Here is a 72,089-nt window from a genome sequence, read left to right on the forward strand (position 1 = left end):
CCATATACATCCTGGGGAAATAAGAATTATATAATTATAGCTTTACTCTTTTCACTCCTCTCACATCTTTTCAATTATACCGTTATTTTGGGATGTCTCTACCACTAACTATAGCCATAATAAATGTAATTTTATCATTCAGTTGCTCATTCAGTATGGGGAAAAAAAAAACCACTTCAGCCATATCATATCTAGAATGGAACAACTTAAAAGAGCATTAATTACTTTCCAAAGTTACTATGGAGAGGTAAACAATGTTAGATGCTAGGTGATCCTGAAAACAATATGTGAATTATTACTGTTGGTAAAATTTAATTTTATCAAATAATAATTAATAAAACTACAGCATGTTGTGTACTAGGGAGACATAAAATATAGAGAACAATAATTATAACAGCAACTCTCATTTATCTAGCATGTTAAGTTCACAAACTACTTTTCTTGCAACTGTTTTTATCTTTATTGGAACATGCAGTAGTTGAGGGTAGTAGGAAGAGAGATAAGAGTAAAAGATGGGGAAAGGTGTATGTGATAAAAGTGAAATACAGTTGTGTTCAGAAAGCTAGATTTTGCCATATTGTACAATGATATTAATTGAGGCATTTAACCCTATAGAAATTGTCAGGCCATTTGTAAAATGAGAATATTGACTAAAACATCCCTGAGGTCCACTCCATATCTGAAATCCTATGATCATATTAATAGATATAATTTTCAATAACAACTAAATATGAAATATGGTTTATTTAAAACCAAGTTCAATTTAAATATGAGACATTGTGGAATCTGGTAAGGTAGTTGTGTGTATTACTATTATTTTTCCAATATGGGATATGTAATATCTTCATAATCTTATCTAAATAAATCTTGAGGAAAGGTTAGAATAGATATTTCCAAATTCACATCTACCTTTCTCTGAGAAAGACTTTGATTTCTATCTGAAAAGTAATATTGATTAAAAAGAGGCCATGATCCTGGCTTTCTGTTCTATTCTTAGAGAACAGGACTAATGATTACAACTATATTGATTTCCTCCTTTAATATCTAGTGAGAATAATTCATTTTTTTATGTTCAAAGTGCTTTTTTAGCCACTATCTTTTAGAGAAATAGTACTCTAAACTAATATACAAAAGCTTGACCCATATTAAAAAGAAAAATAGTTCCATAAAATCATTTATAAATAAATAATGTGTAGGAAATGAACTTATTATCCAAGCAAGGAACATGAAAAAATTAAGAAGTTTTAAAGATAAAAATATGCCAGATAACACACAGAATAAATGAGTAGTTCCATTAGAATCAACATAACACACACACACACACACACACACACACACACACACACACACACAAAGACTCAGAAAAAGAGAATGGGAATAGAATAGGAGAAAAAGGAGACCCAAACAGACACAGATAGATATAAAGTCAGAAACATAGAAAAAATTTACTAAGAAAAATAAGTGGCCAATTTTTAACATACTGACTGTATTTTTTTTTGCTTGTTTTTTTTTTTTTTAACCAATAACCCTTAGCACAGAGTTTAGTACATAGTAAATAATTAACAAAATGGTATGATTAATTGATTGTCCTATTAGTCATATACGATTATCTCTTGAGCTTTAGCTTCCATTTCCTTTGCTGCACAACATGTAATTTGATAGTTATTGAACCATGACTACCTGGTGGAAATTTGGATCATAAGAATATTTACAAAGGTAAAATTATGAATACAAAAGGAAATGGAATATTTGTTGCAAGTAAATCCAAGATAACCTAATTACAGGTTTTATTAAAGCCACAATTGATATTATTATATTATCTTTTATAAATTAAACCAAATTAGTAAGTTTCAAGTTTATTTATCTCTTTTCTATCCAACCATTTTAAAGGGAAAATTAAATATAAATCTTGAACTAATGTATCTGTCAATGACATGATCTTTTGGTGTTTGGGGAGTTAGGTTTTTGTTAGTTTTTTTGTTGTTTTTACCTTACAGGATGGCAGGGCTATATCCAAAGTATTTCAGATTTGGAAACAAACAGACCTAAGGTTAAATCCAGTTTTAAATACTCGCTGATTTTGTCTGAGTACGCTACTTCTGTCTGACTTAGTTTATCCATCTGAGAAATAAAAACAATAATAGCACCTGCCTCCGAATGTTGTTGTAAGCAAAAAAAAGAAATGCCATTTATTTATGTTAATTATTACTGTTAACATAATTATTACTACCATAACAACTAATACTATATTCATCATCTTTGTAATCATCATCAATATTTTAAATTATTATTAAAATGAGAAATGCATCAAAGAAAATTAAATGGAACTTATTTCAATAGGAAAAATTAAAAAATTAATTTTTAATAAATGAAAAAAATGGCCCTCTAGACATAGGGAATATCATGTATTAAGATGAAATAGGGCATTCAGAATCAAAAGAACATTTGATTAGGTCTTAAGAGTGTTGAGGTTGGTGATACCAAATTAGTGAATACTAAATCATAAGGAACAAGTGAGTTATGACAAAACTGAAGAGACATAAAGGTATTTTCAGGTTTCTTTATGGAAACTGATTGGAATCCACAAACTCTAGGCCAAACTTGATTTATGTTTCAAGTAAAATTCTAAAATATATGTATAAAGGCATGTTGAATGTGTTTCTAGAAAAGGAAATAATAATCGCAATGAACCAAAAATACTTAGTGAATCATAGGACAATAGGTCATGTTAGACTAACCTAATTGTGCCTTTTGAGAGGGATTAATGTGGCTGATGAAGGGAATGATACAAATTAGGTCAAATTAATAAGGAACTTCAGATGTCAAGGGATATTCTATCTCTCATATCTATGAGGAAGGGAGGAATTTATGGCTAAAGAAGTAGAGAACATTAAGAAATGCTAATAGTTAATGTTGATTACATTAAATTAAAGCAAAACAAAAACAAAATCAAAAACAAAACAAGTTTTGAACAACCAAAACCTGCAGCCAAGTTTAGAAGGGAAGCAGACAGCTGGGGGTGAAATTTTATAGCTTCTGATAAAGTTCTCATTTCTAAAACATATATAGAACTTATTCAATTTTGTAAGCGTACAAGTCATTCCCCTATTGATAAAAAGTCAAAGGATATTAATAGATAATTTTAAGATTAAAAAAAGTTAAAGATATCTCTATAATCATATAAAATGCTCTAAATAATTATTGATGAGAGAAATGAAAATCAAGATAACACTGAGATATGACTTTTAACATATCAGATGGCTAAAATAATAGGAAAAGAAATGATAAGTATTGGAAATAGATGTGGGAAAACTGGAACACTAAAGTATTGTTGATGGAGTTATGAACTGATTCAACCTTTCTGGAAGGCATTTTATAACTATGCCCAAGTGGCTATGAAACTGCAGAACCTTTGATCTAGCCGTGTTTCTATTGGGTCTGTATCCTAAAGTAATCATAAAAACAGAAAAGGACACACATGTGCAAAAAATGTTTTTAGTGGCTCTTTTTGTGGTGGCAAGGAAATGGAAATTGAGTGGATGTCCATCAATTGGGCAAATGGCTGAATAAGCTATGATGTATGCAAGTAATGCAATATTTTTGTGTTTTAAAATGTGAGGACCAGACTGATTTTAGAAAAAACCTGGAAAACACTTACATGAATTTACAGTAAGTGAAGTGAGCAAAATAATACACAGTAACATAGTAACACAGTACACAATAACACAATAACAATAAGATTATCTGATGATCAACTGCAATGGACTTGGCTCTTCTCAATAATGTCATGATTTAAGACAGTTCCAATAAACTTGGGATGGAAAATACCATCTTTATCTAGAGTATATTGCAGAGACGAATTATTGATTGAAGTAAAGTATTTCCACTTTTTTTTTTCTCATTCTCTCCCTTTTTGGTCTGGCTTTTTTTTTTTTTTTCTTTGCTTTTCTTGCACAACATGACAAAAATGCAAATATGTTTAAAAGAATTGCAAATACTTAATCTATATCAGATCAGATTACTTCTTGGGGAAGAGGAGTGGAAAAATACTGGTTCAAAAAGTCTTACAAAATGAATGTTGAAAATTATTTTTACATGCAGTTATAAAATAAAATGTTATTGAAAAAAAATAAAAACATCAATAAACATTTTAAAGTGAATACTATGAACCAAGTATTGTATTAAATCCTAGTGACAGAAAAGCAAAATGCCACTGTTTTCAAGGGAAATCAACATATAAACAACTGTGCAAAAATCATATATATATATATATGTATATGTATATGTATGTATGTGTATACACATAGATAGATAGATATAATTTGTATATATATATTTAGATGAAAAAATAGAAACCATTACAGAAGGATAAAAGTAGTATTAAAGGAAATTAGGAAAAAAGTTTATTACATATGAGATCTTAGCTAAAATTTAAAGAAAATCAAAGAAGACAGATATCAGTGATGCAATGGAATGGTAGGCATCCAGAGAAAATGCACAAAATTAAAGGCAGCATGTCTGGAGATGAAGAAGAGGTTAGAATAAAAGAAACATAAGAAAGCGATAGATTATTGAGGGATTTAAAAGAGAGGATTTTATATTTGGTCCTGGAAGTAATACAGAGCCAGTTTATCAACTGGGGACAGGAACAGTATATTGATATCTGTGCTTTAGGAATAGAACTTTAAAAGCTGAGGAGAGATGCCTGGAATGGGGAGAAACAGAGATAAGGAGACCACTCAATATGCTGTTGCAATTATTCTGACATAAATTTATGAGCGCACTTATTATACTTATAAAAGTCCCTGTGGTAAAGTAAATAATGAATTAAGAATTAATGAAATAAGGGTTTAAAAATAACCATCTTGATGAAATGAAGACTTGATTGAGATATAAAGTGAAGAGTACATCAATGAAGATATGTCAGCACTGGCTAAATGGCCAAACAGATAAAAAGTTATCCTTAAGGTTCCATATCAAAGATTAACTGACTATCTAAATTACAAATAACAAAAATGAAGAGATAGTTAAGAGACTGAATAACTAATTATCCTGTAAAATCTTACAAGGATCAATTGTCTTGTAAAGTCTTATTCTGAGATTAAAAAATCTACATTGTAAGCTCATTACATGGGATCTATGGTGAGATAATAATTCATTTGGATCTCAGGGCTATATTGGTCTGAAAGTTCAATATTTTTTTTCATTGGTAACTAAATAATACAATAGAGAAATAATTGGAATTAGCATCAATATGACAGGAGTTCACATCCTGCCTCAAGACTCATTAGCTGTATGACCCTGAGCAAGTCATTGAACCTCTCCATGAATTAGTTTATCATAAATAAAGACTGATTATGGCTTTTAATTTACAATGTCATTGCAAGCATAAAATTCGTTTTCATTGTAATGTATTTTTGTGATTCATCAAGTGCTTCATAAATGTTATCAAACAAGGCAGCATTTTCTTAGGCACTAAGAGAGACATAGCTTTCAGGTATAAGAAGGCAATAGTCCTACTCTGGGAATGTGCTTTTAAGGGAATTTTTCAATGAATACAGCTTGGACTAATTTGTTTCTGAGATCTTTTCAAACATAGAACCTTGTGGCTCCTAATACCTCTTTGAATTATAAATAGCAAACTCCAATCCTAATAAAATTTCCTTCAGTATTTTACCATAAAAAGAATAATGCTAGTCTAAATATATGTTGTCAAGAATTTCAATAAAAGACAAAATTAAACCTGGAGAAAACAGGTGTAGCCTAAATGATATGACCATCAAGAGGATTTAGTATACATCCATTTATAAGTGTGGTATTTTCTCCAAATGTTCTTTATAATCTTTGCTCCCATACAATATTCTTTGTATCTTTCAGCCTGTTTCATTATTAAGAAATGTTTGCAGGATTGAAGTCCAAAAACCTGAAAGTACCATAGAGATAACAGTTGATGGAATATTTGGAGTTTACTATAGCATAGCTGAAGGAAAACATTAGATTTAGAGTAAAAACAAATAAGCAAACAATAAAGAGGTATTATGTTGTGCAGGTTCTATGAAATACTCCCTTGGATAAAGCATCTGACTTCTCTGTACCTCAGTTTTCTTATATGTGAATTGGAGGGATTGGGTTGAAAGCCCCTTTTTGCTGTAGTGAGATTTCCAGAATTCAGGTAACCTTACAGGAAACAATCTGTCCAAGTGGGAAAAGCATCATATTTGGACTTAAAGGTACTTTATTTTAAATCTAAATCTCTTGATAAGTCATTTAACCATTCAAGTGTAAAATGGAGAGGATGAACTAGATAATTTCAAAAGTACCTTCTAAATCCAAATCAATGATACAATGATCTTTGCCATATGCTTTCCTGTTTTATTTATTAAATATTGCTTTCCCTTTTCTTACAATGTTTTCCTTTATTTTCAAAAACTGGTAGAAGGAAAACAGAAGTTGATATTCCTAATCAGATACCATAGTTATCCCCTCAGTTAGATTACGAGTGCAAGGAGCTCTGACCATGCTTACTACTGGCAATCATCTTAAATATTACATTTTTTTTAGTATTTTACTAAACTCTTCAAAGTAAATCTTCATGTTCCTTTTCTTTGCTGATTTCAAGTGGATTCATTTCCATTGAGTCAATTTTTCCTCAATTTAGCTTTATGTTAGAGACTCCTTCCCTGTTCTGACATTAGTTGCTTCTCTTTACTATTTTAACAGTCCACCTCTCTTCAGACTCTTGACTTCAGCTCACATATCCATGACAATACATTCACCGAAATACCATCATTCTTGATGGTTTTGAGTTTTTTTTTTTTCCCTTGAATTCATAATCTCAAATTAAAACTGACACAACTTGAGGAAAATAATCCTGTTTTGTTTTTTTTTTTCCCTCAAGTGTACACATATGCTCTCCTTCCAAAATCCCACCCTCCTCCAATCAAACACATTGTCAGACTTACCCAGAAAGAGTCATTTTCTGAAATATTGAGAATGACCTCTTCTTTGTATGGAGGTCCTGAATCACATAAACCAGATATTGCTGAAGCCTGAGAGATGTGTAATTTCATTCTGCTCCCTATGCTGTGAAATATAGAATCAGCAGTGTCATGAAATCGAAGGAGGATAAAAATGAAGGTCCTTACTGATAGAAGCATGTGCAGTTTATATTAAATTAAGAGTAATGGAAACAGATCTGTGGCTTTTGAAGTACATGAAAAACTACAGTAGCCCTGAAGACACTGGCAGGTCAGGGGTGTAAATGGAAATAACTACTTTAGGGACAGGCTGTTCAAGACCCATATTGAAAACCTCTGTGTCGCATATTTCCACAAAATCAATTTATTTTTGGCAACTTGGGAGCTCTATGGTTTATGAAATATAGTTATAGTTCAACTGCCAGCAAAGAGCACAATTTCTAAAAGTGAGCATACCACCTTAGGTTTGTTCCTTTAGGGAAAAACACATATAGAGAGACACACAAACATACACATTCTATTTACTTTCAGTTTTTTTTCTTTTTCATGCAAATCCACCATGCATGATTTCACAGTTACATAGCACTTAAAATTCTAATTCAATCTGAATAAATGTTTAAATGTTACACAAAGTGAAGGTGGAAAATGTTGTTAACATGGGATATACACACACACACACACATATATATGTATATATATATATATATGTATGTATGTATGTATGTATGTATATTTAGACCTGAGCTATAAGTAAGAACATTTATTTCCACTTGACACCCATCATTAATGTTTATATAGAAAATGAAGGACGGATAAGTTCCTATATCCTATGAATCATAGTAATCTAGGATGAGTACTAAATTCAGAGGAAAAAAGTCTGAATTCCAGTGCTGATTCATCAGATATTAGCTATGAGACCTTAGGCAAATATTTGAAATACTTAGATTCTTAATTTATTTATGTGGGAAAAGGCGTCAAGTATATATGTTCCTCTTCTGACATAGGATTGTTGTGAAGATAAAATGAAACTAAGTCAGATAACACATTTTGTAACCATAAAACATTTTCTAGAAATATGTCATCATAACATAACAAACTGGAAAGGTCCTCAGAGACCTTGGAGTTGAACTACTTTGTTTTCAGGTGAGGAAATTAAGACTCAGAGAAAGTAAATGTCCTGTTCAAGGTCCTTGGGATTTTTTTTAAATATATAAAAAATGCAACTTGATTTTTTTTCTAATGATATTTAAAGAAATATAATTCTACATCTAGATATTATTCAACTGTGTAGTACCAAAAAGCCATTATTTAAAAAAATTGTCATACTTGATGTTGCAAAAATTTCTAACCATATATATCTCAGAACTGTTTAGATTATAAAATTTAACTGCTGATAAATATATCATTTTAAAGGACTAAAATACAAATATTGCTATTAAATGTTTTTATTCCTTTTCATTTATCTAGTATTGTTTTAGAATACTGAGGAACTCAGTGCTTATTAAACTGCAATTTGTTTGTTAACAACAAAGGAATGTTACTCAGGATCTATGTATGCTATTATCTAGTCCCATCTCCAAAGTAGTCACTGGACAGAATGGCATGAGTAAAATATGTACTTCCCAACCCAGAATACCTCAGATTACTTCTCTTGATGCAGAACTTTAATATTCTAATTGCCTGTGGAATCTTGGATTAAAGTTTTTAAAACAACTGCCCCAAAGATCATAACAGATATAATTAAAATTCTTGAATTGAAATTCAAATTTTGAGGAATTTATGAAAGCAGCAATGTGACTGTTCTGTCTTATATCATCACCTATTAGTACTTTTCAATTCTCATTAGTTTCTGTCCATTAGCAATCCAGTTAATGCCGTACACATTCCACACAATAAGAATGACTTTTTCACTCACACTTGGTTTGTGAGTACAATATTGCTGGTTTTCAATGCCTCTTAATCACCAAGTATTTATTAAGTACTTCCTATGGGCTAAATATTATGCTGGATATGAGGAATATAAATACAAAAATTACATTGTTCTTGTTCTCAAAAAGATATAATTCTATACTTAGCTTCATGAATTACAATTTAGGAGAGCTACTCTGGTGGCTCATAAGGATACTTGGTGAATCAAGGATCAATCATATGTTATTTTAAAATAGAACTTCTAAGATTAGAATTTTTCTTCTCTAATTTTATTAGTTCTTCTGAGAATGCTTGTTGTATATTATATGAAGGACCAGTATTATCCTCAGGCAAAGTGTGCCTCTGTAAAAAAGGTGGGGGCAACTACTTTGTATAGAACTCTGGGCCTGGAGTCAGGAAGATCTGAGTTCAAAGCTGGCATTAATTACCCACTAAGCTATATGACACTGGACAAGTCACTTAACCTCTGTCTACCTGTTACCTTAACCACCTATGGAGATAAAAATAGTACTAACCTCAAAGGGTTGTAATGAGGTTTGATTGTATAGCACTTAGCTCAGTGCATTAGTACTTAATATAAGTTTGTTCCTTCACTTACCCCCTTAGCCTAGTTTCTGTAATTAATGTTATTGTTCTTTTCTTCTCCATTATATTTTTAATCAATCAGAAGATATTTACAACTATATAACTATTTTAGTTATTAGGGCACTGATGATAAAATAAAATGAAGGAAATAATGCTAATTGAAAAGAGCTAAAACCTAAATTGGGAATGCTAACCAATCATCCATTACTTCCAGGAAAGACATTTTTCCTTTCTTTAGTAAATGCTTAATTTAATTAAATCTCTCTTTAAAATGCAAACATTATTATCCTTCTTTTTTCATTCTGAATTAAATTTCACTGATTTATTATCATGCCATTTCCATTTCCCAGTGTATTCTTTCCTCCTTCAGTATTCCTCCATACCACCACACCAAACCATATGACAAAGAATAAAAAAAGAATGTTTGGGGGAAGTAAGCACCACAATAAATTATATGATGTCTGTAATGTTACTTGCCAATAGATTCCTACTTCTTTTAATAAGAAAATGTACCTTCCCTCAGGTCCCTATTGAAAGAAAAAGTATAATCATTGAAATAGTGCATGAGTTTCAATTGTCTTGTTTTATGCAATCACATTGTTGTCTTAATTAAGTATTTTATCCTATTTTTCATATTTGTATTTCACTTTATTTCAAAAAATTTTCACTTTATTTCAAAAATATTATTTTACAAAGTTCAGTTGCAGTCTATTATATTCAAACATAAATTCAAATATAAAATTTGATTTGATATTCTCCCAACAGATGAGCATCAATTTTGTTTTCAAATTTTTGATACTAATTTTTAAAAAAATGTTGCTGCATGACTGCAGTAATCAATTATTTGATGATCCAAAGACTTCAGCTTTTGTTATATGAATTCAATATTTGACAAAAACTGTTGGGAAAATTGGAAACTAGTATGACAGAAATTAGGTATTGACATACCTAACACCATATACCAAGATAAGGTCTAAATGGGTCCATGATCTAAACATAAAGAATGATATTATAAAGAAATTAATAGAATGTATGATAGTTTACCTCTCACATCAGAACCTTTAACTGTAAAAAATGTTTTCCCAATTTGTTATTTCCCTTCTAATCTTGTTTGCATTAGTTTTGTTTGTGCAGAAACTTTTTAATTTGGTGTAATCAAAATTCTCTATTTTGTGATCAATAGTTCACCTTTGGACACAAAGTCCTTCCTCTTCCACAAGTCTGAGAGGTAAATTATCCTATGTTCCTCTAATTTGTTTATGATTTCGTTCTTTATGCCTAAATCTTGGACACATTTTGATCTTATCTTAGTATGTATTGTTAAATGTGGGTCCATGCCTAGTTTGTGCCATACTAATTTCCAGTATTCCCAGCAGTTTTTGTCAAATAATGAATCCTTATCCCAAAAGTTGGGATCTATGGGTTTGTCAAACACTATATTGCTATATTTATTCACTATCTTGCCCTGTGAACTTAATCTATTCCACTGATCAAGTAGTCTATTTCTTAGCCAATACCAAATGGTTTTGGTGACTGTTGCTTTATAATGTAGTTCTAGGTCAGGTACAGCTAGACCACCTTTATTTAATGTTTTTTCTTTCATTACTATCCTTGAAATTCTCGACCTTTTGTTGTTCCATATAAAATCTGTTGTTATTTTTTCTAGGTCATTGGGAGTCTGATTGGTATAGCATTAAATAAATAGATTAGTTTAGGGAGTATTGTCATCTTAATTATATTTGCTCGGGCCTATGCAAGAGCATTCAATGTCCTTCCAATTATTTAAATCTGATTTTATTTTTGTGGCAAGTGTTTCATAATTTTGCTCACATAATTCCTTACTTTCCTTTGGTAGATATCTTCCCAAATATTTTATACTATCGACAGTTATTTTGAATGGAATACCAATTATTATAACTTATGTGCAGCCACAGTCATTAGAATTTCCAGTAGAAGGCAAACACTGAAAATAGAAAAAGATGATTACTACCTAATATGATCATAAATATCATATTTATTAATGGTTGCAAATATAGAATTTTACTTAATTTTAAATGATGAATATTTTTAAGGTTTAAGATATAAAGGATTTATTTATTGAATATATATATATATATATATATATATATATATATATTTTTTAATAAAACCAACTCCTAGGCTTAATTATTAATTCAATGGTTAACTTATATGAAATGTTATCAATCTCACCTTTAATTTTTAAAATTTCCAAATTAATGTTTAAATGAGGATTTTTGATTTGTTCTTTTTATTGTTTTTTTATTAACTTTTGTACATGATTCATAGGTGTGCTCTTTATATATAAATCATTTAGAGATATAAATTTTTCACTTTTTGCTGGTCTGACTATATCAGATTTTGCTGTTACTTTAAGTTATTTTTCTATTATTTGTTCTTTAGCCTATTTGTTTTTTACTATTAGGCTTTTTATTTTTCAATTAGCTATTATTCTATGATTTCTTGTGTTCTATTATTAAATATGATTTATTGCTTTGTAATCTAACAAACAGAATGAAGAGGAAATTTTATACAGTAACAACAATATTGTTTTGAGAACGTGAGCAACTAAATCATTTTTACTAATATAAATGCTTAAATTGAACACAAAGGATTGATGAAAGAAGACCCTATGTCTTCTATGTCAAAGATTAAATGATGAATAAAAGAATGTGTAGAATAATTTTACAAGTAAATACTTATTTTTTAATAGCTATTATGCAATGGAAGGGATAGAAGAAGAGTGAAAAATATTCCATGATTTTCTCTCTCTCTCTCTCTCTCTCTCTCTCTCTCTCTCTCTCTCTCTCTCTCTCTATATATATATATATATATATATATATATATATATATATATATACATATATATATATATATATATATATATACACAAACAAATGTAAAAGAAAGAAAAAAGTTATACATGATAGATTTGCAGTTTTGTATGCAATCTCTTTTTCTGTTCTACTATCTCATAAAAATTCTTGCTTTATTTCTTAATTTTAGATTAAAATAAATGAAAAAGACATAAATGGCAACAAGAAACAGAAACAAAATTGGAAAGCAGGTCCTGTATTTTCAAAGGTACTACTCTTTCTTTTGAATGATGATACAAGGAAGGCTTCACAATGGAAGTCTGACTTGAGCAAAGGAATTAAAGATTTTATGAAAAACATAGGCAAAGGCAAAAGAAAAAACTAAAGAACCATGATATATAAAAACACATAAACCCAGGATAGTTGTTAAAGTGAATAATTCATCCACAAAAGATTGAAAACTGCTTGTATTTGCCTAGCACTCCCTGGAAGTTAAAACCGATAAGTTCACGTTTTCTGCTTCCTTCTCCTCCCCCAGTATTATGAAATGATTCAATTGAATAATATAGAGATCTTGTTCAATTGAAAATCATTGTAAAACTCAGCTACTCTTAATATAGTTTTCATTGTGGTGTGGTTCAATGACTTCTGCTTTTTGAAGCAGAAACAATTACAAAATGCAAATATTTATCCATCATTCTGATTTCAAGTAATCCTCAGTAGCATTTTAAAAGTTCAATTTTACAGTTAAAAAAAAAAAAAAAAAAAAAAAAAAAAAAACAACTATCTGTTTGCATTAAGTGCTACCACTGCTCACACAAAAGGAGACCTTTTACACTCAAACTTATTTCATTTTCTCTATAGGAGTCTGCCTTCCTCTTTTTTCAACTATCATTTTAAAATAATCTATATCACCTTTTAAAAGGAAATTCTGTTAGGTTCACCTTAAATGATTATTCATGCAAATTATTTCTCTGCAACCAAATACTCCAATAAGTGGATGGTCTTTGTAAACTTAAATACATTACCTTTCACATGAAATGGAATAGTTATCATGCAGCTTGTTGCTCACATTTGATGCAGGAAGATGAAATCCTTTGAGTTCTAAAAGAGTTGAAGATCAATAGAATTCCAACTTGAGCTAAGATCAGACTGAGAAATGCACTTTGCTGACCAACCTCAATATGACCCATGCAATATGAACCAACTGGTTTTCTGTGGAATATAAAACACATGAAGCAGGCATCTGCTTTTTGTGCCATATCTGAATACAAACAACTATTTTACTTCTATATAGTAATGCAGAGAAAACATGAAGATTCAGGTAGATAAGGACAAATTAATCAGATGTAGTAGATAGAAACAAATATGAGTGAGATGTGAATTTTCTTGAGATGATAACTCAAGGAACTGCAATTTTTAGAAAAGCAAATTTTAAAATATTAAGATAAAAAACAATTACCATTAGCTGTAGAATTTTGAATTTTATCATAAATTAGAGAAAGGGTAAAAATCTATCAATTACTTCTACTAGTAATACTTTTTAACCTTTGCCTTTCTGATTTTTTCTGCTGCATCTTGAATATTATTTTTTTTTAATTTTTTTTATTATATATATATATATATATTTTATAATATTATCCCTTGTATTCATTTTTCCAAATTACTCCCCCTCCCTTATTCCCTCCCCCCGACGACAGGCAATACCATACATTTTACATGTGTTACAATATAGTCTAAGTACAATACATGTGTGTGAATATCATTTTCTTGTTGCACAATAAACATTAGAATCCGAAGGTACATGCAACCTGGGCAGACAGATATTAGTGCTAACAATTTACATTCCCCTCCCAGTGTTTCTTCTCTGGGTGTATCTACCTCTGTCCATCATTGATCAACTGGAAGTGAGTTGGATCTTCTTTATGTTGAAGATTTCCACTTCCATCAGAATACATCCTCATACAGTATCGTTGTTGAAGTATACAGTGATCTTCTGGTTCTGCTCATTTCACTCAGCATCAGTTGATTTAAGTCTCTCCAACCCTCTCTGTATTCCTCCTGCTGGTCATTTCTTACTGAGCAATAATATTCCATAACTTTCATATACCACAATTTACCCAACCATTCTCCAACTGATGGACATCCATTCATCTTCCAGTTTCTAGCTACAACAAAAAGAGCTGCCACAAACATTTTGGCACATATATGTCTCTTTCCGCTCTTTAGTATTTCTTTGGGATATAATCCCAGTAGTAGCGCTGCTGGGTCAAAGGGTATGCACAGTTTGATAACTTTTTGGGCATAATTCCAGATTGCTCTCCAGAATGGCTGGATTCTTTCACAACTCCACCAGCAATGTATTAGTGTCCCAATTTCCCCACATCCCCTCCAACATTTGTCATTATTTGTTCCTGTCATCTTAGCCAATCTGACAGGTGTGTAGTGGTATCTCAGAGTGGTCTTAATTTGCATTTCTCTGATCAGTAGTGATTTGGAACACTCTTTCATGTGAGTGGATATAGTTTCAATTTCTTCCTCTGAGAATTGTCTGTTCATATCCTTTGACCATTTATCAATTGGAGAATGGTTTGGTTTCTTATAAATTATGGTCAGTTCTCTATATATTTTGGAAATGAGACCTTTGTCAGAACCTTTGTTTTTAAAAATATTTTCCCAATTTGTTACTTCCCTTCTAATCTTGTTTGCATTAGTATTATTTGTACAGAAACTTTTTAGTTTGATGTAATCAAAATCTTCTATTTTGTGATCAATAATGATCTCTAGTTCTCCTCTGGTCATAAATTCCTTCCTCCTCCACAAGTCTGAGAGGTAGATTATCCTCTGTTCCTCTAATCTATTTATTATCTCCCTCTTTATGCCTAAATCATGGACCCATTTTGATCTTATCTTGGTATATGGTGTTAAGTGTGGATCCATATCTAATTTCTGCCATACTAATTTCCAGTTTTCCCAACAGTTTTTTCCGAATAATGAATTTTTATCCCTAATGTTGGAATCTTTGGGTTTGTCAAAGATTAGATTGCTATAGATGTACCCTTTTTTGTCCTTTGTATCTAATCTGTTCCACTGATCTACCGGTCTATTTCTTAGCCAATACCAAATGGTTTTGGTGACTGCTGCTATATAATATAGCTTTAGATCAGGTACACTTAGACCACCTTCCTCTGAGTTTTTTTTCATTAGTTCCCTTGCAATTCTTGACCTTTTATTCTTCCATATGAATTTTGTTGTTATTTTTTCTAGGTCATTAAAATAGTTTCTTGGGAGTCTGATTGGTATAGCACTAAATAAATAGATTAGTTTGGGGAGTATTGTCATCTTTATTATATTCGCTCGGCCTATCCAAGAGCACTGAATGTCTTTCCAATTATTTAAATCTGATTTTATTTTTGTGGCAAGTGTTTTGTAATTTTTCTCATATAATTCCTGACTTTTCTTTGGTAGATGGATTCCCAAATATTTTATACTATCAACATTTGTTTGGAATGGAATTTCTCTTTGTATCTCTTGCTGTTGCATTTTGTTAGTGATATATAAAAATGCCGAGGATTTATGTGGCTTTATTTTGTATCCTGCCATTTTGCTGAAATTTTGAATTATTTCTAGTAGCTTTTTAGCAGAGTCTTTGGGGTTCTCTAAGTATACCATCATGTCATCTGCAAAAAGTGATAGTTTAATTTCCTCATTTCCTACTCTAATTCCTTGAATCTCTTTCTCGGCTCTTATTGCCGAGGCTAGCGTTTCTAGTACTATATTGAATAGTAATGGTGATAGTGGGCAACCTTGTTTCACTCCTGATCTTACTGGGAAAGGTTGCAGTTTATTTCTATTGCATATTATGCTTACTGACGGTCTTAAATATATACTCCTGATTATTCTAAGGAATAATCCATTTATTCCTATACTCTCAAGAGTTTTTAGTAGGAATGGATGTTGGATTTTGTCAAATGCTTTTTCTGCATCTATTGAGATGATCATATGGTTCTTATTAATTTGATTATTAATATGGTCAATTATATTAATAGTTTTCCTAATATTAAACCAGCCCTGCATTCCTGGAATAAATCCTACTTGATCATAGTGTATTATCTTGGAGATGATTTTCTGAAGTCTTTTTGCTAATATCTTATTTAAGATTTTAGCATCAATATTCATTAAGGAGATTGGTCTATAATTTTCTTTCTCAGTTTTCGATCTACCAGGTTTAGGTATTAGTACCATGTCTGTGTCATAAAAGGAATTTGGTAGGACTCCTTCATCCCCTATTTTTTCAAATAATTTATATAACATTGGGGCTAATTGTTCTTTAAATGTTTGGTAGAATTCACATGTGAATCCATCTGGCCCTGGGGATTTTTTCCTGGGGAGTTGATTAATAGCTTGTTGAATATTATTTTTATAATTTAGCAGAAAAGGGACAAAAATAACATTAGAATACATGGGAATGACAGCTATGTGGCGAGAGGTTTGTTTGTAATAGTAACAATAATAACAATTAATATGTATATAATGACTCTACATGCTAAACTCTTATATGAAGCAGTTAATTATTATTCCATTGTCCCTCATAACCTTAGGAGATATGTGTTACTCTCATACTCATTTTATAGATTGTATAAGAAATAGAGAAAATATGAATTTCTTAACTAGCTCAGAGTTAAAATGTTATTAAGTATGTGAAGGTAGATTTGAATTCTGGACTTCCTTATTCCAGATGCAGGGCTCTTGTTACCATCTAGCTGCCTATACGAATTTTAAGAAAAAGTGTGTTGTACAGAAAGGCAAGACTCTGTCACTGGAGAAATCACTTAATTTTGCTAGGGTCTAGTATATCAGTCTGTAAAATGACTAGTTTCTCTTCTAGCTTCTGTGTGTTTTATAGGTACAAGAATCTATAAATCTGTCATCTTCTTTGGGTCTCAGCTTCTTTTCTAAAAATCACAGGATTTGTTTAATTTATATCTCAGCTCTTTTCAGATTATAATATCCCATAGTACTAAATTCTAACAAAATTTTGCATTAAGTAATTGCATAAATAATATTTTACTTTTACTTTAACAAAAAGTCATTAATTACAGATAAATATTACAAAAAACAACAGTTTATGTCTATTGAGTAGATGACCATATGATCTTATGAGAAGGATGAAGTGCAGAGGACTTCCCAAATAAATGAATTACTAGATGTTGAAACACATTCCAAATGAAATCATTTGTGTATTATTTTCTGACATGACTTCAAGTGTCTTCTTCATGAACCAAAATGTGTATAATTAAGAAAATAGATACTCTTTTTTGGAAATGAAATTAAAATGACTGTCTAAAGTTCTAGGTACACTGTTTTTACATTTATTTTTCTTAATCTAAAAGGAGAAACAGAATGTTGAATAAGAATCTTAAGTTCTTTTATTTATTTTGTAATAAAGAATAAGGAAGAAAAAAGAAAGGAAGAATACAGATTATTATTTATAAAAAAAAGTTGGAATTCTACAACTATGAAATATTGTACACCAGTGAAGACAAGCAATCTTTATTAAGCTCCTATTTTGTGCCAGTCACATATTTTTATCTAATATTATCAAACATGATCTTCACGGGTATTTTGTGAAATAAGTATAATTATTAATTATTATTTTCAAATATGGATATTAAAATATATGAATAAAAAAGGTCAGAGGCTGAATTTAAACTTAGATCTTTCTAACTTGAATTCCTATACTCTATCTATTATGTTATCTAGCTACCTTTTGGGATGGTTTTTCTTTATTGTTAATCCTTAACTTATTTATTTTATACAAGAAACAGGGGGGTTAAGTGACACAGTGTTTGGTGTATTGGGCTGAACACCAGGAACACTCATTTTCCTGCATTTAAATCTGATTTCAGGCATTTACTGGAAAGTCACATTGTTTACCTCAATTTCTCATCTGTTAAATAAGCTAGGGGGAAAATCACCTTATTATCTTCGCAAAGGAAACTCCAGATGTCAAAGAGACTTGGACATGGCTAAAGAACATTAATAGCAACAACAGATATCTTAAGCAGTGTGGAAGTTCTGTAAATATTAGTAAAATTAAAAAAAAAAAAACAATGAAAGTTTTTTAAAAAGTTAATGTTTTGTCCAAAACAAAAACTCTTGTGGTGCTTCTATTTTTAAATGCTCACTAATCAATGCCGTCTTTTTGTCTTTTCCTCTTCAGAATTATTGATGTGGCTAAATTCCCAAATTCAGAATTCGTATCAGTGAAAAAAAAAATGATTGAAATAATGTTGATGCTCATCTCCATCATAATTTTTGTGTGTTTCTACCATGTATTTTTTTATTTCTTTTTTCTTTCTTTCTTAAAGCTTTTTATTTACAAAGCGTATGCATGGGTAATTTTTCCAACATTGACACTTGCAAAACTTTCTATTCCAAATTTTCCCCTATTTTCCCCCACTCTCTCCCCTAGCTGGCAGGTATAAAATATGTTGAAATACATGTTAGATCCAATATATGTGTACATATTTATACTTTTATCTTGTTGCACAAGAAAAATCAGATCAAAAAGGAAGAAAAAGAAAAACTGACAACAAAAACAAAGTGCAAGCAATTAACAACAGAGAGAGTGAGAATGCTGTGTTGTGTTCCACATACTGTTCCCATGGTTAAGTCTCTGGGTATAGATAGCTTTCTTCATGACTGCACTAGTGGAAGGGGTTTGAATCATCTCATTTTTGAAGAGAGCCATGTCCATCAGTCTTCTTGTTGCTGTCTAATGATGTCCTGGTTTTGCTCCTTTCACTTAGCATCAGTTCATGTAAGTCTCTCCAAACCTCTCTGAAATCATGCTGCTGGTCGTTTCTTATAGAACAATAGTTCTATTCATATACCATAATTTATTAAGCCATTGTCCAATTGATTGGCATCCATTCACTTTCCAGTTTCTTACCACTACAAAAAAGGCTGCCACAAACATTTTTGCTCATGTGGATCCCTTATCCTCAATTAAGGTATAAGCCCAGTGGAAACACTGATGGTTCAAATTGGTTTGTCAAACAGTGAATTCTTATCCCAAAAGATGATTCTTTTTGGGTTGGCAAATACTAGATTGTTATAGATATTGGGTATTTTGTTCTGTAAGCCTAACCTAGTCTATTGATCAACTAGTATAGTTCATAGCCAAAACCAAATGGTTTTGATGACCACTGATTTATAATATACTTTTAGATCTGGTACAGCTAGGCCACTGTCATTTACTTTTCTCTTTGTTAATTCCTTGGAAATCTTTTACCTTTTGTTCTTCCAGATGAATTTAGTTGTTATTTGACCTAGTGCAGTAAAATAGTTTCTTGGGAGTTTGATAATAAATAAAATAATAATATAAATAAATACTTTAATTTAGGTAGTATTGTCATTTTTATTATATTTGCTCAACCTATCCATGAGCACTTGATATTTTTTCAGTTGCTTAAATTTGACTTTATTTGTGTGGAAAGTCTTTTGTAGTTTTGCTTATATAGTTCAGGACTTTCCCTTGGCAAATAAATTCCCAAATATTTTATATTATCAAGAGGTTTTTGTTTTTGTTTTTGTTTTTTTTAATGGAATTTTCTTTGTATCTCTTGTTGTTGGATTTTGTTAATGATGAATAAAAATGCTGATGATTTCTATGGATTTATTTTGTAACCTGCATTGTTGAAACAGTTGTGGAGGATTTCAAATTGCTTTTTAATTGATTCTTTGGGGTTTCTCTTAGTATACCATCCTATTATCTGCAAAGAGTGATAATTTAGTTTCCTCATTACCTACTCTAATTCCTTTAATTTCTTTTTCTTCTCTTATTTTCTAATAAAAAACATTTTTCCTCCTGAGGTTCCTTGATTATTTTTCTTTTTTAAATTTTATTTATAATTATAGCTTTTTTTGACAGTACATATGCATGGGTAGTTTTTTACAAAAATATCCCTTGCACTCACTTCTGTTCTGATTTTTCCCATCCCTCCCTCCACCCCCTCTCCTAGATGGCAGGCAGTCTTATACATGTTAAATATGTTATAGTATATACTAGATACAATATATGTGTGCAGAACCGAATTTCTTGTTGCACAGGAAGAATTGGATTCAGAAGGTAAAAATAACTTGGGAAGAAAAACAAAAATCCAAACAGTTATACTCATTTCCCAGTGTTCCTTCTTTGAGTGTAACTAACTGATTCTATCCATCATTGATCAATTGGAACTGAATTAGATCTTCTCTTTCTTGAAGATATCAACTGCCATCAGAATACATCCTCATCCAGTATTGTTGTTGAAGTGTATAATGATCTGGTTATGCTCATTTCACTCAGCATATAAGTCTCTCCAAGACTCTCTATATTCATCCTGCTTGTCATTTCTTACAAAACAATAATATTCCATAACATTCATATACCACAATTTACCCAACAATTTTCCAGTTGATGGTCATCTATTCATTTTCCAGTTTCTAGCCACTATAAAAAGGGCTACCACAAACGTTTTGGCACATACAAGTTCCTTTCCCTTCTTCAGTATTTCTTTGGGATATAAGCCCAGTAGTAGCACTGCTGGATCAAAAGGTACACACAGTTTGATAACTTTTTAGACATAATTCCAAATTGCTCTCCAGAATGGTTGGATTTGTTCACAAACTCCACCAACAATGCATCAGTGTTTCAGTTTTCCCACATCCTATCCAACATTCATCATTAATTTTTTTTCTCCTGACCTTTTAGCCAATATGACAGGTCTGTAGTGGTATATCAGAGTTGTTTTTCATTTGCCTTTCTCTAATCAATAGTGATTTGGAACACTCTTTCATGTGAGTGGAAATAGTTTCAATTTCATCATCTGAAAATTGTCTGTTCATATTCTTTAACCATTTATCAATTGTAGAATGAATTGATTTCTTATAAATTAGAGTCAAAGAGTCAATTCTCTCTCTCTCTCTCTCTCTCTCTCTCTCTCTCTCTCTCTCTCTCTCTCTCTCTTCTTTCTTTCTCTCTTTATATATATAAATGAGGCCTTTATCAGAACTTTTACCTGTAAAAATGTTTTGCTAGTTTGTTACTTCCCTTATAATGTTGTTTGCATTAGTTTTGTTTGTACAAAGGCTTTTTAATTTGATTTAATCACAATTTTCTATTTTGTGATCAATAATGATCACTAGTTCTTCTTTGGTCACAAATTCCTTCTTCCTCCATAAGTCTGAGAGGTAAACTATCCTATGTTGCTCTAATTTATTTATGATCTCGTTCTTTATGCCTAAATCATGGACCCATTTTGATCTTATCTTGGTATATGATGTTAAGTGTGGGTCCATGCCTATTTTCTGCTATACTAATTTCCAGTTTTCTCAGCAGTTTTGTCAAATAATGAATTCTTATCCTAAAAGTTGGGAAATTTGGGTTTGTCAAACATTAGATTACTATAGTTATTCACTATTTTGTCTTGTGAACTTAACCTATTCCACTCATCTACTAACCGGTTCTTAGCCAATATCAAATGGTTTTGGTTGTTGTTGCTTTATATATAATATAGTTGTAGATCAAACACATCTAGGCCATATTCATTTGATTTTTTTTCATTAATTCCCTTGAAATTCTTGAGGTTTTGTTCTTCCATATGAATTTGTTGTTATTTTTTCTAGGTCACCAAATAGTTGCGTGGGAGTCTGATTCGTATAGTACTAAATAAATAGATTAGTTTGGGGAGCATTTTCATCTTTATTATATTTGCTTGGCCTATGCAAGAGCACTTAATATTTTTCCAATTATTTAAATGTGACTTTATTTGTATGGAAAGTGTTTTGTAATTTTGCTCATATAATTCCTGACTTTCCTTTCATAGATAGATTTCCAAATATTTTATGCTATGAACAGTTATTTTGAATGAAATTTCTCTTTGTATCTCTTGCTGTTGGATTTTGTTGGTGATGTATAAAAATGTTGAGAATGTATGTGGATTTATTTTGTATCCTGCAACATTGCTAAAGTTGGGAATTATTTCTAATAGCTTTTTAGTCGAATTTCTGGGGTTCTCTAAGTATACCATCACATCATCTGCAAAGAGTGATAATTTAGTTTCCTCATTACCTACTCTAATTCCTTTAATCTCTTTCTTGACTCTTATTGCTGATGATAGCATTTATAAGACAATATTGAATAGTAATGGTGATAGTGGGCAAACTTGTTTCACTCCTAATCTTATTGGCAATGGTTCTAGTTAATCACCATTATATATAATGTTTGCTAATGGTTTTAATTTGATGCTACTGACTATTTTAAGGAAAAGTCAATTTATTTTTATACTCTCTAGTGTTTTTAATAGAAATTTATGTTGGACATTATCAAATATGTTTTCTGCATCTATTGAAATTATTATATGCCTTTTGTTAATTTGGTTATTGATATAGTCAATTAAGCTAATAGTTTTCCTAATATTGAACCAGCCTTGCATTCCTGTTACAAATCCTTGACTTGATCATGGTATATTATCTGGAAGGATGACTTTTGTAATGTCTTTGCTAATATTTTATTTAAGATTTTTGCATCAATATTCATTAGGGAAATTGGTCTGTAATATTCTTTGTCTGTTTTTGTCTTAACTCGTTTAGATATCAATACCATTTCTATGTCATAAAAAAAGGAAATTGATATTAATCTTGCATTCCTTACATTTTCAAATACTTTATATAACATTGTGGTTAAATGTTCTTCATATGTTTGGTAGAATTCATATGTAAATCCATATGGTGTTGGGGACTTTTTCTTAGGGAGTTGATTAATAGTTTGTTCTATTTCTTTTTTCTAAAATGAGACAATCTAAGTAATTTATTTCCTCTTCTATTAATCTGGGCAATCTATATTTTTGTATGTATACCTCGATTTCACTTAGATTATCAAATTTATTTGCATAAAGTTGGGCAAAGTAACTCCTGATAATTATTCTTTCTTCCTCTCCCTTGGTGGATAGTTCTCTTTTTTTTATTTTTGTGACTAGCAATTTGATTTTCTTCTATCTTTTTTCTATTCAAATTAACTACAATTTTATTTATTTTGTTAATTTTTTAAATAAAGCCAATTCTTAGTTTTATTTATTAATTTAATAGTTTTTTTTTCTTTTAAATTTCAGTTTTATTGGTCCCTCCTTTTAGTTTTAGATTTTCAAGTTTGGTATTAGATTGGGGGGTTAATTTTTCTTTTTTCTAGCTTTTTTTAGTTGCAAGTCTCATTCATTGATCTTCTCTTTCTGTATTGTACAGAGTAAGCATCTAGAGACATAATTTTTTTCCTTATTACGTTTTGGCTGCATTCCACACATTTTGGTATATTGTCTCATTATTGTCATTCTCTTGGATTTAATTATTTATTGTGTCTATGATTTGCCGTTTCACAATTCATTCATTAGGATGAGATGATTTGTTTAAAATTTCTTATTGGTCTTTTTTTCCTGACCCTTTACTTAATATAATTTATTTTGCACCATGATCTGAAAAGCATCATTTACTGTTTCTGCCTTTCTGCATTTGATTTTGAGGTCTTTATTTTCTAACGTATTGTCAGTTTTTTATATAGGTTCCATGAACTGCTGAAAAGAAAGTGTATTCTGTTTCTGTCTCCATTCAAGTTTCTCCAAGATCTATCATATCTAGTTTTTCTAGTATTCTATTTACCTCTTTAACTTCTTATTATTTTTGAGGTTTGATTTATCTAGTTCTGAGAGAACAAGGTTGAGAGCTTCCATTATTATAGTTTTGTTGTCTATTTCTTCTTGCAACTCTCTAAACTTTTCCTTTAGGAAAATATATGTTATACTACTTGGTGCATGTATGTTTAATATTGATATTTCTTCATTATCTATGGTATGCTTTGGGAAGATATAGTTTCCTTCTTGATCTCTTTTAATTAGATTACATTTTGCTTTTGCTTTATCTGAGATCAGGATGGCTACTCCTGCTTTTATTTTTTTTAACTTCACCTGAAGTCTTTTACTTTTACTCTGTATATCTCACTCTGCCTTAAATGTTTTTCTTGTAAACAACATATTGTAAGATTCTGGCTTTTTTATCTAGACTGCTATCCTCTTACATTTTATGAGAGAGTTTACCCCATTCATATTTACAGTTAAATCTACTTATGCTGTATTTCCTTCCATTTTATTAACCCCAAATTATATTTTTCTCTATCCTTTTCCCCTTTCTTTCCTCCCCAGTATTTTACTTCTGAGCACTACTTGCCTCAAGCAGTCCTCCCTCTTTAGAGACCTTCTCACTTCCTTATATCTTCCCTCTAATATTTCTCTTTTCCCTTCTATTTTGCCATCCCTCCCCTTTCTCCCTTTTTCCTCCCATTTTTCAATAAGATTAGGGCTGTTTCTTGGTGAAATCAATTATATATAATATTTTCTTTGGGCCAAATCTGATGAAGGTAATATTCACACAATATTTATCACCCTCCTTTCTTTCCCTCAATTATATTATGTTTTATTTGCTTCTTCCTGAGATGTAATTTCCATAATTTTACCTCCTTTGCCCCCTTTATTTTCTGTTACAATCTATGATGTTCTCTTTTTTCTAAATCATAATCGTTTTCTTGTGGGCAGGTTTCTTGGGGAGCTTCTGGAGGCAGCCTTCTTTCAGTTCAGTTCAATAATCCCAAAATGCAGATCCTATATTATGTCCTTCAAAATCCTGAATCTTTTCCTGGGGCCCGGTTAGATTTAGAAGAGTCCTATCTCTCTTCTTGACTTCCGAGAGCTCTTGTATGAATGTTTCCAAATCCAAAGGTTAGTCCTTCAGCCTTCAGCCTCTTGTCTTCCCCTATGTCTTCAGCCAGGTAGACATGGGAATGAATCAGACTCCCCCTCCTAGAGTGTGGGTTTGTGGATACAAGCTGGGCTTGTGGGAGCTCCTTAAAAGTATGCTCTCTTAAACATGTGAATCTCATGGAATTCTAGTAAATACTTACTGAAGTAGAGAATTGTTAAGTACCATGATAAAGTAGATAATTATATCCATTCCAGTGATTTAGCACCTTGTAAGAATCCTAACAACAATCCCCTTTCTATCTCTGATTACTTTTTCTATTATAATAGTAAAATCAGATTATACATGTATTATCAATATATACCCATAAAAAATACAGTTCTCAAGAGTTTTTTTTTCTTTTTAACTTTTTTATGCTACTGCTGAGTTCTATATTTGGAGGTCAAGTTTGTTTTTTTGTTTTTTTGTTTGTTTTGTTTTGTTTTGTTTTGTTTTTGTTTGTTTTAATTTAGCCCTGTTCTTTTCATAAAAAATAAATGGAATTCTCCATTTTTATTGAATGTCCATCTTCTTCTCTGAAAGTAAATGCTCATATTAGCAGGGCAATTTATACTTGGATGCATTCCAAGATCCTTCACCTATCTGAATATCAGATTCCAAGACCTTAGATCTTTAAAATGGAAGCTGCTAGGTCTCCAGTAATTCTTATTGTGGCTCCTCAGTATTTGATTTGTTTCTTCCTGGATGCTTGTAATATTTTAACTTTGTCTAATTATTCTCAAATTTAACCACAAATTCTGTTTTTCTGGGAGTTGTTTCCTTTCCCCATTTTATCAAATCTATCTTTTAATGAGTTATATTTCTTTTCCAAATCCTCTTGCAAGGTTTTCACTTTCTTTCCCCACTTTTCTTCTAGTTCTCTGTTATAATTCTTTTTTTAATTTCTTCTAGGAAAGCTTTTTGTGATGGTATGAGGTTATATAGCCTTTTGGGGCTTCATCTGAGAAAATCTACCTTTACTCTCCTCAGTTTTTGAAATCTGTTGTTCTCTTTTGCCATAAAAGCTGTCAAACATTAGCACCCTCTTTATGGTTTTTAAGATAAGGTCTGCCTTTGGAGAGGGAAAGGATTTCCAAGTGGCTGCAACTGTGCTGGGTCAGTGTTGATTCATGCTGGTACTGGATGGGCATAACCAGTTTCTGTGAGATTCTGGCATTGATTTTTTATATTTGTGTTGTTTGTTTTATAACTTCTCTGCTTATCTTCTGTCTTGCAAACAGGGCAGAGTAGCCAACACTGCTATGGATTCCTATAGATTTCTCCCCATAGATTCTCTGCTATGTGAAGTCTGTACCAGCAAATGGAGACTGCACCACCCAAAGACTCTGCACTGTCTGTGCTGGTGTTTGTACTTAGAAGCTTGTGCTGGCTGCCTCCCTCCTATTTCCAATTGAAGTAGACCTTTTCTGGGGATCTTCAAAATTATTTTCTGTTGATGATTTGTTGCATTCTAAATATTTGTGGTTTCTGACAGTTCAGAGCTAATTCAGAGGCTAAATTTCATAATTAGTGTGAGGGTTGTAGAGAATTTCAGAGAGAAATGTATGTTGTTTCTTCCATCTTGGCTCCATCTCCCAATTAAGTTGTATTTTGCATGTCTTTCAATGAGAGGAATAAAATGTCAGGTAAATGGCAATTGTACAATTAATACATGATAATTTATTTTTTCCAAATAATCATTCAGAAAATAAATTCAAATCATATATAAAAGCAATAATAGGGTTAAGTAAATGTAGAGATAGCTCTTAACCTTCAAAAAACACTGGGAGAAATCAAAAGGGATCTCTATTTTTCAATGACTTAAAAGGTTAAACTTTCAACTTTTGGCTTCAGGAAAGAATTCTTGGAATAATAAAGAAAAAAAGCAGACCTTTTTAAAATACCATTATTACTTATTATTTCTAGATGGTGAATATTTTAATTTTTATGTTATCACTACACATTATATTTTGTTGAATGAAATTATCATCGTTATCAGCTACTAGAAAGAATACTCTTTCATATCCTTTCACCTAAACCAAAAATTTAGGGAGTCAGTAGATGGAAGTTATTCTGAGATCAATTTAAATTAATTATTCTGGAGAAATAGAAAAGAGTAAATGACATCTGGATAAGTGAAGGGAGCCTTGCGGGTTTAATGAACATTGCATGCTCTAAATCGCTTAGTCTTCATCTTCATCTTAATTATTTTTGGTAGTACAATTTTTACTGCTGCTGTTGCATGATTATTTAAATATAATCACCAAGCATCACGACTGAGCTGAATTCAAAACTTAGTAGTGCACTGATCATCTTTGTGATTTTTTCAGATCATAACAACTTTCCTTGAACGTTACACTTCTTTTTCTGTTATAATCTCCTTTCACTTGAAAGGAATTTTTTTTATTCATTTCCTATACCTCAGCATAATTCCTGGCACATGTTGTTTACTTAATTAGTTATGATTGACTTCATGAGTCCATCTGGAGTTTTCATGGCAAACATAATGGGATATTTTGTTTTTTTTTGTCTACAGGTCATTTTACAGTTAAGGAAACTGAGGCAATCAAAATTAAGTGACATTCTAGTCCAGCCTGAGCTGGATTTTACACCAGATCCTCCTAACTGCAATATCTGCTATTTTTCTAATATACCAAAATTTCTTAAATTATGTATTATTATCCCATATGAGGTAATATAACAGTGTTGGAGTCACAGAAAACTTAGCAAGACTAAAATTTTTCTAACTAAAAATTAATTTGAAATCAAATGTGATGAGTACAAATTATTTCTGTCTAATCTTGCTTATGTTGCATTATACAACTTCACTGCAGTCTTGCTTCTGAACACACAACATTTACACTTGGACACTTATACCAAATCTACCAGAAACACCTTGCCTCAGATTAAAAAAAATGGGATCCCATAAAAGATTCTTGGGCAAAAAGTTGAAAAAAGTTTTAGAAACTATAATACATCACCTTCTGTCACATAGTAAGGACTTATAATAAGTGCTTAATAAATAATTTTCATTCATTCTTTAATTCATTCAAGACATTTATTATCAAAGTAGTAATTTTCCATGTTACTAAAGTATGGGAATTGTAAAAGTACTTTAGATGAAAGAAATCAGCATGTTAATCTAATTTAATTAGATATAGAGTAAACCATTTGCTGTACATCCAGTTCTTCAATATCATGTTTTATTTTAGGTACAGAATAGGATGTTTTTATTTTTGTTTATATAACTATAAAATCTTCTAAATATATGTTAAGCATGTAAATTCAATAAGAAAATTCTACCCTCAAAAGAAAAAACTGGTCCTATTTTCTTGAAACATTATAAATGTAATTTAAGATAAAAATTAAGGGGAAGGTTCTATATACAATCATTAGAAAAGTAAACAAATACTGAATCCTAGATTCTAACACAATAAAAACCCATGTTTATTCTATTTCACAACAAAATAAAAGCAGCATGACAAACTTTTATTTCATTAGTAAAGGTTGATTGTTTTCAAATGAATTTTTTAAAATTTAAAATGGTACCTCCTCCATGTAAAAAGGAAACATTTATTTAAAATCTGCAATTTGATAAGTAATAAGTAATATGATATTAAGTTTAATAAGTAAGAGATAAGTAATTACTGATAAAAAGGAAAATATCAGCATGTATAAAAGGCAAAATTTTGATTACACAATTGAGCAGCAATACAGTTATGAATGCCTTAGAATGTATAAAATTTTATGACTTTTCCATCTCAATGAACAATTATCATTGGGTAAGCAAGTGACCATTATTTTTTTAATATTAATCATATAATGTAATTAAGTTAGATTTGATGTTTAAAGGAAAGAAGAATTTAAGTGGTTTCATATAGAGTCAAAAACACATTTTCAACCAGGGAGGTTCTGATATAAAAGATATAATGTGACTTTCAGAGAATTGAGATATTTGATATAATGATGAAGTTGATTTTATAACAGTTGATAGAATAGCAAAGGAATAGGCTATATATTATGAATTTATTTATTTCATTGTATTCGGAATCAATATATCGTGTAAGAAGTAAGAAGAGAAGGAATGATCAGAAAATATTTTAGAATTTATCACATTAAAAAAGAAGAAATGATTAACATGATTTAAAAAATGAAATTAGGCACTGATTTCAAAAAGGATAGCTTTTAAAAAACTAAGGGAAGGAAATAATCAGAACAGGAATAGGGAAATCAAATTTAAGAATAAAATGATTTAACTAATAAGTAAGAAGAAAAAAATATGATTATGATGATTTTAACAGAACCAAAATAAAGAAAAGATTATATCACAACACCTGGAAGAGCTAGATTGAAAAAAAAAAAAAAAGACTATATCTACTTTTCAGACATTTTAATATTTAAATGGCATTTTCAATACTTTTTATACTCTAACTATAACTCCACTAAAAATTGCAATGTATAGATAATTGTTTGAATCTTAGCCACCACAACATTTAAAAAAAATATATAGCTATTTTTGTATCATAGTCGAAATGGCATAAGGAAACCTTCCAGGAGTGTCTTGTTTCACCGCCTAATTACAGATTTATCAGAATGATGGACACTAATGAAATTTCCAAGCTGGTGCTAAGCAAGGCAGTTTTCTGGGTGATGTTAATAAAACTAGACAGGATATCATTTATGTTGAATGATTTGATTTTTTTCATATGATGGATATGTGCCATGACTTTGAGAGAACTGTTTCATTAAGATAGTTGTTACCATTTCATTTGTTTAAGCATAGAGGAGCATTATTGTTTTATCTTTGATGTAATTGTGAAGATAATTTAAATTTCACAATTTTAGATTAAGTTTATATATATATATATATATATATATATATATATATATATATATATATATATATATATATATATATATATATATATATATATATATATATATATATATATACATACAGAGAGAGAGAGAGAGAGAGAGAGAGAGAATTTTAATATGTTGTTCTTTAATTAAAACATTGAAGTAGAATCAGAATATAAAATGGCATAAGAATGAATTTTGTTTTAAAAAATTGCTAAAGAATACCTGGAATGTTGTTTACAAGAATTGTTTGATTAGATAATAAAATAATTTACAAGTTGATGTTGATACAGTCATGCTTTCATGACATCATTTTTCATTCCCAGAAGCATATAACAAGAATTTTCCAAGTTATTTCTTAGTGTAAGTTAGGTAATTTGGGAGACATGAAAAAGATTTCAGATCACTTGAATACCATAAAGCAAATTATTATTATATTAAGAGAAATCATTGAATCACATACCATAGCAATTAGAGGAATACTGGGAGTTCAGATAGCATATTTCTTTAGATCCAGATAGGTTTGTATTGAAATTAGCTCAGATACATCTATCCTATTTTCAAGATGTCCAAAAAAAAGGCTTCTACTAGAAATTTGAGGTTTATTCTTATGCTTAACAACTTTCTTCATGTATAGGATTATTTCTTAGGTAAATCTCCTTGGAGGTTTTAATAATCTATGTCATACTGAAATATGACAGTGTATCATTTAACAAGCTTAAGAACAACAACAACTTGGAGATTGCAAGTCATAGTCAATTTCATGAAACCACTTAATGAACATATTTTATCATATGATAATAGCTACAAAGATTTTAAATATATTTTTTCTTTATTTGGTTAAAAATATATAATTTACTGAAATTGATTCCATGTTGTAACATTATTATTACTAAATCAGCCTCAATAATATTATGGACTATTGAAGTGAGTTCATGAACATTTTTTCTTATCATTATATATCATTATAGTTTTTAATAAATACACAGATTTACATTTGAGATTGTTGCTTGGTGTTTCTTCCTAGTCATTATTTGTACTAGAGATTGCACTTGTGCTTCAAAAGAATTTATGTAAATACTTCATTGAATTTAGCTATTTCAGTATCTAGAAGGAAAATTATCTCATTTTATTAAATTAAATAAGGTCTGTTCAAATAGACTTGATGAAAATCAATCAGAAAAGCTTTACTTGACCCCCTCCAAAAACTATAAGTATAAATAAGAAATTTCAGGGGAAGAAAATTTAGAATAGTATAACAGCATTTTTTAGTTGTTAGTTTAAAAATATTAATTGACAGTAACAAATCTCCATTTAGGAAATGAGAATGAATCAGATGATTCAAATATACAATGTTTTCATTAAACATTTGAAACTGGTCCTAGGACTAAAAAACATAATCCAAAAAATAGGAAAAATAAATAAATAAATATATATATATATATATATATATATATATATATATATATATCTGTCATTGAGTTATATATGCTATATATATATACATATATATATCTGTCATTGAGTTATATATGTTTTATATATATATATATATCTGTCATTGAGTTATATATGTTTATATATATATATATATATATATATATATATATATATATATATATATATATATATATATATATATATATATATATATTCTATATATTGCTAAAGGTTATCATAGATAATGAAGCAATATCAATACTATACATAAATGCATCAAGTGGTATAGCTTCTAGATTCCTAGAGAAGAAGTTAAGATAGCTGGAAAAAGAAATAGACAGCAAAACTATAATACTGGGAGATCTCAAACTTGCTCTCTCAGAACTAGATAAATTGAACCACAGAATAAATAAGGAAGAAGTTAAGGAGGTAAATAAGAATACTAGAAAAGTTAGGTATGATAGATCTTTGGGGAAAATTGAACAGAGACAGAAAGGATGAAAGCAGTTTATGGAATCTATACAAAAAATGACCACGTATTAGGACATAAATGCCTCAAAATCAATGCAGAAAAGCAGAAATAGGAAAGGCATTTTTTTCAGATCATGATGCAATAAAAATTACACTCAAAAAAAAGAGTAAGTGAAAATTGAATTAATTACATTAATAAATAAAACTGAGTTGGTTTTATGAAAAAAACAACAACAACAAAATAGATAAACCTTTAGTTAATTTGATTATGAAAATGCAAAAGGAAAATCAAATTGTTATTCTCAAAAGTGAAAAGGGAGAACTTTCCACCAATGAAGAGGCAATTAAAGCAATAATTAGGATATATTTTGATCACTTTATGCCAATAAATTTCATAACCTAAGAGAAATGGAAGGATACCTACAAAAAACATAAATTGCCCAAATTCACAGATAATTTGGAGATATCATTATACACCTGTCAGGTTGGCTAAGATGACAGGAAAAGATAATGATGAATGTTGGAGGGGATGTGGGAACACTGGGACACTGATACATTGTTGGTGGAGTTGTGAAAGAATCTAACCATTTTAGAGAGCAATCTGGAATTATGCCCAAAAAGTTATCAAACTGTGCATACCCTTTGATCCAGCAGTGTTTCTATCCGGCTTATATCCCAAGGAGATCTTAAAGGAGGGAATGGAATCCACATGTGCCAAAATATTTGTGGCAGCCATTTTTGTAGTGGCAAGAAACTGGAAACTGAGTGGATGCCCATCAGTTGGAGAATATTTGAATAAGTTATATTATATTAATGTAATCGAATATTATTTGTGTATAAAAAACTAACAGCAGGATGATTTTTTAGAGGCTTGTATATTTACATGAACTGATGCTAAGTGAAATAAGCAGAAGATCATGGTATATGGCAATAGCAAGATTATATTATGATTAATTCTGATGAATGTGACTCTTTCTAATAATGAGATGATTGAGGCCAGTTCCAATGATCAGGTGATGAAGAGAGCCATCTAGATCCAGAGAGAAGACTGTGGGAACTGGGTGTGGACTACAACATAGTATTTTCATTCTTTTTAGTTCTATTTGTTTGCATTTTTTTTCTCATTTTTTCCCCTTTTGACCTGATTTTTCTTGTGCAGCAAGGTAATTCTATACATATACAAACATATATTGAACTTAAAAAAGAAAGCATATATAATATCCCATAGTCATATTATTCATCTCTACAAAAAAAAAAAAAAAAAAAAAAAAAAGGGAAATTATTTAGAGTCTATCATTGGAGAAAAATTGAAATTACACATTGTTGTTTTATGTTTCTTTTTTTTTTTACATGTTTAGTTTTATTATTTTTTTCTTTTATTCACATAGTTTCAGTCATTCTAAGGCCAGCTAGGTTGTAGAGCGTTTACAGCACTGGGCCTGGAGTCAAGAAGACTCTTCTTCCTGAGAAAAATTCAGCTTCAGAGCAAGTCATTTAAACCTGTTTGACTCAATTCCCTAAATTTAAAATGATCTTGAGAAGGAAATGGAAAAAGCACTTTAGAGTACCTTTGTAAAGAAAATGCCAAATAGCATCAGAAAGAATCAGACACAATTCAAAAATAATTAAACAATACAAAGTCATGGCATATATTTTTCCCTGTTCTCTTTCCTTCACATCAGTTCATCAAAGCTTTCCCATCTTTTTCTGAATTATTCATATTATTTGACATTATCCAATAATACTCCATCAAATTTATGTATGATTCTTCTGTTCATGGCTCACTTTCCTTATTTGCAGACTTAAAATTTGTTTTTAGCACAATTGCAGTTTTTATTGGAAAATGATGAAAATGTAGGATTAATTTAACTTAAAATGTGGTTTACCAACTGTAGATTTTTACTGAAATGCATTTATTATAATAAATACAGGCAAAAAAGTAGATGAAAAGCCTACTTCTATGCCAAAATAAAACTTTAATTTGGGGTGATATCTAGGTACTTCAAGCAAAAATGAACTTCCTTGGCTTCTATTTCAAAGAATATCGTTTCAACATCCTGATTGCTTTTCATTTCAGTGCTCTAGTTTACTTTGGCAGCCCATCCAATCAGCAGTATTTTTAAGCAGATAAACAAATGATAGAAATCAACATGATAGGTTGAAAGAACTATATTCCTTGTGGCTATTTTTTCTCAAAATACTTCTTATGCACAATTTTCTACATTATTTTATATAATTTATAACCTATGACATTTTTCAAACCTAAAAGGCCTTTCAAAAAATTTCCCTTATGATGGCAATTCAAGAAAACATCCTCTCATAACACTGCTTGCTTTCCCATTTTTAAAAGGTCTGCACTAGAGCCATCATTTCCTAAGAGGATCTGTCTCTAATAATAGATGCTACTTCCAGAGCAGGTTGCATCTCTCACACTTTGGGCTCTACATATGAACAAAATGCCAATTCTAAAATAAAAACCAATCCTTGCCAATATCTTTAAAGTTCCGTAGAGCTCTCTTGTTTTATGGCACTGAAACTCATTGCAAGATTAACTACTGTATAGGAAAGTCACGAAAAATTGAATATACCCATAATTTTTGGATACATTTCTATAAATAGACATGTTTACAAGCTAGACAACATTTAAAAGTCTATAGAAACAACTGTAGTTTGTGCTTTGTTTAAATGATATAAGATTTCAGAGAGATCAATCTGCTTTATATTTTAAAAATTTATCTTTGGGGAAAAAAAAAAAGAAATTGAGTACAATAGCCCTTGTTCTCTTTGTATACTAAAGGTCTCTCTAAAAATTTAGCACTTTCCATAATCATTCTCAGAATGTCATCCCTATTGACCTTCCTAGCATGTTACTGTCAGATACAAGATGTAAAATTTGACAGCCATAACTTTCAAGAAAAGATATTGAAACCATATAGTAGTTTTTCAATTTTCAGAGGTTAAATCTTGGACCACATTTCATTCAGCTATATGGATAGTAGTTGTCGCATATAGAACACATTTGCAAATATAGAACACATTTGCAACTCTAACAGAATCTAATACAAGCTCTTTTGTAGTCAGTATAATTTATTTTCATCTTCTTATATTTAATGCCTAGTGCTTGGGTCAAATGGAGCAAACTCTTTAAAGAATCCTTCTCTTGTCCTATCTCCAACTGCCAAAAAGCCAAAACAATTAACACATTGATGGAATCCTTCTTTCCCATTCCCCTGTTTATGTCAACTATATCCCCCCCAAAAAAATTCAAGACAAAAATCGATTTCTTCCCACTCTTCTCTCCTACACCCAAAGAAGCTAAGTGACTGATTAGAGTATAAGTACTGGAGTCAGAAAGACACTTATTTTTGTGAGTTCACATCCGTCCCTAGATACACAAGTTGTTTGACCCTCAGCAAGTCATTTAGTCTTGTATCAGTTTCCTAATCTGGCACAAGAGCTGGAGAAGGAAATGGCAGACTTGAGGCTATTTACTAAGAAAATCCTAAATGGGTTCATGAAGACTGAAACATAATTGAAATGATTTAGTCATACATAAAGATAGGCCCAGGCTCACCAATCAACTCACTGGGAAAAAAAAAAAAAAAAAAAAAAAAAAAAAAGAAACCAAATTTCTAAGCTTTAGTTTTCTTGTCTTTAAATGGAGGTATATGAGGGTTGTTGGATAATGTGTTCCCTAAATCATCTCACAGATCCACAATAACAATCAGTAATGTGCTACAGCCTATTTATACCCACTATGAATCTTTGAATTTCCTTTTGGATTTCTTTTAACTCTACCTGGGGATGATATCTATATGGAGTGTTTCTTAATATTATTTTTCACTTTATAATGCAAAGCACTTTGACTGAATCAGACAAAAAAAGCAATGGAGAATTCAACACACATACAATATTTGGAGTATAACGACATTATATTTAACAAACAAGTAGGAAGACTCAGGAAAGTAAGTAAGTTAAGATATATGTTCTCTCTTATGGGAAAAAAAAATAATCTCAACCAAAACATTTTCATGTATCCATTTTGATCTTATTTTGGTATGAAGTAAAGATGTAAGTCTATATTGAGTTTCTGATATATTTTTTTTCCATTTTCCCAGCAATTTTTGTCAAAGAGATAGTTTTTATCCTAGAAATTAGAATCTTGGGTTTATCAAACAGTGAATTACAATTGTCACTGATAATTGTGTCATGTGTAAATAGCCTGTTCCTCTGACCCACCATTCTATTTCTTAGCTGTATCAGATGGTTTTGATGACTGCTGCTTTATAATAGATTTTAGGTCTGTTACTGCTTAACATTCTTTGCATTTTTTCCATTAATTCCCTAGATAATTTGTGTCATTTTCTTTTTCCAGATGAATTTATTTTATTATTTTCTGCCTCTATAAAATATATTTTGTTGTTTGAAATACAATTGAACAAGCAGACTAATTTAGACAGAATTGCCACTTTTATTGTACTAGCTCAACCTATTGAACAAATGTCATTTTTCCAATTGTTTAGATCTGACTTTTTATAAAATGTGCGTTATAATTGAGTTTATATAGGTACAATCAGCACTTATTAAAGATCTACTATGTACCAGGTGATGTGTTAATGATATTGGAATGTTAAAGAAAAGTCTATATTATATATCTCAAAAGGCAAATATAATAATGGGGATAAAGGGAAATATAAATAATAATTTAAAACAGAAACAAAAAAGGGGAAAATTGAAGATACACTGTACAAGGGATATATTAGCATTAAGGGGGATGAGGAAAGGCTTCCTGTCCAAAGCAGATTTTTATCTGCAACTTGAAGAAAGCTAGGAAAGTCAGGAAGTAGAGATGAAGAATTTGAGGCCTGGAAAAAAACAGCAGCTGCATATAATGTGTCTTATTAGAGAATAAACAGGGAGTTAGTGCTTCAGGAAAGCAAATTTCATAGATGGGAGAAAGAAAGAAAAAATTAAAAATTAACCAAGGGCTTTGAATGCCAAATATGATATTATACTTGATCCTGAAGATCTTAAGGAATCACAAAATTTCAATGAAAGGAAAAGATGAGGAGATGTGTGACATAGTAGAAATTCATTTTTAAAATAATCAATTTGATAGCAGAATGGAAATGCAGTGACCTGTGGATAAACCAAAGTCAGAGAGACCAGTCATCAGACTGTTCCAATGGTTTATGTTAGGTGAAGAAGTTAAATCCAAGATGATAATAATATCACAAGAGAGAAGATGGTATATATGAGAGACTGAGAAACTAAAATTGGCAGGAATTAGTAATTGATTAGGAAGTGAGAGGGAGTGAATAGGTTATGAAACAAGGTGACTAGGAGAATGGAGAGCTCCACTTTGATTTCTCAGAGAGAATATAAATGGCAATTGATTCTGTTTTGGTCAAAAACCTTAAAGATCTTCCTCTACCAGATTTTTTTTTGACTATGTAAAAGAGGGCATTGTCCAACTCATTTCTCATGTGCTTAATCACTTATTGGCCATCACCTCAGTCAAACTGCAACCTATTAAAGATCTTAATTTAAAAAAGCCATTAAAACAACTTGAATTGAATGCAGAGCCATCTTTAGTCATCTTGATCTTCAGCTCACCACTGGATCCAGATGACTCCAGTGCAGAACTTGACTGGAGATTGTACTAACTCCTTTCTTTAAGCAAGCTTGCTTGTCATGGCATGACAATGGGAAGAGGACAAAGTAGGGAAGTCAAATGCAATCTCTTTTGATTTTCCCCATAAACAGAACAAAATTGAGCCTCAGGGCAAACATACAATGATGAAAAATCAGAATTGGAGAAAATTCTGGGAAGATAGTAGGATAGGTGAATAAATTTCAATCTATCCATATTTCTTTTAATAATAGAACAAATTTGCACCTCAGGGAGAATATATGATGGTGAAAAATCAAGTAGATTTTGGGCAAAATAGAGGTCATCCAGGTGTAGCCAAAGAAGATTTGAAGAAAAATCCCAGAACAGGATTAACCACTAGCTCTGCATAAATGTCAAGTGGGAAACCTGGTGAGCTGACGTCGGATGAATCCTCAGCAAAAACTTCAGAGACTTTCACCATCAAGACTGTTTATGGAGTTGGGAAGATTGAGGGAACTTCTCCCTATTGGAAATTCTAGGCTCAGCTGAACTGTTGAGATCCCGCTTTATAGAAGAAGCACCCTGGTGAATGCAGAAGCAGCAAGTCAGGGCACTGCTGGCTGTGAGCAATTGCATGAGGGTAGAACTTTTGGCTTGGGGTTTGAAATCAGAAGGAAGAACTTAAAGGAAGCTTGAAGCATGCCCCCACTATTAGAGGTGCTTGCACTAATACCTCTTATTAAAAAAAAAAAAAAAAAAAAAAAAAAAAAAACTGAATCAGCAAAGAAGAAAGAATACCACCATAGAAAAATGGGAACAAGGAAGCCCAGGATTCAAATTCATAGGACATTGAAGTAAAAAGAGCTTCTACCACAAAAAATATTGTGAAATAGCTCCTTGCCTACAGAGAATTTATAGAATTCAAAAAAGAATTTTGTAAAATCAAATGATAGACATTGAGAAAAAAACTAAAAACAAAAAAAAAAACAAATCTAAAACTTAAACTAAAAATATAAACTATCCAAGAAAAAACAAGATTATGAAAAGAAAAAACTTAACCAACTAGAAAAGGAGATATAGATCTCAAAGACGAAAACAATTATTTGAAAATTAGAATTGGGCAAGGGGAAGTCAGTGAAAGTAGGAAAGGCCAAAAATAACAAAACAGATCATAAAGAATGAGAAAATAAAACAGAATGTGAAACAGCTTATGAGAAAAATGATAAATCTGGAGAAAAGATCAAAAAGATAAAAATATAAGAATAATTGAATTACCTGAAACCTGTGACCAAAAAAAGAACCTTGACACAATAATGCAGGAAATAATTCGAGAACATTGTCCTGGAGCAATAGAACATGAAGGGAAACTAGACATAGAAAAAAAAAAATCCACTGATCACCACCTCAACAAAATCCTTTGTGGAAAACACACTCAAATATTATTGCCAAATTTCAAAACCCCCAGATCAAAGAGAAAATTTTGCAAGAAATAAGAAAAACCAATTCAAATATGCTGGAGCTACAAAGAGGATTATGCAGGATTTATCAGCAGTTACAATAAAAGGTCCTGGAATCACATCTACCAACAAACAGAAGAAATAGCCCTGTGGCCAAAAATGCCATATGCAGCAAAACTATCCATTATATTGAATGAGCAAAAATAGATATTCAACAAACTTGCAGATTTTTAACCAAACCCAAACTTAATATAAACTTTCATATGTTAAATCCAATATCTAAAATGAATTTCAAGGAAGTTAAGATGAAAAAATGGTTTATATTTTTGTTTTTGTTTTTATATTTTAATATGGGAAATGTATACCATATGTTTGAGAATCACAATAACAGAATAGCTCAAAATAAAGATTGGCAGTTAGGGTAAAAATAGTAATTCTATTATGCAGATGAGGTGAAGAGGAAGAATAGACACAGAAACATTAGAAAAGGGAAGAGGGTTCAAAATTCTAAAAACCTATTAACATCAGGAACTGGTTTAAAAGGCAACACTCCATAAATACCATGAAGGTTATAGCAGCCTCCAAAATCTATAAAGAAATAAGGTGGAAAAGATAGGAAAGAAAGGGAGTAGGAAGAAAACAAGGGACAGATCATGTGGTGGAAGGAGGTTAAGTAATAACAAGGCAGAAACTTTCACCTCCTGATTTATGTGTGAAATCAGGGTCTGAGTGAAGAAAGACTGAGGGAATCTTGGCTAGTTGGGAATGTCAGGCCTAAGTATGCTGCAGAGATAGGGTCCTGGGTAAGAAGGAACCAACACACTCAGGGAGTGCAGAAGCAGTGGGCAGAATGCTGCTGGTTGCTCACACTTGCTGGAGGGTGGAATTCTTAGTTTGGAATTTTAAGTCAGAGGGGAGAGCTGAAGGGAAGCTAGAAATACTATCCCTCTATTACAGCATTAAAGGGTTTGCATTAACACTTCTCATTACTGTTGGTTTAGGGAAGACTAGGATTCATTTTCAGAGGAGGACACTAAAGTAAAAATAGCTTTTGCTACTTTTCTGGACTCCCTGTCCTGAGAGAATTTATATAACTCAAAAAAGCATTTAAAAATCAAATAGATGGTAAGGAAGAACTAAAAACTAAAACTAAAAATAAAAACTATCCAAGAAAAAAACAAGTAGATTATGAAAAAAAGCTAACCAATTACAAAATGAGATATTGAGCCTCTAAGATAAAAATCACTTTGAAAATTACAATTGGTTAAGAGTCCTGATAAAGGCCTCATTTCTAAAATATATAGAGAATTGATTCAAATTTATAAGAATCCAAGCAATTCTCCAATTGATATGAAGACAATTTCAAGATGAAGAAATTGAAACAATTTCTAGTCATATGAAAAAATCCTCTGAATCACTATTGATCAGAGAAATGCAAATTAAGACAACTCTGAGATACTAGTGCAAACCTCTCAGAATGGCTATGATGCCAGGAAAGATAATGATCACTGTTAGAGGGAATATGGTAAAACTGGGACACTAATACATTGTTAGTGAAATTACGAAGGTATTCAACCATTCTGGAGAGCAAACTTACAGATTTTCAGGATTTCATAGTAACCTAACCCAAACTTAAGAGAAAATTCAATGTATAAGAATTAATATTCAAGATTAATTTTAAGGAACTTAACATGGACAAATTATTTATGTTTTTAACATGTTTTTATACTATATATTGAAGATGGGCATCAGCAACAGGGTAGCTCAAAAAAAAAAAGGTTGGGACAGAGTTAAGGTAAAAATAGTAATTATGTTATGCAAATTAGGTGCAGAGGAAGAAAAGACATACAGGCATCAGAGCATGGAGGAGGACTTGTAGTTCTGAAAACCTACTCACATCAGGAATGGCTTAAAGAGGCAATGCAACATATGTACCTTGAAAGATATAGAAGCTTCCACAATCTTTGAAGAAATAAGGGAAAGGGAATGGGCAGAGGGAAAATAAAAAAGTGAGGGAAGAAGACAAGAGAGCAATTCATGGATGGGGGGAGGTTTAGTAATAAAGTTATGAAGCACAGTTAAAGCAAAGAGTTAGCAGGGATACAAAAATATGTGTGTCTGTGTGTATATGTATGCATATAGCTATATGTATATCTATCAATCTATCTATTTATAATTATATCCTTGCTTAATTATAGCTTGCCTGGGAAAGGTGAGGAGATGAAAAAGGAAAAAAAAATATTTCCCCCTTTTTATCTCCCTCCACCTTCCCAAAGCAGGCTATATATTTAAGCTAAGATATATTTATGTAGAGGTTTATAGATAAATACATACATACACACACTCCTGCCCCCCACAGATATATGCACACACGCACACACATATACACACATAACTTTCCTATCCCAGCTAACTACTTCAATTCTTGTAATGTGCTTTCTAGAGCCCCCAAGTTGGGGTGCCAAAATGTACTATAGTTTCTAGGGTTCCTAACCTGGGGTGCCAAAATATACTGTCCTGACTAGCTTCTGGAGGATCTCGGGACTATCCCAAGTCTTTGGTCCTAGTGGAGGAGTGAAGAAGGCAGGAGATCCACAAGGATGGTCAAAGATGGAGTGCATTTATTTCAAGTCCTCTCAGCCCTTAAATACCTAGTAAGATTAGATCAGTTCAGCACTCTGAGCAAGTGCTAACTGTGGTAGCATTACATCACTACACACAGTGTGCATGTGTTAACTATAAACACCCTGTTATTGATATGTAAATTCCTCTTTATTGTAAATATCCTTTGCTTCAAGTAGAACACTGGTGGTCAAATCCTCCTTGACTTCTCAGGATGGGTGAAAAGCACCAAAGGAAGATGGGGAGCAGAACCAAACTTTGTCAGCAGAGGTCATATATAGTTTACCCACAAAATGGAGAAGATATATGACGTTTTTCTCGGTAAAAACAGACAACTCAAGTGATAGTTTTCTTAATGGAGAGAGACATACTAGACATGTTGGAGAAAAAGTAAGGTAATAGTAGATAGGCAGAGATTACAGATTAATAAAAAGGTAAAAATGATTACTTAGAGAAGATAGAGGAAAAGAGATCATTTGTGGATTTTATTTGATAAATATAATACCTATCCTTTCATGTAGAATTAGAATTGAAGTAGATATGGCAACAACAACAACAACAACAACAACAACAACAACAACAAAACACTTCAGTAATGTGAGATGAGAAGGAATGAAGAGTGAGCCTCATTTTAAAAGCAAACTATAAGGCAATACTCTTTGCCAAAAGAGAAGGAGAAGACATGGGAAAAAGTGTTGAAATTACAAAGAACAAGCATGGTCCCAATGAATAAATAATAGATTAATTTCTAATTCTATTACTTTAAGTACACAAGTCATCCTGGGGTTTGGAAATGTTGCATGTATTTTCAGCCTGTTTTGTGCTGATTGGTTTTGCTCATTTTCTTTTTCTTATACTATTATTCTCCCATTTGAAATTATTCTTTATTATATAGGATAGTACAAAGCCTACATCTTCAATTCATTAAATATATGTAATTTCATAAATATGTTATGACTCATAGAGTGTAGGTCTCAATATCTTTACAACTCAGTATATTATTTATCCTCTTTCCAGCCTGAAATACAAAGGACAGAAGAACCAGAAGAGACAAGAAAAGGAAGATAAAGAGGATGAAATGAAGGAATAATAAGAAGGCATCAATCTTGTGAGCAAATGTTTTTATATAATGAATGAAAACTTAGCTATAATACATCTCAGCAGTCAACAGGCTCATACTTGGAATTTTTTCCAGTCTCATAGGTCTTACCAGAAGTTGTTTTCTATGGAAGAATCATTTAGGACCATGGTCAGTCACTACTATAACAGATATTCAAGTATAAAATTATTTAAAAACTAAGAGAGATACAAAGATTAAAGAAATAATGAATTCCCTCTCCCCATTGAATTTACCTTATAAAGCAACTAAGAGGAATAGCTTAATACAATTCTAACAGAAATAGGAAAGGTCAAAAAAAAGACTACTAAAATCACAAATAAAATTTTAAAACTCTTTCTATGACTATATTGACTATACTAATATTCCTTTACATGGATATACTGAATATGTTTTTTTTTAAATCATTTAAGTAATTTAATGTTTTTCATTCATGTCTGATTCTTTGTTACTCCATATTTGGGGTTTCCTAGCAAAATTGAATATTTTGCATTTCCTTCCCCAACTAATTTTATAAATGAGTAATTGAAGCAATTAGGTTTATATGTGTTATCCAGTATCACGCAGCTCGTGAGTTTCAGAAACTAAATTTGAATTCATGAAAAACAGCATTTTTTACTTCAGGTCCTGATACTATTTGTACTGCTAATAGCTGACTTTATATAGCATAAACAGTTACCCATAAAAATGATGAAAACATCACTTTGCCCAAATACAGTATCTATAAATTCTATTAGGACATTTTGTTGTATTTCTCCTTATTTGTGAATGGATATAGAGACTGAAAATGCTTAAGAGAAAAAAAAATATGAGGCAATACTCTCTGTACAAATACTTAAAATAGCATTTTGTAAAACATCAAAGGAATTTTTGCTGCACCCTTTGGAGTTCAGAACTTGAAGTCATGGGATCTAAGTGATATTTGACCCAACAATTATTTCATCTCCCTAAGTTTCAGCTTTCTCATTTGTAAGATATAAGAAGTTGGATGACATTAAAGTAAATTATATTGGGTTAATATATTTTAAATGTCAAAATAATTTCCCAATTCATCTTGTGTATCATGAGAAATATCAAATAGCAACAATTATATGAAGACAATTTATAGAAGTTGAGAAAATGGAAAAGCAGAAATATATGCCTATTAATCCTTCAGAATATAGAGTTAAAAGAAATGAGATTAAATTTAGCATACTTGATGTTGAATTTCCATTGAACATCTGAGATACTGATATATATATGTTATCCCTGGAATTATACTATAGTGATCTCTAGAAGCTTCTACAGAATCAATAGATGTATACATCCTAGCATTGAAGTACTTTTGCTTAAGGTGGCAAAGAATTTCTTATTGACCATTGAGCAAGAAAATGTTATGGCTCAATGGATTTTTTAAAAGGAGTGACATCCTCTGAATCATTTTTTTTCTTTTTTGTCTATAAGTACTGCAGAAGTATCATCTTCTTGTGGAGGAATTCTACTTGATTAAATAAGCATGACAGATTTTCGTTGGACATAAACATTTTGTTGATGATAAAATTTCTAAGTTGCTATTATGCCTGTTGAGGGAAGGTTGAAGAATAATTCCTACATATCTACATTTACTTTTTCCTGAGGACACTAAATAAAACCAGAGGATCCTTACATTCCTTCCAAGTTAATACTTTGTAATTATTTGTTTAAAAAGAAGAATAAGTTTGAAGAAAATATGTTGATAATTAGGTTTCTATCAAAATCTAGTTTTGGTTGTCATTAGCATTTTTCAGTCAATAATAAATGAAAAAATATTATTCCTGTAGATTGCAAATATTTTAAAATCCAATTCCTTTTAGATTATCAAATCTAGGAAGCAAAGTAAGGATCCAGATGCAAATCATTGCTTTTTGTAGATGTCGTATAAACTATCATCATGGGCCTGAAATCATTTTGAAAAAAAAAAAAAAAAAGGCTATTTCAGTTTAGACACTAGGTCTCAAATTGAATATAAGTGGGATTTTTTTTTGCTTCACTGAAATGAAATTGCCAGTATATACCAATTCAGAGAATAGATCTACTGTGAAAGACAAATAGGAAAACTAGGGCACTTGGGGGTAACTATCAGGATTCTCTGCCTCTCTTTGCAGCTGAGAAAGCTATATGTCAATTATTCATTTTAATAGATGTCAAATTGTTTTTGTTTTAAATAAGTTCATGTTTGACTGACAGTGATTTCACCCAAAAATGCAGAAAAGCAAATCCTAGACATAAAAGAATATCAACTTCAGAAAGTCTGAGTTAGATCTGTTGTTGCCTTTTCTATAATAATCTCAGTGTGATTGTTCAAGCAGAACTTTCAGTATAAAATTGGATCTACTTTCCAAGTTTGATAAGCCTGAATTGTAATAATAAGTACCATAAAACTGATTTTTCATGATCTCAAATGAGTGCATGTGCCAACATTAAATCAAGAATAAAACAGTCAGATTTTATATTCATAAGAGAGAGGTCAAAGCTCAAGAATTTACTATCCTTAGAAATTGGTGTTAGGTCAACTCAACTGGCATAATGTTGAATTTGTCTTATAATGATAGTCAAATTTTCTACCCTCATTCACAATGAGAACACTGCATAAGGAAAAACACTTTTTTGACTTCTTTAACTCCTGATATAAGCAATTTTTTTTCAACTGAAAGTTGTAGAAGTTCATAACTTCTTGCAAATCAATTCAACCTTTATTAACTTCCAACTATAAACCAAGAAGTGGGTCAAAAGAAATACAAATCCCAAAATTCAGGAGAGCTTGCCCTCCTAGGAAGTTAAGTTCTCCATCTTGGAATGCAACATAGAAATAAATACCAAATATATGAAAGTAAATATAACATAAATTTAGTTACAGGAGGTCATTAACACCTGTGCATGTATGGGAGGATAGAGAGTGAATCTATGAATGAGGAAAGATCATCTAGAGGTTAAACTTGAAGGAAATTCAGCATTCTAAAAGATGAAGAAGAAGAGGGAAAACATGTGAGGCATTAAAATGGTGCTTATAAAATAAAATCAGTTTAATGGTCAAATAGATTTTCTACTTTTCTCCCATTACTGTTTAGTTCAGGAGTTTTTAATGTTTGTTGGAAATGATTCCTTTTGTAATTTGTTAAAACATGCATATATTTTCATGGACAGAATATAAATTTGAATATAATATTACAAAGAATAGCAGTATTTTTGAAAAAGTTATCATTTTTATAAATTCATAGAACTATTCTGGACAAGTAGATTAGTAAATATTTGTAGTTTAATAAAGGGAAAATGCTGGGCAGTGTCCTTGGAGTCCAGAAGACTTGGCTTTAGGCTCTGCCTCTGACATGTGGTACCTATGTAACATCTCAAATGCTTCAGGCAACTCCCCAGAAGAAGTTAAACAAACCAATGAAGTCAAAAGAGAACAAAATAAATACACAAAAATGTTTCAAATATTTGAAATCAATGTCTACTTCATGAACCCTGTGTGACCTATATCATGCTGGTAATCCTTCACAAATTCTGATCTTAACAACCCTCTAACTTCTAGCTCTGCTTTAATAATGTTTCTATTGCACAGACCTAACCATATCATTCTACTGCTCAGTTACCCAAATATATTGAGTATGTCCTGAAAGTCTTATTGTAATTTTAAGCATAAATAGTTTCAAAATGATTAATGCTTAATGCTGTACTAGATTGCAGAGTGCCCCATATATACAAGATACCTCTCTTTCAACTATTCAATGACCTACAATTGAGTTTAATATCAGGCATAAGAAATGAGTCAGATACATTTAAAAATATCCACACACACAAAAAAATTTATATTCTGAGGACCAATGTAATTGACTATAGTGTAGTATATCTATACTTGTATATACTATAGTACACCAACCATAAGCTTTTATCATTTTGGGAGCACTTTTGCTTTTTCTACAGCAACTCAGGAAACAAATAAAAATGGTTTCCAGTGAGCGTGTGTAGCCACCATCTGCTTCTTTTTTGATGGTAGCACAATAATAGGAAATGGTATGAAGGGTATCACAAATCATATTTTATAAAAATCATCACTATTCTTTATTTTTACTATGGTAGAATAAATATAAAATTTTGTCTAATAACTAATAAATAAGTGGATATGTTTTAGGAGGAACTGAATAAAATAAATCTTGACATTCTTCATATAAATAAAATCATAAGCAAGAAGGAAGTTACAGCTAAATGGAAGGATATAGGGCGGAGCCAAGATGGTGGAGAAGATACACGCTATTCTGTGAGCTCCCTTCTTCCCTCATTACCAATTAGTTAAATCGGCCTCAAAAATAGCACTGGACTGATAGAAACCATAAGGACTGGAAGCACAACTTACCAGCTGAAGAGAATCAGGAGTTTCAACAGAAAAGGTCAGTTCCCAGGGGAGGAAAAAAAAAAAAAAAAAAGAAGCCAGCACAGACGGTTGGGTGGTGGCACATTGCACCGACCGATCACGCTGAGGAGGGCTCTGGGATCAGAGAAGCCACTGAGATACCAGAATCTGGCACAGGCTGTTAGCTCTTCTCTGCTTATAAAACAGCAGTTCAGAACAGAAATCAAGCCACTTTAAAATTTAAAGCCAGATACTAGAACCACCCCAATCCTGAAGTGAGTCAACAGATCTCGGCACTGTGGGCTGTCCAGGCTTTCACCTGGTGGTAGTTAAGAGATTGAACAGCGGGGAAACACGGCCCAAGGTAACACATAGTGTCTTGCTCAGCTGGAGACTGTGGGACTCAGCCCCAGAAGTCAAAGAGAAGCGGAACCTTTGAAATAGGGACTGTGGTTTCAGGGCAGACACTTCCAGTTTGAGCACAGGGGTTTTTCACATCATCTGCTGCTGACATCCACGCCCCACCGGGACACATAGGCTGGGCTTTGTGTCACCTTTACTGTGAAGTCTTAAACCTTAGGAAAGTCACTAGGACACCCAGCGCCCTCAAAGCACTGCCGTGCTAATCACCTCTGAGGCACTTCCAGGGAGGGGGTGAGGAACTCTTTCCCAGAGTTCTCTCTTACCTCAGTCACAGGAGCCACTGCATCAATCCTGTCTGGGAGGAAGCTGATAAAGAAATAAATAAATAATTTCCGACCCCAGGACAGACCCCAAAAGAATTTTGAAATATGAGTAAAAACCAAAGAAAAACAATTGATTCCTTCTACACAGAGAAAGAGCAGGTATCCAACCCCAAGGAAGTTAACAGCAGAGAGTCAACAGATAACAGCCTAAAGGGGAATGATTTCTGCCCCCCATCACATAACTCTCTCCTAGAAGAGACTATTAAAATATTTAAGACAGTCTGAAGAAAAATGGGGAAAGGAAAGAGAAGCTATGATAGAGAATAACAACGTTCTGAAATTGGAGTTGAAAAAATAAAGAATTCACAGGAGATACAGGGAAACAAAATTTGTGAATTAGAAAAGGTTAAAAAATCACAGGAAAGTAGGATTTCTGAATTGGAAAAGATAAAAAAGTCTCAAGAAAATAGGATTTCTGAATTGGAAAAAGAAAATAATTCTCTAAAAAAATTAGGGAAATGGAAAAAATTCAACAGAGCAAAATAATTCATTTAAAAACGAAATTGGGCATTTACAAAAAGAACTAAAAACTGTGAATGAAGAAAATAACTCCTTAAAATTCAGGATGGAACAAATAGAAATGAATGATTCATTGAGAACCCAAGAATCAGTCAAAAAAAAACAAAAAAAAAAAACAAATTAAAAGCTGGAGAATAACGTCAAATACTTACTGGGAAAATCTATAGCTCTGGAAAATAGATCTAGGAGAGGTAATCTGCAGATCATTGGACTTCCCAAAAACTATGACCAAAAAAAGTGCCTAGATTCTATTTCACAGGAAATCATCAAAGAGAACTGTCCAGAGATAATAGAAACAAAAGGGAAAGTAGATGTCGAAAGAATTCATCAAAATCATTCTGAAATAGACCCTAAAAAAAGAACACCACGCAATATTGTGGCTAAGCTGCAGAATTACCACACAAAGGAGAAAATCTTGCAAGCAGCTAGAAAAAAACAATTTAAACCCAAGGTCCCACAATAAGGGTCACACAAGATCTGGCTGCCTCCACATTAAAAGATAGAAGGTCCTGGAACCTGATATTCCAAAAGGCAAAAGATCAAGTATTGCAACCAAGAATAAACTAACCAGCTAAGTTTAACATCTTTTTCCATGGAAGAAGATGGTCATTCAATGAAATAGAGAAATTCCATATGTTTCTAAGAAAAAAAACCAGACTTAAAAAAAAAATTTGATCTACATCCACAAGATTGAAGAGAAACAGAAAATGGTACACAGAACCCTTGAAAACTGTATCTCTGTTGTGGATATATAGAAAGTACGCAGGGATAATATGATTTTAGTGATATAAAAAAGGGGGTGTAGTAAAGGGAAGGGGGTAGTATCAGAAAAAGGGGAAGGAGTGATAAAAAGAGGGAAACTACATCCCAGGAAGGGGCATAGAAAATACACCATATCTGAGGGAATTTAGAGAGGGGGAGAAACATTGTGTGAATCTTACTCTCATCAGAAGAGGCTTAAAGAGTAAATAATTGACATATTTGTTTTTCAGAAAAATTTCTCTCAACTCATTAAAAGGGGGGAGAGGAAAAGGGAAAAGGAAAATGAGAATAAGGGAAGGGACTTGGAGGGAGGGGGGAGGGATACTAAAAAAAGGGAGGGCTGTACTTCACAAGTGGGATCTATAAATTAAATATTGGGGAAGGGGTTCAGGGGGGTCAAGGGAAAAAGCATAATCTGGGGATAATATGATGACAGGAAATACAGAATTAATAATTTTAACTGTAAATGTGAATGGGATGAACGCTCTCATCAAACAGAGACGGATAGCAGACTGGATCAAAAGTCAGAACCCTACAATATGTTGTTTACAGGAAACACAGCTAAAGCAGGGAGATACATACAGAGTAAAGGTAAAAGGTTGGAGCAGAATCTATTATGCTTCAGGTAAAGCCAAAAAAGCAGGGGTAGCCATGCTTTTCTATGATCAAGCAAAAGCAGAAGTTGATCTAATTAAAAGAGATAAGGAAGAAAACAATATCCTGCTGAAAGGTAGCATAAATAATGAAGCCATATCAATACTAAACTTATATGCACCAAGTGGTATATCATCTAACTTTCTAAAGGAAAAGTTAAGAGAATTGCAAGAAGAAATATACAGTAAAACTATAATAGTGGGAGATCTCAACCTTGCACTCTCAGATTTAGACAAATCAAACCACAAAACAAATAAGAAAGAAATTTAAAAAGTAAATAGAACATTAGAAAAACTAGGTATGATAGACCTTTGGAGAAAACTAAATGACAATAGAAAGGAATATACTTTCTTCTCAGCAGTTCATGGATCCTATACAAAAATTGACCATATATTAGGACATAAAGATCTCAAAATTAAATATAGGAAGGCAGAAATAATAAATGCCTTCTTCTCAGACCACAATGCAATAAAAGCTATATTCAGTAAAAAGTTAGGGGTAAATAGACCAAAAAGTAATTTGAAACTGAATAATCTAATCTTAAAGAATGACTGGGTGAATCAGCAAATTATAGAAACAATTAATAATTTCACCCAAGATAATGACAATGATGAGACATCATACCAAAATCTGTAGGATGCAGCTAACACGGTAATAAGGGGAAATTTTATATCTTTAGAGGCTTATTTGAAGCAAATAGAGAAAGAGAAGATTAACGAATTGGGCCTGCAACTTAAAAATCTAGAAAAAGACCAAATTAAAAACCCCCAACCAAAAATTAAACTATAATACAAAAATTAAAAGGAGATATCAATAATATTGAAAGAAAAAAAACTATTGAATTAATAAATAAAACCAAGAGTTGGTTTTATGAAAAAGCCAATAAAATAGATAAACCTTTGGTAAATCTGATCAGAAAAAAGAAAGAGGAAAATCAAATTGTTAGTCTTACAAATGAAAAGGGGGATCTTTCCACCAACGAAGAGGAAATTAAAGAAATAATAAGGAGTTACTTTGCCCAACTTTATGCCAATAAATTTGATAACTTAAGTGAAATGGATGACTTCCTCCAAAAATATAGGCTCCCTAGATTAACAGAGGAGGAGATAAATTGCTTAAATAGTCCAATTTCAGAAAAAGAAAGAGAACAAGCTATTAATCAATTCCCCAGGAAAAAATCCCCAGGACCAGGTGGATTTACATCTGAATTCTACCAAATATTTAAAGAACAATTAGCCCCAATGCTATATAAACTATTTGAAGAAATAGGGGATGAAGGAGTCCTACCAAACTCCTTTTATGACATAGACATGGTACTGATACGTAAACCAGATAGATCAAAAACTGAGAAAGAAAATTATAGAACAATTTCCTTAATGAATATTGATGCTAAAATCTTAAATAAGATATTAGCAAAAAGACTTCAGAAAATCATCCCCAGGATAATACACTATTATCAAGTAGGATTTATACCAGGAATGCAGGGCTGGTTTAATATTAGGAAAACTATTAATATAATTGACCATATTAATAATCAAATTAATAAAAACCATATGATCATCTCAATAGATGCAGAAAAAGCATTTGACAAAATCCAACATCCATTCCTACTAAAAACTCTTGAGAGTATAGGAATAAATGGACAATTCCTTAGAATAATCAGCAGCATATATTTAAGACCATCAGTAAGCATAATATGCAATAGAAATAAACTTCAACCTTTCCCAGTAAGATCTGGAGTGAAACAAGGTTGACCACTATCACCATTACTATTCAATATAGTACTAGAAACTCTAGCCTAGGCAATAAGAGCCGAGAAAGAGATTCAAGGAATTAGAGTAGGAAATGAGGAAATCAAATTGTCACTTTTCGCAGATGACATGATGGTATACTTAGAGAACCCCAAAGATGCTACTAAAAAGCTATTAGAAATCAGAATTTTAGCAAAGTGGCAGGATACAAAATAAATCCACATAAAGCCTCATCATTTTTATATATCACCAACAAATTGCAACAGCAAGTGATACAAAGAGAAATTCCATTCCAAAGAAATGTTGAGAGTATAAAGTATTTGGGAATCCATCTACCAAAGAATAGGCAGGAATTATATGAGAAAAATTACAAAACACTTGCCACAAAAATAAAGTCAGATTTATATAATTGGAAAGACATTCAGTGCTCTTGGATTGGCCGAGCGAATATAATAAAGATGACAATACTCCCCAAACTAATCTATTTATTTAGTGCTATACCAATCAGACTCCCAAGAAACTATTTTAATGACCTAGAAAAAATAACAACAAAATTCATATGGAAGAATAAAAGGTCGAGAATTGCAAGGGAACTAATGAATATAAAGTTAGAGGAAGGTGGTCTAAGTGTACCTGATCTAAAGCTATATTATATAGCAGCAGTCACCAAAACCATTTGCTATTGGCTAAGAAATAGACTGTTAGATCAGTGGAACAGATTAGATACAAAGGACAAAAAAGGGTACATCTATAGCAATCTAATCTTTGACAAACCCAAAGATACCAACATTAGGGATATAAATTCATTATTTGGAAAAAAAACTACTGGGAAAACTGGAAATTGTATGGCAGAAATTAGATATAGATCCACACTTAAGACCATATACCAAGATAAGATCAAAATAGGTCCATGACTGAGGCATAAAGAATGAGATAAGAAATAGATTAGAGGAACAGAGAATAGTCTACCTCTCAGACCTGTGGAGGAGGAAGGAATTTATGACCAGAGGAGAACTAGAGATCATTATTGATCACAAAATAGAAGATTTTGATTACATCAAACTAAAATGTTTCTTTACAAACAATACTAATGCAAACAAGATTAGAAGGGAAGTAACAAATTGGGAAGTATTTTTAATGTTAAAGGTTCTGACAAAGGTCTCATTTCCAAAATATATAGAGAACTGACCCTAATTTATAAGAAATCAAACCATTCTCCAATTGATAAATGGTCAAAAGATATGAACAGACAATTCTCAGATGATGAAATTGAAACTATAGCCAGTCATATGAAAGAGTGTTCCAAATCACCACTGATCAGAGAAATGCAAATTAAGACAACTCTGAGATACCACTACACACCTGTCAGATTGGCTAAGATGACAGGAACAAATAATGATGAATGTTGGAGGGGATGTGTGAAAACTGGGACACTAATATATTGTTGGTGGAGTTGTGAAAGAATCCAGCCATTCTGGAGAGCAATTTGAAACTATGCCCAAAAAGTTATCAAACTGTGCATACCCTTTGACACAGCATTGCTCCTATTGGGCTTATATCCCAAAGAAATACTAAAGAGCGGAAAGGGACCTGTATGTGCCAAAATGTTTGTGGCAGCTCTTTTTGTTGTAGCTAGAAACTGGAAGTTGAATGGATGCCCATCAATTGGAGAATGGTTGGGTAAATTATGGTATATGAAGGTTATGGAATATTATTGCTCTGTAAGAAATGACCAGCAGGAGGAATACAGAGAGGCTTGGAGAGACTTACATCAACTGATGCTGAGTGAAACGAATAGAACCAGAAGATCGCTATACACTTCAATGCTGTATGAAGATGTATTCTAATGGAAGTGGATATCTTCAACATAAAGAAGATCCAACTCACTTCCAGTTGATCAATGATTGACAGAAATAACTACACCCAGAGAAGGAACACTGGGAAGTGAATATAAATTGTTAGCACTATTGTCTATCTACCCAGGTTACTTATACCTTCGGAATCTAATACTTAATGTGCAACAAGAAAATGGTATTTACACACACATATTGTATCTAGGTTATATTGTAACACATGTAAAATGTCTGGGATTGCCTATCATCAGGGGGAGGGAGTGGAGGGAGGGAAGGGGTAATCTGGAAAAATGAATACGAGGGATAATATAAAAAAATTTACTCATGCATATATACTGTGGAAAAAAAATTCTAAATAAAATAAAAATAAAAATAAAAATAAATAAATAAATGGAAGGATATACTGCCAGGAGAATCAAAGAAAAACCTGGTAGAACAAATTTTATAGTGTCCTGAAGGACAATGACAATTTCACAGGATATTTATTCATCATAAATACATATAGTAATAAATATTTTTGAACAAACAGGCAAGTGTAACAATAACTCTAGCTGAGGTATCAACATTAGCAAATTATGATGAAGACATAGGACAGTTCTATGCTGAAATTAATAAGAACCTCTAAATAATTTTTCATTATCAAATAAGTTCCAATTTAGAGACATGGTGACTTTAAGTCAACATGGAGGGGAAAGTATAGATGGATGAAACAACTGATATACAATTGAAACATTACCCTCATATTACTAAAACATTTTAAATGAAAACTCCAAAACAAAAAATGACATCATTACCAACTATAATTTTAAACTTTATATGTAATTTAAAACGACATAAATTGATTACCAAGAAAAGACTATATAAAATGAGTAGGAAACTCATTCATCAGCAAACATCTGACCTACTTAATAGAGTGAGATGCCTGTCAAAGTCAGTATCATGTAAACTTGTTTTAAAATCTTAGAGACAATACTAGTGGACAATTAAAAGCAGTATCATAGTATCCTAAAGCAGAGAGATATTATTTAACAGGGTAAAATAGTAAAATATGAAAACTTGGCAAGATATACAACTAAACAAAGTCAATTTAAATCTTGGATAAAAATGGAAAAATCACAACAGAGGAAAGAGAAAATAATTATTCATACACACACACACACACACGACACACACATATACACACACATAAATATTTTTCTCTATCAACTGCCCCAAATAGTATAACCCCATATTTACTTATAGAAGAAGTAGAGGTGACATTAAAAGAACATAGAAAAGAAAACTAGTCAAATCGAACTCAGTACAAATAGAGGAGATCTCTACTAGCAGCATACATTGTAAAGATACTGAAGGACCATTATATAAGTTATATGAAGGAGGGGAAATGTTCAAAAGTATGTGTGAAGGAAAGAGGGCATGTCAGACTTTAGAAATATAGAAATAATATATCCAAGCAAACATCAAAAACTACAAACACATACTTATTCTTCCACCTATACACACACACACACACACACAAACATATATATGTAATATATATGTATATATTTTATGTTCATCATCTATTAAAAATAAGAGAGAATTTATTAGGTACAGTAGAATGTACCAACTGGAAAGCAATGAAAAATTAAGTCCTATGGGACTTTAAAAACTGGGGAAAAGAGAAGCTACATGCTATAATGAAGAGTTCTGGCCCAGAAAAGTTAAAAAAAATACATATCTCTAGATGTCCCTTAACCTCACTAAACTTCAGTTTCCTCATCTTTAAAATAAATGAATTGAACTTGATAACTTAGACCCTCAAGTTACTTTTCAACTCTAAATTACTAAATCAGTGTTCCTAGCCCTTCTCAAGTCCCGCCTAGCACTACTGTTGAAGGGTGCAATTGATAAGAAAAAGAGTTTGATATCTGTAGCAATGTTAGGTGGTTCATATATATACATACATACATACATACATATATATGTATGTATGTATATATATATATAAATTTAGATCTTATCCTTGCATCATAATGTTTTTGTTTCTTTGTTTGTTTTTGTTTTTAAGGGAGAGAAAGAGAGACTTGTATAGAGACTCTCCAGGAAGGATTGTTTGTTACAGTTTAACTAGGAACAATTATACTTCAGAAATAGTTGAAGACTACTAATCAAGGCTTAATTCATTGTGTTGTTACTTGTCTGTAATAAAGAAAGTGACAGGAAGCATCTTAATGTTGAAGATTAAATTTAAATGTGCTTTAGGTAGATTTTCTTCCCAGACAGCCATTTAAATATTTAGCAATACAATCTGGTTGGTTGATATTTATTCTCAGTAGACTTTGGACCCATGTGGACAAATTTGATGAGGTTTCATGCTGCTGCTATTACTTTTGATTTTGCCTTTTGTTAAAAGATACTTTCTATCAGAGAACCTTGAGGTTATTGCTAACTTTGCCATGCATTTCTTTGGTGCAGTATACTCCAGTTTTCATTTCTCTTACGTTCCACTTTCTGACACTAACCTTCCTCCACACTTGAAATAACTTTAACTGAAGTCTGCAGCTTCTAAATTCTGTCTGGGGTGGTTTGATAAGATGGACACCTCTAACTTTGGAGGAGAGATGAGAATGAGTCCCTGTGGCCAGAATTAGCCCTGACCTTCACTCAGGTGATGTAGTGCTGGGACTGTATTTAATACTGCTCTCTTTTTCCTAATGCCAGACCTTTTGGGAACGATAGGGTTTTTATTGAATAAAATATTAGTCTGGGTGATTTTTATCAGATGTGGATGAATGTAATGATGAGATAAAAATAAAAACACATAATCATTCTCAGTATCCTCTTCTTGATTTCTGTAAGTAGAGAAGATAATGCAATAAAAGCAAGAAACAAGAAAATTAAAAGGAGACCATGAGAACAAATATCACTAGAGTTATCTTTTTACTTCTGGTCAGTTCTACTTATCATAACTCATCATATTTTGTAGAATATTTTAAATCATTGTCATTTATAAATCCCCTCCCCAACAGGTTGATTATCTCTACTACATTCAATATCCAGGTTTGGTTTGTTTGTGTTTTTATTATATTTTCTTTTTCATATTATTTTGATGGCTCAACATGAAATAAATAAAAGTTTTGTTTGAACTTATTCTCACTGAAGCATGTACATGTTATAAAATTAAAGGGTTAGAAAAAATAAATCAATTTTTAAAAATTCCAATCACCAGTCACTTGTTTCACTACAAATAGTATTTTGTATAATTTTAACATAATTAAATATTCTATCATAAATGAGTTGATATAATTGAAATGAGCAGCAGATTGAAAGTATCAGGCAATGACACAATGTGCCTTTTTAAAACACGTTACATGGAATTACCACATATATTAGTCATTATATACTGTTTATAGTGTGCTTTTAAAAATCACTTAGATATTTTTTGTTACCCACATAAAGAAAAGTCACAATGTGATTCACAGCATAACTGCATTGAATCGCAGCATGAATGTTTAATTACCAATATTCATTAAATGGAAGACCATTAGCAACAATTTGTGTATGAGAGTTAATCAGCAGTTCGGAATCATGAGAAGAACACAAATATGTGAAGAGTTTTAAACACTAAGTGCTTTTACAGAATGTTAATGAGTATATAATTCTGGAGAGAAAATCACTTTTAACTTAAAACATTCTCCCATCATAGAATTTTTGTTAAATCATGAAATAACAAAATGTAAAAATTATATATGTGTGTATAAATAAATTTATATATAATGACTTCAATTCTAACATTAAACACAAATTTGCACAATGTGTCTTTCTAATTGTAAAATATATACAGTTTGAAAAGTCCAAGAATTTCCCATTTGTATAAAATATGAACGAAAGTAATTAGTCTCCAAAGAAGCATTGTAGAAAAATGTAATTTATGAGAATTTAAGTACATCATTCATCCAACTGCCTATTTGATGTGCATGTCATACACACACACACACACACACACACACACACACACACACACACACAAACACACACAAACATGCAGATACTGCAATATGATTTGAAAATTTTAAAAGCTGCTCCTGCACTTTGAAAATTGACCAAAAAAAATGTTAATGTCAAGTTCTGTACCACCTTCTGAGTAAATTGCTGAATTTTGGAAGGCTGACACATCAAATACAATGGATAATGGGTAAATTATGGGTAATGAAAAACACTACCTGTATAATGAGTAGTGTGTCTAAATTAAGCATAGACATTGAACAAATCCATTTAGATAGATATAACATGTAAAAGGATGGACTGAAATCATTATCACCATCAAAAAATAATTAAATATAGAACATTTTTAAAAATCTTATTTTCTAAGTAATAACCTGTAGTCAAAGAGCTTAAAATTCCTTTCAGGATAGCCAGTTTCCTGTATTATGTTCATTTTTTAGTGACTACTAACTATTGTCATTCAAATTTTCTGGTGTGAGGTTGCACTATTTTATATCAAAAAAACTAAGTCAGGATATTATACAAATAAACTAAAGAAACAGTAATTGAAACCCTATGGTGGACAAGATAAGATGTCAAGCAGTTTATACATGCTAGATAACAAATATAAAACAACATAATATATAAAATAAAGCCATATAGTATTTAGGGTACTGGCATTGAGGTCAGAAAGACAAGGGTTCAAGTCCCACATCTGACATATTTACACTGTGTATTCTTTGGGTAAATCACTTAATCTTTCAGTACTCCCTGAGTAACTCTGTATAAGACTGTAAATTACAAAGCACAAGCTGATTGGCATTAATAGAAGGATTTTTCTTATGAAAAGTTTCCAACACTAATGAAATCATAGATTTAGTCAAATATACATTCATATAATATAATATTTAATATAGCAATATATAAAATATGAAATGATGTGATATATAACAACATGTATAATATGGTAGAGTAGAATAAAATAAATAGAAGAAAAATAATTCTATATCTGAGAATGACCAGTTCAGGTATAAAGATCCTAGATTATATGGACTGCCTACCTTGAAGTCATCTGCATTTTCTACCATATAGGTATGAAGGAGTATAGTATCCTTCAATTAAGTACCTGCATCTTTACATGAGACAAGTTCAAACTAATCACTTTTTCTACCACTCTTTCTTTTCAGTGATTCTTTTTCTGCTGTATCAAAAGGATAAAAATCCCAATTAATGCATTCAAAAGATACCATGAACAAAACTGATGAAAAGAACAAAAATTTCCCTTCCTTGCTTGCTCTTTCATTTCAACTATTAGAAATTAGTCTGGGAGTATTTGTTTCCTTTCTGTTTTGTTTTTATCCCACAATTTAAATGACATAGTTGATCCTCATAAGACCCAGTAGTTTGAACTAATCAAAGACTGGAGCAAGGACAGCATGCTAGATAGTATTACCACTCAATTTCTAGTTGAATTGCATGGAACTCCAGCTTGACAACACTTTTGAACCTGGAACTGTGCTTTATGGGAAATGAGGTAGATGAATTTGATGTAGTACAAAAGAGGATGCAGATTATACCTTCCATATATTAGAAATTTTGGTTTGTGTATATGCGATATCTTTTTATATAATATTTTTTTATTTTCAAAATACATGAAAAGCTGGTTTTCTTTATAAAGATTTTTATTTACAAATCAAATGCATGGGTAATTTTTCCAATATTGATCCTTGCTTAACCTTTTGTTCCAAATTTCCCCTTCTTTCCTCACACCCTCTTCCCCATCTGGCAGGTACTCCAATATATGTTAAATATGTATATGCAATATATGTTTATATATTTATATAGGTATCTTGTTGCAAAAGAAAAATCAGATCAAAAAGAAAGAAAAAGAAAAACTGAAAAAGAAAACAAAGTACAAGCAAATAACAAAACAGAAAGTGAGAATGCTATGATATGTTCCTCACTCTGTTCCATGGGGTTCCCTCTCTGGGTGTAGATAGCTTTCTTCATCATAGAACAAGCAGAACTGGTTTGAATCATCTCAATGTTGAAGAGGGTCACATCCATCAGAGTTGATCATCATTTCCTGGTTTTGCTCATTTCACTATGCATCAGTTCATGTAAGTCTCTCCAAGCCTCTCTGAAATCATTCTACTAGTTGTTTCTTATATAACAGTAATATTCAATAGCATTCATATACCATAATTTATTCAGCCATTCTGCAATTGATGGGCATACACTCAGTTTCCAATTTCTTGACAATAAAAAGAGGGCTACCACTAATATTTTTGCATATGTGAGTCCCTTTCCCTCTTTTAAGATCTCTTTGGGATATAAGTGCAGTAGAAACAATGCTAGGTAAAAGGGTATGCACAGTTTGATATATTTTTGAGCATAGTTCCAAATTGCTCTTCAGAATGGTTGGATCCATTCACAGTTCTACCAACAATATATTAGCCTCCCAGTTTTCCCATATCCAAACTATATTTCTCATTATATTTTCCTGTCATCTTAGCCAATCTGAGAGGTGTGTAATCTTAATTTGCATTTCTCTGATCAATAGTGATTTGGAGCACCTTTTCATGTGGCTACAATTAGTTTCAATTTCTTCATCTGAAAATTGTCTATTCATGTCCCTTGACCATTTATTAATGTGAGAATGGCTTGAACTATTATAAATTTGAGTCAATTCTCTAAATATTTTATAAATAAGGCCTTTATCACCATTACTATTCAGTATTGTATTAGAAATGCAGCTTTGGCAATAAGAGTTGAGAAAGAGATTAAAGGAATTAGAGTAGGTAAGGAGGAAACCAAATTATCACTCTTTGCTGATGATATGATGGTATACTTAGAGAACCCCAGAGATTCTACTAAAAAACTATTAGAAATAATCCACACCTTTGACAATGTTGCAGGATACAAAATAAACCCACATAAATCATCAACATTCTTATATATCACTAAAAAAGTCTAACAGAGTTCCAAAGATAGATTCCATTTAAAGTAACTAGCGATAGTATAAAATATTTAGGAATCTATCTGCCAAGGGAAAATCAGAAACTATATCAGCAAAACTACAAAACACTTTCCACACAAACTAAGTCTGATCTAACCAATTGGAAAAATATTAAATGCTCTTAGATAGGGCGAGGAAATATAATAAAGATGACAATGCTACCTAAACTAATCTATTTATTTAGTGCTATACTAATCAGACTCCCCAAAAACTATTTTAATGACCTAGAAAAACAAACAAAAAAGTTTAACAGCAAAATTCATATGGAAAAACAAAAAGTCAAGAATTTCAAGGGAATTAATGGAAAAAAAAATCAAATGAAGGTGACATAGATGTAACAGATCTAAAATTATATTATAAAGCAGCAGTTACCAAAACCATTTGGGTATTGGCTAAGAAATAAACTAGTTGATCATTGGAATAGGTTAAGTTCAAAGGACAAAATAACCAATAACTTTAATACTCTAGTGTTTGACAAAGCCAAAGACCCCATCTTTTGAGATAAGAACTCAATGTTTGACAAAAATTGCTGGGAAAAATGGAAATTAGTATGGCAGAAACTAGGCATTCACCCACACTTAACACTGTATATGAAGATAAGGTCAAAATGAGTTCATGACCTAGGCCTGAATAATGATATTATAAATAAATTAGAGGAACATAGGATGGTTTACCTCTTAGACCTGTGGAAGAGGAATGAATTTGTGTCCAAAAAAGAATTAGAAATCATTATTGATCACAAAATAGAAAATTTTTATTATATCAAATTGAAAAGGTTTTGTACAAACAAAACTAATGCAGATAAGATTAGAAGGGAAACAATAAACTGGGAAAACACTTTAGTGTAATTAGTAAAATTATTAATTCTATATTTCCTGCCATCTTGTTAAGCCTAGATTATGCTTTTCTCTTTCCTTTTCCTCTTACTCCCCTCCCCAGTATTAAACTTAAGAGAGCCACTTGCCTCAAGCAGCCCTCCTTCTTTAGGATCCCTCCTCCCACCTTAGAGTCTCACCCCTTTTCTTAAACCTTTCCCTTACAATTTCTGTATTCCCTTTTATTTAGGCTATTACTTCCCTTTTCATTTTCCCCCCACTTTTCAATGAGTTGGTAGAAGTACTCTGTAATCCCAATACGTCTAATATTTCCTCTCTGAGCCAATTCTGATGAGAGTAAGATTCCCCCTCCCTTCTTTCCCTCAGATATAATAGGTTTCCTTTGCCTCCTCATGAGATGCAGTACCTCCACTTTTCCCTTTTTCTGGTACAACTTCCTTTCCAACTCTCAAACCGTTTTTATATTAAAATAGTAAAACCAAATTGTACATGTATTCTTTATGCATACTCATAACATATAGTTCTCAAGATTTATTTTAACTTTTTGAATGCATCTTTTGATTCCTATATTTGGAGGTCAAACTTTTTGTTTAGTTCTGGTACTTTTGTGAAATAAATAGAATTCACCTCTTTCAATGAATATTCATCTTCTTCCCTGGAAGAAAATGCTCAGTTTGGCTTGGTAAGTTATTCTTGGCTACATAACAAGTTCCTTAGCCTTTTGAAATATCAGAATCCAAGCCCTTCACTCCTTTAATGTGGAAGCTGCTACATCCTGAGTAATCCTTATTATGACTCCTCTGTATTTGAACTGTTTTTGTTGTTGTTGTTATTGTTGTTGTTGTTGTTGTTGTTGTTGTTGTTGTTGTTTTCTTTTTCTGACTTCTTTTAGCATTTTTTTCCTTTGTCTGATAGTTCTAGAATTTAGTCATAATGCTTCTTGGCATTTTCATTTTGGGATCTCTTTCAGTAGATGATCAATGAATTATTTTAATGTCTATTTTAGCTTCTGTTTCTTTAACATCTGGGAAGTGCTCTTTGATGATTTCCTGAAAAATTGTGTCTGGGCTCTTTTTTTCATCATAAGTTTTAGGGACTCTAATGATTTTTAGATTATCTCTCCTAGATCTATTTTCCAGATCTGTTGTTTCCCCAAGTAGGTATTTATTTTTTTATTAATTTTTTTCATTTTTTTGGTTTTGCCTGACTGATTCTTGATGTCTCCTTGCATCATTCATTTCCATTTATTCAATTATGATTTTTAATGAATTATTTTCTTTATTTACTTTTTTATTTCTTTTTGTAATTGTCCAAATGTGTTTTTAAATGAGTTGTTTTGTTCTATGGAATTTTTTTTTCTATTTCCCCAATTGCATTTTTAAGGAGTTATTTTCTTTTTCTATTTCACTAATTCTGTAATTCAGGCAGTTGATTTCTTTATCCACTCTATCTTTTAATGAATAACATGTCTTATCCAGACCTTCTTTCAAAGCTTCTCTTTCCTCATTTTTCTTCTAGCTCTTTTTAAAGAGCTTTTTAAATTTCTTCTATGAGAGGCTTATGTGATGGATACTAGTTTATATCACTATTTGTGCTTCATCTGGCAGCGAAGCAGTGGCTGAAAACAGTGGTTATGCTGGGATTAGCAAGTTGCTCTGGGTTTAGCATCTGCTGTTCAGTTAGTGTTGGGCACTGAGAACATGAGCAGTCTTTCCCTGTGCTGGATGGGTGTGGCAGTTCCCCAGAGGCTCTAGAGTTTAGAGGTTATAGTCCTTACTCCTGTGTTTATAATTTCTCTACTGATCTACTGGCTTGCTGCCAGAGCAGAGTAGCTGACATTGTGTAACGTTCTCCCTGCTAATTTTCATCTGGCTGAGACCACACCCCATACCTCTTCAGTCTGCTCAGTGTGAGCTGTTTTCAGTGCTCTCACTGCCTACCTGCCTGAGTCTGCATCTGGCCCAGCCCTGTTCTGTCCCCGCACAAACCTTTTCTTGTGAAATTTAAGATTTTTTTTTTTTGTTGGTAATGTGTTGTAAGCCCAATAGTCATGGGTTTTCACATTCAAGCATTAATTCTGAGGCTGTTTCATAAAAAATATTTTGAGGGTAAAGGAGAGAAAAGACACTTGTGCCTTCTCCACCATCTTGGCTCCACCCCCCACTTAATTATTCTTTGCAAGGCAAATTATCCAATGCAATTATCCAAAATATTTCTGAAGGGTGCTTCATGAAAAATGCTATCCATACCCAGGGGAAAAAAAAATCCCAATTTCTGAATACAGATTAATGGATACTTTTTGTTTTTACTTTATTTTTCTTGAGGCTTTTTTTGGTTTGTTTATTTATGGTTTTTTCAACATGATTAATATAGAAATTATTTGTAAGACATGTATAAAGTATTGAATTGCTTGCCTTATTAATGTCAGGGGGGGAAAGAAAGGAAAGGAGACAATTTGGAACTCAAAGTTTTAAAAACAAATGTTCAAGATTGTTTTTACATTTAACTAAGGAAAATACAATAAAATATTTTAAAAATGAAAAATATATTTTAAAATATTGAGGAAGGGCTTGGGCAGGGGAGGGAGCTTGTTTCAGTTGCTGATCTATGCCTTAGCTCATATTTTCCTGCTGGCTATTCTACACTAGGCTGCCTATTACCTGGTGAGACTGATCTTTTTATAAAGTCCTACCAAATCATCTTGAGCTGGAAATTGCTTCATTCTGTCTCTTTGTAGTTTCTGTAATACCAAAATCAGTTGAGAGGCTTGATTTCATGTTATTTCTGAGAGAAACATGAGAGATCTCAAGCTAATCCCTTGTTCTCTCTACTATTTTCTCTGGGCATCTTTTATGGCATAATGAAATACTGGAGTGAGGCTTTTGTGAGAAATGTATAAAAAGAAGAATCAATTTAATTTGAAGAGTGACTGGATTTGCAGGACAAAGAAGAGAAATCTGACTTGGGGATTCCCTATCATCCACTTGAATGGACAAAAACATGTAAGTTTTCAATAGAAAGAATCAATAAGTTGATTTTATTTAAATTTATGTAAAATAAAATTGTATTAAAACATAGAATATATCTTATTTCCACTAACGTGTTTTTGTCTTTATTCAGCTTCAAAAATGTTATTTTAAGTATTTCCAATACATAAACTGATTATAATAATAAAAAAGAACATACTTTTTTAATTATGTGGAAATTGAATAAAGTACTCTACTTAGTCTTTTCTCTAATTGTTTTCTTACTTTATTCCTTTGCAACAACAGTATTTAGATCTCTCAAAAGTTAGTTTAAAATAGACTTTTTATTATAATTTATTTTTCATGTATTTTCAATGCACTCATTTATTATATCATGCATACTACTCTATGCAAATTAGACAATGCTCTCAATGAATACATGGATATAGCAAAACGTATATTAAAATCAAAACCATCGAAAGCCAAAAAAAAAAAAAGTGTCCCTAATGGATGAGTTGTGATAGTGCCATTTTACTAAAGAAGGAATACTGGTATTGGCAGAAGAACTATATGCGTAGAGGGATAAACAGTTTGTCAACAAGGTGTGATTATAGGGTTCTAAAATTATTTTGTTCTACTGATAGTCCAAACTCCCCAGGCTGAAGAATCACATAATGCATGTACTCCTCAATTGTGCATAATGCATATCAGGTAATGAAGCCAGTCAGCTGTGCCTATCCAAGAATAGGAGCCTTTAATCACATTCATTTTAGCTTCAGTCTCAAGCAAAGAACAGAAACAGATGCTTGATGAAAAGTAAGAGGGCAGAGACAAGCCAATGGAGGATGTAATAGGTATTGGAATTTCAGCCACTCCAGTTCTGAGCATGATTCTTTATGCTGTTCTGAAGAGAAGACAGACTCAATCTGCTCATCAGCAAATGGCTGGCTGGATCACTGGCATGTCATTAGATATCAGAGCTGCTACTGATTATAAAGTTTTTAGAGTCACTCCACTTTAAGAAATTGTCTTTGATAGCTTGAACTTTATTGAAACCAGAGTACTTGATTTTTGCCATTAAATACTTCTTGGCTCTAAAGGGAGACCAGTCATTCCAATTTCCTTTACTAAGGCACTTTGAACTATAATTATAACTTATTTCTTATATTTCTGTGAAACCTGAAAAATCAGATATAAATGGATATAGGACACACATTATACTCATGCATGTTTGTGTGTGTGTGTGTGTGTGTGTGTGTGTGTGTGTGCCTTAAAAGTTTCATAGATTCCAAAAAGAAAAAAAAAAAAAAAAAAGGAGTCAATAGATGGTGACCTACATTTTCTTTGCCTGTAAAATGGGAATTTTCTTTTCTCAGTGTATCTGTCTGGCTTAAGTATGTAGATTAACAGTCATATTGATCTTCCCCTTTCTCCAAATATTTTGTTTAGTTTATGTTTGAAGTCTACTAAATAGTTTATAGGGGAAAGAGAAAAATAATAAATTTATAATGAATTGTAGAGGCATTTTATAGCAGTTGTAGATTCCCACAAATTCTTAGAAATTAGACCTTCTAATATTGATTGAATTTAAAATTTTATTTTCTAAAACTCAATATGATTTCTTTGAGAGCTACACTTTAAGAAACTAAAATATAGAAATAGATTTTTTTATTTTATTTTTTCTCTCTTACTCTTACTTATATGATAGTCTCATATAAATCAGATAATACTATACATTATCTTAGGCTACAATTCAGTAAAATTAGTCATTGTTCCTCTTTTCATGAAATGTCAAATAGAGATTTAATTCAACCAAGACTATGCACTAAATATTTTCAGCATTTTTCTTTCTTCTGCTCTATAAAAATAACAATAAAATAATTTATTTAATCCAAATGTACAGAAAAGCAAAGACAAGAATGAAAAAGCATCAGAGAAATATTAAAAGGAAAATTTTCATTAAGAAAATTGGCAAAATGGAATTATTTTGTGATAGATGATCTTACATTTATCTCCTCCTCTAAATATTTCCATTATGATAACTGAACTTAAAATCATTTTCAAATTGTGGCCTAAATTTTATTTCTTTAACTGTATGTGTGGAGCACATGTGAAATGAATTTTGAAATGAATTAACATGATTTACTGACGTGTTAAAAATAATATTTATGGTTTTCTAGTTTGAGGAATACATATTCAGTTTTAATTTTTTACCTCATGAGTCTAAACCATGAATTTACTTTTACTACCAAGTAAGGAAATACAATATTTTTTTTAATTTTAATTTTATTTTATAATTATAACATTGCATGGGTAATTTTTTACAACATTATCCCTTGCACTTACTTCTATTCAGATTTTTCCCTTCCTCCCCCAACCCCCTCCCCCAGATGGCAAGCAGTCTTATATATGTTAAATATATTACAGTATATTCTAGATACAATATATGTGTGTAGAACCAAATTTTTTTGTTGCACAGGAAGAATTGGATTCAGAAGGTAAAATTAACAGTTTACATTCATTTCCCAGTGTTCCTTTTCTGGATGTAGCTGGTTCTGTCCATCATTAATCAATTGGAATTGGATTAGCTCTTCTCTATGTTGAAGAAATCCACTTCCATCAGCATACATCCTCGTACGGTATCATTGTTGAAGTGTATAATGATCTTCTGGTTCTGCTCGTTTCACTCAGCATCAGTTGATGTAAGTCTCTCCAAGCCTCTCTGTATTTCTCCTGTTGGTCATTTCTTATAGAACAATAATATTCCATAACATTCATATACCATAGTTTACCCAACCATTCTCCAATTGATGGACATCCATTCATCTTCCAGCTTCTAGCCACTATGAAAAGGGCTGCCACAAACATTTTGGCACATACAGGTCCCTTTCCCTTCTTTAGTAGTTCCTTGGGGTATAAGCCCAGTAGTAGTATGGCTGGGTCAAAGGGTATGCACATTTTGATAACTTTTGGGGAATAATTCCAGATTGCTCTCCAGAATGGTTGGATTCTTTCACAACTCCACCAACAATGCATCAGTGTCCCAGTTTTCCCACAGCCCCTCCAACATTCATCATTATTTGTTCCTGTCATCTTAGCTAATCTGACAGGTGTGTAATGATACCTCAGAGTTGTCTTAATTTGCATTTATCTGATCAATAGTGATTTGGAACACTCTTTCATATGAGTGGAAATAGTTTTAATTTCATCATCTGAAAATTGTCTGTTCATATCCTTTGACCATTTATCAATTGGAGAATGGCTTGATTTCTTATAAATTAAAGTCAATTCTCTGTATATTTTGGAGATGAGGCCTTTATCAGGAAATACAATATTCAAAGCAAGTACACACACACACACACACACACACACACACACACACACACACACACACACCCCAAACATATATATATGATAGTATAGTAAGAAAAGTAGCAGTACAATATTCACACTCCTTCATGGCATTGAAATACATTTACTAAAATTGTATCCTTTACTTATGGAAAATATATCTATTATCATAATCCATAGAAGAAAGGAATGTACAACCACTCCAAAAAGTCAAAAAACCCACTATGGATATTAAAGTCTATTGGGTCATGAAGACTAAACAACTTAACAACAACAATAACATTTTTGGAAAGAGTAGAGAAATTCAGGAATGATATGCAGCTAGAGCATTTGTGGGGGGTGAGGCACAAATAAAAGGAATGTGTATATACAGAAAGTATATAAATATAAAGAATACATGTTATCATGTATGAATATATAAGTCAATATGTGAGGAACATTTTTGACCCAGAAATACTTGCTAAAAGCATTTGTATCAAATAATATTAGGAAGAACAATTTACCTTAGGAATTTGCATAATAAAAGAGAACATGGGTGAGTTATTCAAGAAAAGAAGGTGTTAAGCTTGGAAAATATGTTTCTTGATCTAGTAAGGCAGAACTACTTGCTTTTTTTGAAATAAATTTTTTTTCTATGCAGATATTGCTATGTATGTATTTTTTTTACATATTTCCTTATAAATTACGTTGAGAGACAAAAATCAAATATAATGAAAAAAGCCAAGAAAGCAAAAGAAAACAGAAGAAAAAGTGGGGGAAAAGTAAGCATAGCATGTATTGATTTACATTTAGTGTCCATAGTTCTCTCTCTGGTTGTGGTTGATATTTTCCGTCCAAATTTATTGGGATTGCCTTGGAACACTGATATACTGAGAAAACCAAATATCATAGTTGTATCATCCGGCAATCTCAATAATGCTATGCACAATGTACTTCTGGTTCTGCCTTTTACCATTACTCTGTATGTATCTCTATTTCAAATGTAATTCTTGTAAACATCATATTGTAGGATTCTGTTTTTAATCCATTCTGCTATTCTCTTCTGTTTTATGGAAGAGTTCATCCCATTCAATCACAATTATGATTGCCAGTGTATTTCCCTCTATCCTATTTCCTCCCCTGTATATACTTTTGTTCTCTTTTTTGATCCTGCCCTTCCTTTGTTTCCAACCACTGCTCCTTCAACTTGCCCTCCTGTCTATCCTCCTTCCTCTCTTCTTTTAATCCTTTCTTCTAGCAAGGCTGCCCACTCTTCAATCTGACACCACTCAATTTTTTCTCCTTTTTCTTCCTATTTCCTTAAATCCCAATGTTATTTACTCTGTGATCCAAAACTGTTGAGAGTTTCAGTCTCCCCTTGTATAACAAAAGATTGTTGTGCCTCTTAATGCTATATGATTTATTCCATTTTATTTCCCCTTTCCTCTTCAAGTACAACCCTTTTTTTTCCACCCCTTAATGTATTTTTGATATTAACATATCAAAGTCAATTCATGCTCACATTCTCTGTCCATATGTATCTCTTCTAAGTTCCCTTATAAAAGTTCTCAAGAGCTGCTAATAAAAGTTTAACTTTTAAATAAAATGTTTTCCATGTTTACCTTTCTATGCTTCTCTTGAGTCCAATGTTTGAAGATTAAATTTTCTGCTTAGTTCTGTTGTATTTATTTATTTATGTTTGTTTTTTTTTTTTTTTTTCCCAATGGAAATGATTGAAAGTCTCTTATTTCACTAAGGTTCCATCACCTTCACCTGAAAGGTGATGCTCAATCTTATTCAGTAGTTGATTCTTGGTTATAATCCCAAATCTGTAATCCTATTTGCCTTCTAGAATACAATATTCGAAGTTCTTGATCTACTATAGTAATAGCTGCTAGATCCTGGGTAATCCTGACTTTGGCTTCTTGCTATTTGAAATATTTTTTTGTTTATTTTTGATTTGTTTCTTTTTTTCTGGAACCTTACAGTATTTTCCTTTGAGATAATATTTCTGAAATTTTGCAACAATGCTTCTTGGGGCTTTCCTTGTAGGATTTCTTTCTGGAGGTGATTGATATATTCTTTCAATGTCTATTTTGCCCCGTAGTCCTACTATCTTAGTGCAGTTTTCTTTGATGATCTCTTGAAGAATACTACTCAAGTTCTTTTTTTTTTTTTTTTTTTTTTTTTGATCATGGCCTTCAATTAAACTAACAATTTGTAAAATATCTCTCCTGGATCTATTTTCTGCTGTTTTTCTAATGAGGTATTTTATATTTCCTTCCATTTTAAAAATTATTTTTAGTTTTTTTGACTGGCTTTTGATGGTTCATAGAATCATTACCTTCCATTTGCTCAGTTGTAGTTTTGTTTTTGTTTTTGTTTTTGTTTTTTTTGTTTGTTTGTTTTGTTTTGTTTTGTTTTGTTTTGTTTTGTTTTCCCTGAGGCTAGGGTTAAGTGACTTTCACAGGGTCACACAGCTAGGAAGTGTTAAATGTCTGAACCAGATTTGAACTCGGGTCCTCCTGAATTCAAGGCTGGTGCTCTAACCACTGCGCCACCTAGCTGCCCCCTCAGTTGTAATTTTAATGAGTGATTTTCTTCAGTTAGTTCTTGTATATTTTTTTCCATTTCCTTAATTTTACTTTTCATGTATTTTTTTTTTTTTTTCATTTGGCCAATAGTATTTTTTAAGGAATTATTTTTCTTTTCCAAGGTCTTGGATATATTTTGTTTCTATTTCCAATTTTTTTTTTCTCCTACCTCTCTTATTTGCCTTTTAAAATTTACTTCCAAGAATCCTTTTGGGGCATGAGACTAATTCACATCGGTCTTTTTTAATTTTCTATGTGAACATTTTGTTCACATCTTAATGTTTTGGTTTTCTCTGACACCATAATAGCTTTTTATGATTAAGGTTCTTTTCTGTACCTTGCTCATTTTGTTTTCTTTTTTCTCCATTTTGTGCCTTTTATAGTTGAGCTTTGCTCTTGGGGTACAGGGGTCATGGTCCATAGCTTCTTGTGCAGCTTTGAGTTTGGCTTTGAGCACAGGGACCCCATGTCTTTGGTGTCTTGTTCATGTCAGGGAGTAGCCCTACCTGTTCTCTCCAGGCAACACCCTGATTTTCTAGGCTGGCAATTTGTCAAGAACCCTCTTATCCCTGGTGTCTTGCTCAATGTGGAGGTAGCCCTATCGGCTCTCATGACTCCTCATGCTGCTTATTTGCCTTCTGTGCTGATGCTGGAAGCTGTCCTCTGGTCTGCTCTGCTATTGAGTCATGATAGAAAGTTGCAATTGCTGGTCTTCTGTGACTAAGTCTCTCTCACTGGTTTTCCTGGTCACTGTCTGAGCTGAGCTGAACACCCCTTTCACCCCAATGAAACTTAGCTTTCTTAAAGTCCCTCTTATCTATTTTGAATTGAAGAGTGTTTTTATTTTGTCAGACTCTGTTCAGAGGTTTAGTTTCATGTGTTTTTTGATGGAAATTGGGAAAGCTTGAGTAGCTCCTTGGCTTTACTTCACTATCTTGGCTCTGCTCCTGGAACTTAGGGGCCACTTATTTCTAATAAATGACATTGTATGACTCCAGATGTGCCTTCTTTCTCCTGGTCTTGTGTCATGGATAATATAAATATGTAGTTTTACCTGGGAAGTGCTCTATGAATTAATTAATGATAATTAAATTATGTTTCAATAGACTTATGGTTCTATATACTACTCCATAAGGCATATTGCTATAGATCTTCTTTCCCCTTCCAATTCTAGTCTTCAGCTGACATTATCAAAAAAATTGTATTTCTTTTTCATAACAGAAAAAATGATTTCTAATAATGTATTTTCTATTCAGACCCTTGGCCTAAAACTTCAAATATTTTGATGGAGGACATTGAATGAAGAAAAAAGAAAGTAAAAAAAAAAAAAAAAAAAAATATATATATATATATATATATATATATATATATATATATATATATATATATATATATACACACACATATATATGTATATATATATGTGTGTGTGTATATATATATATATATATCCATATATATATATATATATATATATATATATATATATGATTAAATTAAATTAAAAAAGTAATGCATTCAAACACTTTAATTTTTTTCTCCCCAAGGAGAAGGTAAATGACAGTTTCCTGACAGTATTGATTATAGTTTTTATTTTCAGAAAAAATTCCTTCCTCCAGGGGCAATTTTCTTTGAGAACACACATTTAGCAAATCAGTAAAGTTTAAGACAGAAATTCTTAATCTATCATTGAATTTCATCATCTGAATACTCGTAAAGTATTAATCAAACTTCCATATGACTCAGGGTTAAAAACTTTTAATGCACTATCATTATTTCCCACTCACCATCTTGAGCCTTTCACAATCACCATGTATCTTTCTCTTTCCCCAAAACTACAAGGATTATTTAATTCTAAGAATATACAAATTTCCCCCACATGCACTTAAATGCAACTGAAGTGTAAAAATTAGGAATAAACAAAATCCTCATAAAAATGCTAAAAAAGCCTCACCTTCAAAATATTTTAATTCCTTATTTTATAATGCTT

The sequence above is a fragment of the Sminthopsis crassicaudata genome, chromosome 1 (genome assembly GCF_048593235.1).
Source record: "Sminthopsis crassicaudata isolate SCR6 chromosome 1, ASM4859323v1, whole genome shotgun sequence".
Taxonomy (NCBI): Eukaryota; Metazoa; Chordata; class Mammalia; order Dasyuromorphia; family Dasyuridae; genus Sminthopsis; species Sminthopsis crassicaudata.